Below are 72089 nucleotides of genomic sequence, written 5' to 3' on the forward strand. Positions count from 1 at the left end.
AAAATCATCTGATGTGGAGAAGAGAAGAAAATTCTTGGTCGTCCTCAAGATTCTGGTTGGATTAGCCCATATTTAATAACATTTCTTGTATATATAATAAACCACCATGGTTTTCATATACTATATAAACCATCAAACAATCTTATTTGGTCAGTAGTCTGTATTTCTAGCTTGTCAGGAAACCAACATAAAACAGTCTGTGCCTTCTTCTCCATTCTCTGAGAAGTTTGTAGCCCTTGGTGTCCGGTCCCCAGAAGCATGACGGGGGTGCTGTCAGAGGCCGTGGGGCCTCTGCTCACATGTGGACGAGGCCTCAACTTTCTTTCTTGGGTGCAGCAACTGTGTGCTTCCTGCAGCAGGCCCAGCTCTTCCATGACGGCAGATGAGCGTTTTTAGTTGCTTAATGGAGGGGAGGGTGTTACCCGGGCACAGAATAAAATCAGGATGCTGGACTGCCTTGCAGAGACTCTGGGACCATAATTCTGATCCCTCTTTCTCTCCTTGCACAAATCCTTTAACCCCCCTGAGGCCTATTTTTTAAAAATCATTTCAAGTGTCTCTGAAAAAACAAGGTAAATGCAATTTCCCTCTCTACATGCTAGTCCCTCTCCTTGGAATATATCTGCAATGTTCTTCCCTTTCCCTGCTTCCTTCCCTTCTTCCAGAAAATTCCCATGTATCTTTCAAGACTCAGCTTAGAAGCTGCGTCCTCCAGGAAGTGCTGGCGTACCCCAGCCATCTGAGAGGGGAGCCCTTCCTGGGCTTCCATCCACTATGGCACTGTGGTCTGTCTCTTTCATTAAACATTGAACTCCTTGCCAGTAAAATGGGTCCTGGTTACCTTTGGACCCCAGAACCTGAGCAGGCAGGGCCTGACACATGGTGGATTCTCAATAAGAGCTTGTTGAGCCAATGAATCATAAAGCTCAATTCCATAATCATATCCATGTTTTCTCACTTGCTTGCAATCACACCTCTAGAAATAAAATGTCAGAGGTTGTGAGATCAGAGAGTTAGGTCAAAAAGCAGGGTGAAGTGCTGGGATGCCACCCTCTCAACATACTGAGCCAACCTCACTAAATGACACAACCACATGAGGAAGGGACAGCAGCAACCTTTCAGCCCTTTGCCAGGCTATAAAATGTAACAGTAAGAATCCATGCCCTGATTTGCCTCCTGAGATAATGCCAGCTTGTGGAATTTAACCATGAAAATATTGATAAATCCCAGGACAAAGTTGATGTCCCATCAGCCCAACTCTGGATCCCAGAATTGCAGAGTCATGCTGGGTCTTCAAGGTCATCTGGTCTACACTCTGCCCTGTGTACAGATCCCACTGGATCCAACAGTCACTCCCAATCCTGGGTGGAGGATCAAAATTTCATCACTCCCAATCCTGGGGGGAGGATCAAAATTTGAAGACTTGAAGTTTCAAGTGGCAAAGAGAAAACCCACTCTGATACAACATTTTTGAGAATCAATGGAACACTTTCTTGGGAAAGTGCACCATGCAGTATCTTGGGAAGCATGAGGAACACAGAGATGAAAAGGGTACATCATACCTGCTCAGAAAGCTCACACTGAGGAATGGCAAAGAGGCCAATTCAGCGGTGGGCATGACGGAGGGCATCTGCAGTGAGGGCTGTGAGAGGAGCACAGATGGGGAGGGTGAGGCAGAAGCCCGGTGTGGAAGGTTCTGCAGAAGAGCTGTCCCCATTCCTTCAAAAACCCAACCAAATCAAACGGTAGGCAGATTCCAAAGAAATGACTCTTAGATAAAATTGGGACAATTGGAGAAATTTCCATATGGATTGGGTACTGGATGATAGCAAGGAGTTACTGGTAATTTTTAGGCCTATGACCATAATCTTATTACATCTGAAGTTGTCTTTATTTTTTTACAGATGCAAAATCTAGTATGTAGCCATGAAATGACATGATGCTTTTTTAAAATTCAGAAAGAGAGACAGAGATGAAGCGAGTGTGGTAAAATCTTGACTCTAGGGACGTACCAGCAGGATTCCTTGTGCTCTGCTGTCTACTTTGGGAAAGTCTGAAATGTTCATAATTTAAAAAGGTGTAAAATGAAGATAAGGTGTCATGTGGCAGAAGACAGAAGAGACACTTGAAGCTGAGCCTTGGCAGGTGAGCAGGATCTCAGAGATGGAAATGGACAGGAGCGTCACTTTGGGGCTGGGGGGTGTAGCCCAGCAGAGGCCTTGAGGCTGGAAGGCTGGTGGTGACTCAGGGGTCCAGTGTGCCTCTGTGTGGGTCAGAGTTCCTAACTCTGTCCCAGGGGGTAGAGGGTCACTTGTGTTGACCTGTTTCTCTAGGATATGGTGAGTGCTGATCAACAAATGAGACAAAAGACTCCACAAACACTGGGCCCTGAACGCAGGCCAAGGGGGAGGATGACCAGACAATTTTCCAAAACAACCTGTTTGTTCCAACCATGCTGACCCTTGCCACAAGGGCAGTCCCCTGCACCCTTCATCGCTGGCATGATTGCCCCTCCTGGAGGATCCAGGCTCTGTCTAGACAGACCAGCAGCCCCCCAGCAGGAGGCCCGGTAGAGTTTCCTCTTTGGAACACCCAGGGTCTTCTTGGGACATGGTTCTCATCACCCCCTTGCTCTGGTTCTCCAGCATCTCCAGAGACTGCAGAGCAAAAGGTGGCCACACAAGAGCAGATCCAGAGGACAACTGCCCAGTGGCACATCCACCTTGCTCTGCCCCACCCCCAAGTTAGATCCCTCCTTGCCTGGCACTGTCTCTGGAAGGAAGCGGGCTGCCTGCCAATCCTCTCACGTGGGACTCCACCCCGTCCATCTCTGCAGGGGTCATCAGGACCTCTGCTGGGGTGGAGTGGGCTTTCAGGACCTGCCACACATCCTACCACCTCATCTCGGGGCCTGATTTGCTTCTGGCTTATCCGGTTTTTCTGAGCTCATGGGAAAACGAACCCGGGCCATATCTACAGAGTGGCCTCAGTGTTCACCTCTTGGGGTAATTACGTTTGACAGCCTGAGAGTCATTCAGAAGTGGTCAAGGGTTCCCTCGCGCGAGATGGGAGGTTCCTCTTCTACAAGCTTATCTTCACTTTGCAGCCCTGGTTACTAACTGCCGAGCGTTGCAAAATCAAAGAGAAAATATTTACAATGCGAGTTGACCTAAAAAGACTTAGACGGGGGTCAGTGTACCTTCAGCTTGGCCTGACCGCTTACACATGAAAAGCCTTAGAGAGAGGCAGGGCTGTGTGGTACAAAGGGCCTGGGTTTCAGAGTCTGACGGAGAAATGAGTTCAAATCCTGCCTCCCCACTTTCTAGTTTGGGCAACAGAGTTAATCTCTGGTTAAATTTCCTATCTCGGCATCTTTTGCAGGTTAAATGAGATTCATGCCAATGAGGTGCCTGGCCTGGAGTAGGCACACTTTGCCTGCTCCCCCCGCCCCTCCCACTCCAGGCGCCAGGTTCCTCATTTCTTAGGTAAGGAAATTGAGGACAGGACCATCAAGACCACTTTCAGTTCTGATCCTGCCATTCCATGCCATTTCGAAGGCAGTAAGTCACTCCTTGGAGGATTTGCATCCAGCCACTCCCTGCGCATGGGGGTGCTGAGCTGGTGTAAATACACAAGGAGAGAAAGGCCCCACATCCACACAGGCTCCTAACCTCCCCTTCCTCAGCGTGAAGGGTTTCTCAGCTCCATGGCACAGAGGAGCTTCTTCTTCCGAATTTTCTGGACTCTCTAGAAGGTCACCAATTGGATGGACATGCTCTACGAGAAACTCAGACTTACCGCTTATCCTGGTGGATGGCGTGGTGGATAGAATATTCCCTCAGCAGATACCAGGAAATGAATTCCCTCCCCCAGGCCGATGGCTTTGGGCACAGCTGTTCCTCCAGGTCCTCACTCTCCAGTGACGATCGGCCCGTCTCCCCTGGGACTGCTCCATGGGATCTTCTGGCTAAATCATGGATCTCGTGACAGTACTTTAAAAAGAATGGGACCCTAGAAAATGTGTGGCATATGATGACTCCAGTTTGGGTCTCCAAACGTGACCTCTAGGAAGGTCCCCCTTCACCAACTGACTAACCCTCTATTGTCCTTTTCCCAAGACGTCCCCCACTGGCCAACCTCTCCTCAGGCACAAAGTGGGGCTCCTCTCTGTGCACTAAGTCCTTGTGAGGTGGCTTGGCCACTTTCTCGTGGGAAACCCCATGGGGTCAGCACCTCTGCCAGTCTCTCATGACCTTGAGGTAGATGACCATATGCCCCCTTTACCCAGATAATCCCAGTTTATTCCTGTTACCCAGGGTAATTATTAATAGCAACTCTTTCTATCCTCTAGCTGGATGCAGGATGCAAGTGCTCCAAGGAGTGACTTACTGTGTCTGAAATGTCTCCAGTGTCCCAGATTACGCAAGAAAGTCCACGGTTGCTGTCCTTCCAGGCCAAGTGGCACCTCTACAGACCTGCCATCTAGCCAAGCTGGATGACTGCAACGTGGAGGTATTTTCAAGGTGGATCAGCCCCTTTAGACGTCATCTAATGCAGATGTTACCCCCTATTTCACCGCTGCAAAGGGGGACATGGCTTTCAATATAACACAAGGAAGGTCACAGGGCGCCAGGCTCAAATGTGCTCACCAGCCCTCCTCAGTGAGGGGCCCATTCTACTGTGCAGCACTCTGGAGACTTCCCTTCATCACTTCAACTCTTCCCTTGGCCAGCCCTTTATCCAGAGGCTTACCTCTGCCAACACCAGGGTGGGGAAGCGCTGCCCGCCCCCTTGCCCAGAGCTGCCCCTGCTGTGGCTCCAAGGTCTAAAAGCAGCTTCCGTCTGCAGAAGATCCATGGAAGCCAAGGACATTGTGTGCCGAGCAGATGGAAGCGCCTTCTCCTCAGGCTGATTGCTCTCGGCTGTTATCACACCATGACAAGGGAAACTTGAAAGAAGGCTTAGGATGCCTCAGATAGTTGAACTGCTGATGTTTTGACATTTTTTCCCTCCTCAGCCAGCAATTCTGTGGTTTTTCTTATTGGGTTGGAGAGGAAACAAATGCCTTCTAGTGCACTTCATGTTTGCAACAGTTTATAATTATGTTACTTCCACCACTGCGTGCCTTAGAGGTTCATCAAGGACACAAGCCCTGCTCCCATTTTACAGGCAGTAAAACCAAGTTCAGATAAGGAAAGAAATTCTGGTCTTGAACTTCACCTGGCCAATCAAGCTTGCTTCTGGAGATAATCAAGGCTTTGGCCAAATTGTTAATGCACACACTCACACACATTCGCTCTCTCGCACACACATTCTCTCTCTCTCTCTCTCTCTCTCTCTCTCTCTCTCTCTCTCTCTCTCTCACACACACACACACACACACACATTCTCTCTCACCCCCACATACATTTTTTCTCTCTCTCTCTCACACACACACACACATATTCTCTTTCTCTCACACACATTCTCTTTCTCACACACACACATATTCTTTCTTTCTCTCTCTTGCACACATACACATACACATTCTGTCTCACCCACACACACATTTTTTGTCTCTCACACACACACATTCTCTTTCTCTCACACGCACATACATTCTCTTTCTCAAATACACACATTCTCTTTCTTTCTCTCACACACATTTTCTCTCTCTCTCTCTCTCTCTCACACACACACACACACACACACACACTCACTCACACACTCTCTACTGTCCACTTGGAGCCTCAGATGGTTTCCCTGCTCTGGTTTTACTCCTGAACTTTCCTACTTCCTGGCTATAAATATACCAAGGACAAGCTTGTCCCTTCGTTTCACTCCACCAGCCAAAGAAGCAGTTACTCAGAAGTAGACAGCAGGGAGCAGCCAGCAAAGGGCGAGAAGACAGATTTGTTCAGTCCAGGACAGAGGAGGCATTTTCCTGGTATTTGCCTTTCAGATGCAGCTGCCAGAGTGCTATCTGGGGAGGCCAAGCCCCATCACACACTCTTGATCCCCCGAAGGCTGGGCTGAGCAAGCAAGGGTACAAAAACCACTCTCATTTTAGATTCCACCTAAACCACAGACTGGCTAAGACAAGGCCTCCTCATTGCCAACCACTGTTGAAACCCACACCGGCCTTTCCAGGTGAGGGCTCAAGGGCATACCCCAGAGAAGCCACTTCGTCTAACTACCAGTCTTCCTCATTACTCATTTTTAAATTAAATTCTTCCTCCGTTCCTCAATGACTTTGAGTCACTGTTTCTTTTATTATTGTTGTTGTTGTTCTAAATTAAGATACAACTATAGTAGTAATATTATTACATAGTAGAAATATTAGCAAGTACTTACTGAGTAATCACTTCATACCTGGTGCCCTGCCCATATGATCACAACAGACCTACTCTGTAGGTCATATTATTACTATCATCATCATCATCATCACAGGTGGGCAGACTGTGGCCCAGAAGGTTAAATCACACACCCAAAGTCACACAGCTGCTAAGTGAGGGAGCCACAAGTTGAACTCAGGTTAACTAACTCCATGCTCCAAACTATTATCTCCTGCAATACTTCACCCCTCCTGCTCCATAACAGATCAAATCCAAGGCTCCCTGATGGAAGACTATTACCAACACATGCTGATATCTGCTACTTGACCTAAAAGGGATGACAAAGAGGGATTCTAGATTAAATAAGTTTAAGAAACATTGTATACCCGTGGTTCTCAAAATATTTGGTCTCAGGAACCATTTACACCCTTAAAAATCTCTATTATTGAGATCCTCAAAGAACTTTTGTTTATGTGGATTATGTCTATCAGTATTTACTGTCTCAGAAATGAAACTGGTTAAGATGGCAGAGGAGATAAATGCTGTGCTTGCCTCCTCCCACGACCACATTAAAATTACGACTAAACTGCCAAACAACCATCAGTGAGGATTGCCTGAAGTCTAGCTGAACAGAAGTCCTATAACTGAGGACATACAGAAGAAGCCACGTCGAGACTGGTAGGAGGGACCGAGATGCGGAAGGGGCTTGTCCCATGCCCATGTGTGGTGGTTAAAAATCAGGAGGGATATTTCAACTGTGGAGGTCCCCCCACCTCAAGGAGTAAGGTATCCCAGCCCCACACCAGGCTCCCTGGCCCAGGGTCTCAGTGCTGGGGGAAAAAGTCCCCATAACTTTTGGCTGTGAAAACCAGCAGATTGTGGCTGAGTGAGATGAGGGTGGCTGGAGTCCCAGGTGTTCCTTTTAAATGACCGGAGCACAGACTTACTCATTGATGGACACTTGCTCTGGGATCTAATGCTGGGGCAACAGCTCAAAGGGTACCAGGGACATATGGGGAGGAACTGAATTGTCTGGCTCCTAGACAAGGGCTGAAGGGACAGCTTTCTCCTAGACAGAGTGCTGGTAAAAGCCATTGTTTCTTTGTCAAGCCCTCCCCCAACCCAACATGCAGATGTGAGCGGCTGCCATATCTGAGTCTCCATCAACCTGGCTAACACCATTTGCCCCACACTGGTGATATCCTGAGACTCCGCCCTACCCAACTTGCAGGCTTTTCCATAATAACAGCCTGTCTTGGCTCATGATGCAGACTTTCCTAAAATCTCTCAAAGGTTCACAAACCCCAAACAAACAGCATCTGACCTCAGTGTGCTCCATACCTCTTGTAGAACAGCCCCACGCCAAGCATTAGTGGTAGCCAGCCTCAGTGTACAGCTTAGCTTCTCCCAGACACCTCCAAGCTCAGCACAAGTGGCAACCATCTGCAGATCACTTTGTAGCTCATACCAACTGGCTCCGGGTAGGGCACAGACAGCAGCTGACCCCAGAACCAATACATCTGATGGCCAGCTTCAGACTACACCAGAGCACCATCCAACCACCTCCACAAATGACACACCCAAAAGGCAGACTCAGCAGGCATGAGAACCACACTAAAATCCTGCTGTATAGGGACAGCCCCTGCACAACAGCTCTTCCACTGTAGTTGCAAACAGTTCTCACAACCAATCAATCAGCCTGAGGTAATCCTTCCCATCGACATGCAAACAATAATCAAGGCTCAATTATGAAAGAGTACACACAACCAATACAAGGGACACATCTGGAGCACCTCATTCAAGTGACCAGGGAGAGTATGCCACTAGGTCCCAGACGACACGTACTACATAAGACCACTCTACCAAGACTGGGACACATAGCAGCCCTACTTAAAAAACATAAACAAAAACAGTGAGGCAGCCAAAATGAGGAGACAAAGAAACATGTCCCAAATGAAAGAACAGAGCAAAACTCCAAAAAAAGAACTAAACAAAATGGAGACAAGCAATATACCAGATGCAGAGTTCAAAACACTGGTTATGAGGATGCTTAATGATCTCAGGGAGAAGTTCAACAAAGAGACAGGAAGAATAAAAACAAATGGAGATAGAAAACATAAAAAAGAATCAGTCAGAAATGAAGAATACAATAACTGAAATGAAGACTACATTAAAGGGAGTCAACCGTGGATTAGATGAAGCAGAAGACTGAATCAGTGATTTGGAAGATAAAGTAGCAGAAAACACCCAATCGAAACAGCAAAAAGAAAAAAAGAATCCAAAACAATGAGAATAGTTTAAGGGGTGTCTGGGACAACCTCAAGTGTACCAACATTCATATCATAAGAGTACCAGAAGAAGAAGAAGACAGAGCAAGAAATTGAAAGCCTATTTGAAGAAATAATAATGGAAAACTTCCCTAACTTGGTGAAGGAAATAGACATATAAGCTCAGGAAGCACAGAAAATCCTAAACAAAATTAACTCAAAGAAGCCCACTACAAAACACATCATAATTAAAGTGCCGAAAGTTAAAGACAAAGAGAGAATCTTAAAATCAGCAAGAGAAAGGCAGTTACCTACAAGGGAGCTCCCATAAAACTGTCAGCTTATTTCTCGACAGAAACTTTGCAGGCCAGAAGGGATTGGCACAAAATAGTGAAAGTGATGAAAAGCAAAGACCTACAACCAAGATTACTCTACCTAGCAAAGCTATCATTTAGAATCAAAGGTCAGATAAAGAGCTTCCCAGACAAGAAAAACATAAAGAATTTCATCAATACCAAATGAGTATTACAAGAAATGTTAAAGGCACTTCTTTAAGAAGAAGAAGAAAAGATCAAAACTATAAATAATAAAATGGCAATAACTGCATATCTATCAATAATTACTTTCAATGTAAATGGATTAAATGCTCCAATCAAAAGATAGGGTGGCTGAATGGATAAGAAAACAAAACCCTTACATATGCTGCCTACAAGAGACTCACATCAGATCGAAAGACACCCTGAAAGCAAAGGAAAGATAAAAAGTGTTTCATGAAAATGGAAATGAAAAAAACAACAAAAAATGCTGGGGTAGCAATACTTACACCAGACAAAATGGACTTTAAAACAAAGACTATAACAAGAGAAAAAGGACCCAGTAATTTCACTTCTGGGTATTTATCCAAAGAAACCCAAAACACTACTTCGAAGGGACATGTGCACCCATATGTTCATTGCAGCATTATTTACAATAGCCAAGGTATGGAGGCAGCCTGGGTGCCCATTAATAAATGGATGGATAAAAAAGGGTATATATATACAATGGAATATCATTCAGGCATAAAAAAGAATGAAATCTTGCCATCTGCAACAACATGGACAGACCTAGAGGGTCTTATGCTGAGTGGAGTCAGTCAAACAAAGACAAATGCCATATGATTTCAATTACATGTGGAATCTGAAAAGCAAAATAAATGAAAAACAAAACAGAAACAGATTTATAGATACAGTGAACATTTTGATGGTTGCCAGAGATGAGGGGTTGGGGGGATGGGTAAAAAGGGGAAGGGATTAAGAAGCACAAATTGGTCGTTGCAAAATAGTCATGGGGATGTAAAGTACAGCATAAGGAATAAGAAATATTATAATAACTATGCATGGTGTCAGATGGGTACTAGATTTATTGGGGTGATCGCTTTTTAAGTTATATAAATGTCTAATTACTATGTTGTACACCTGAAACTAATATATTATACGTGAACTATAATAGAAAAATAAAGTTATTTTAAAACAAAAAATTAAACTGAAAAAAATTAGTTTTTATTAATTCATTTAAAAATAACAATAATAAACTTACTACATGGTAACATAAATGCCATGTTTTTATGAAACATTACTATGTCCAAAAAAAATTAGTAAAAAGGTGGCATTGTTTTACATTTTTGTAAATCTTTTTCATGCCTACTTAAGAGCGAAATTCTCATTTCTGCTTCTGAAGTTAATCTGTTGCAGTGTCATGAAGCCTGTGGTTAAACTCCACTGTACACTCGTGAGAGAGTGAGAGTGAAAAGGCAAATAATGCCTTAGGATTGTTTTGAAAATAGTCTTGACTTCCCCAGGCCACCCTAAGGAGTAGGGTGCTTTCCCTCAATGGGAAGCCATGGAAGGGGTTAGGTGGAGCATGACACTTTCTGAGTTACCGGTTAGGAAGTTTGTCTGGGTGCTGGGTGGGGAAGAAACAGAGGAAGGGTGAGGGTGGAAGCAGAGAGACCAGCCACCAGACTCTTGCAATAGGAGGGCAAAGATGGTGGTGGCCTGGACAAGGAGACCACAGAGAAACAGTCATGCTCTGGAGAACGCTAGATGCCTGGGTCAAGAGCCCGAAGGAGAGACGTGAAGAGAAGGGAGACTGTGGCGCCACACATAGAGGGGCCTGACGCTGGCAAAGGACTGAGGGGAAAGGTCACCCTGGATGCGTGGCCCATGCCCTGCTAGGTCCTGGGTTTGGGCCACGGCTGAGGCGGTGGGCTGGCCTAGGCCAGAGAGAGGGGCCAGCCCCTCCCTGAGCAAGAAGAACAGGATGAGCCAGGACCTCTCTGCTCCTCTCCACACACGTGCCAAGGGCCTGAAGCATATGGTCAAGCTTGTCCCCATGCACCTCTGGACACTGGGTTAGCATGGCCCTGGGCACACAGAGGCCCAAAGCCAGAAACCAGACCATACAGAGACCGTGCATAAAAAGTCTGCTTTCCCAGCCCAAAAAACTCATGACTAATGCCTGCACTGACCTGTGGCCTCCTGCTGCCTGGTCCATGTGCCTCAACCACTGCCACCCCCAGGCCCCTTCATGCTCCCACCACATCTGTGCCTGTGGTGACTGCCATGTGATGAAGAGTCACATGATCAGCCCTGGTCCCCCTCCCTGTGCCCACAGCCTGGCCATGGAGAAATGCTCTGGCTTCAGGCTTGGCCGTGTGACTTGCCATGGATATGTGGGCAGAAGAGCCAGTGTGCTGGTTCCTGAAGGGTTTGCAGGTTTCCACTTACTCTTTTGTATCTCTGTCATTATCAAAAGAAGAACCTACTGCCAGGTCATTGCTGTCCCTCAGCCTGGGACCTGGAATGAAAAACGGAATAAACTCAACCCAGCAAAACCCCACAGACCTACAGCCTGAAGCTGAGCCACCCAGCATCCCCGCAAATCCACAGAAATCGGTGCTTATGGTTGTATGCTCCTGAGGTTTCCGCAGTTACTTGTTATGCAGCCATAGCTAGCCAATACACATGCCTCCTCTCCTGGAGTCTCTTTAAGACTGTGCACTATATGAATACTAGGACCACATTTATTTTCCTTCCTGTTTCCCAAGGGCCTAGCACACTGCAATTATTTAATAAATATATTTGAACATGTGAAGAAATGCACAGAGGCACACATAGACGATTCCAGTAACCAGACCCCTCTTCCGGGAAACCCTGACCCAAGGATGATTGTAGAACAGACTAAGGGCCACCCACTAGGTACCCCAAGGACAGACACACACACGCACAGCTGGACCAGCATCAGGCCAGCCCTCAACACTGGCAATGGGCCATGCGACACCCTTTGGGATTATGTCTAGCTATCCCCTGACTGAACTGGTATCCTTGGCTCCCTCTCGTGCTTCAGAGCAAACAGCCTCTCGTAGAGGCAATCTCCACAAGCCGCTGGCCATTCTGTGCCCCAAACTGCCCTCCCTCTCTGAGTAGGGGTTTCAGGGAGGGACTCCACACCCACGCACTTGCCCCATGACACCATGCACTGAATGTGTGTCCCCCGCAACGGTCACATATTGAAACGCTATGCTCCCCATCTGATGGTATTAGGAAGTGCAGATTTGGGGAGGTGATTCGGTCCCGAGGATGGAGCTCTCGTGAATGGAATTAGTGCGTCTATAAGAAGAGGCACAGTTTGCTTCCTCTCTGTCTGCCATGTGAAGACCCAGCAAGAGGACAGCTACCTATGACCCAGGAAGCAGGTCCTCACCAGACACCGAACCTACTGGCATCTTGGTCTTGGACTTCCCAGCCTCCACAACTGTGAGAAATAAACATCTGTTGTCTAAGCCACACAGACTGCCATAATTTATTATAGCAACCCGAACTGACCAAGAGACATGGGGTGGCAAGGATGCCAGCAGGCTCATGTTGGTGAAAAACAAAAGGAGATGACAAGACCAGGTGAGGCCCTGCTGAGGAACAGAGGAAGATTGGACCAGCAGCCAGTCCAGCGTCCCCAAGTCTTCCAGACTTGACATCTCTGAGGAGAGGTGAGGGTCATCAGCATTGCTCAGGAACCTGACAGGAAGCCCACAGCCCAGGGGGTCTGTGATGTGGGGTATGGGGCCCCTGAAAGGGACAGGCTCAGTGGGGTGCAGGCAAAAAGATGGAGCCTGCAGATGACCGACAACCCTCACCAGCCCCATGGCCTGGGGGACCCAACCGCACACCTCAGTGAGTGCAAAAAGCCCTCCACTGAGCGTCAGCAGCCGAGGGCAGGGTGGGTGGGCCCTGACTGAAGTAAGGGCTCCTTCCTTCCTCCTCACTGCCTGTGACCTGTTGGATGTGCATTTACAAAAAAGAGTGTGAGGGGAGGCAGAGATCCCCAGCTCTACCTAGAATGTTTGATATTATTTGGTGTTCATGGAAACAACCACTGCGGCCCAGGTCGTGCTGCAGCCTGGGCGGCCCCCAGCCAGCGTGGAAGCTGTTTGGTCCCAGTCTGCCGGGGACCAACATGTTCTGAGCCTCAAGTCGATCTTGGTGGTGAGGCAACCTTAACTGCAAAACAGCCCCACTCTTTTTGGAAACTAGTTTAGGGGAAACGCTTATAAATCACCCCTGTCACTCCACGGGCAACTCCTGATCTTTCAAAGGAGGTTGCGAAATCAGTTTCCTCCAGTTTGAGACATGTGTCTATTTTAAGCAAATGAACAGCACTGTGTGTAACCTGGATCTATAAAGACGGAGGTAATTAGTCTCAAAGTATGAATGAGCCAGTGATTTATGCAATACAGTCACCCTGTAGTGCTGGGAACTGGGGGCCCAAAACACCGTATTAGCCAACACAGAACTGTGGCACGACGCTGACCATCTCACACAGACATGGCAGACAAATGCAGAAGCCATCCCACCCTGGCCATGGGAACAGTGACTGCATTCAGTGCGTCTGAAAAGAGGGTGTCCTGGCCCCCTGCAGAGATGCTTTTGGTTTGGGCTTCCACCAATGACCCAGTGCAGTGAGGTCCCCGAGTGTCAGGTTCTACACGTCCCCTAGGACATGGAGGTCATGCTGAACTCAAAAGAGCTTCCCTCGGTTTTTGGTTACATTTGATTTTGAGTTTCAGAAGCTGGGAACCAAATGACATAACGAAGGGTAGATCCCAGCCCTTATTACCCGTGAGCCTGTTGTCCGTGCAATGGATGCAACATGAGTGAAGTCACCAACAGAAGACATGTTAGGAAGGATGTCACCCACTGGAACAGTGGCACATCCTGTCCCACAGGGCCCAGCACAGTAAGTGGGGATGCAGAGAAGTGTTGACATTTCCATTTAAATTCAAGTAGCTTACAGATAATGTCTCAAGGATGTTTGGAGCAAAGGAAGAAGACTGAGGATAGAGATTAACCCCTTTGCCTCCACTGCACTTTTAGCCTTGACCTTCTCTGCTACAAAATATGGCAAAGGTACTACCATAAAGTTGGGGGGGGGGGCTGCTGGGGGGATTCCATGCCCTGCATCCAAAGGCTAGGCCTAGTCACAAATAATACACATGCAAGACCACATTGCATGATGCAGCTATTCTTTTAGACTCCCATTAAATGAAGCAAGTATTTATTAACTGTTTGATCTCATCAAAAATAAATATTGAGTACCCTGTGAGGCTTAGTCCAGGTCCTCAAAGAGCCTAAGGCAAGGCGAAGCCACATAAGTGAGCATGAGCAGCCAGAGACAGCAGAACCGCTACTGCAAAGGTTAATCAGAGACACACAATCCAGGGCAGGTGACTCAGCCTCTCCAGGCCGCAGGGCATTCAGCTCTCAATTAGCAAAGCGAAGCCCCATCTGGTCACAGCACACCATGGTTCTAAACATCCCAGCCAGCCGGTAGCAATAAAAGCCACATGTGCAAGTCACCAAGCCCTGCCACACTGGTGGCCTCCTGAGGCAGCCTCGCAGTGGCACCCAGAGGCAGTACTGTGGTGAGACCCCCCAGGCTGGGCTCCTGCCAGGCAGCAGTGGGTGGAGAAGGGCAGAGAGAGGGGGGAGGGCTCCTCAGTCAAAAAGCATCCCCTGCAGCAGCAGGGCTGAGAGGAAGCGGGGAGAGTGTTTGGAAGAAGAGAAAAATGAGGGAGGACAGCTATGGAGAAGTTAAAGAACCCTCTGGAAGCACTGGGCTCTGATCAAACCAGGAAACAAAAACCAGAGTAAATTTATTACCCAGTGGAACCCCTGACGAAACCTAAGGTTTACTCAACTACACAAGACTCACTGTATCAGTGCTTGTTCTCTGGGTCCTTACTTGATGCTCATGACAGCCCTGTAAGGTAAAGGAGAGCTCAGTCACCCGTTTTACAGATGGAAACATCTCGCCCGGGCAGCCCAGGAGCTGGCACACTGTCGGCAGCTGATGGCAGCATCACCGCCATGCCGTGGACCCTGGGCCCCAGGTTGAACTGAATCCAAAAGTACAGATTTCTGAGTCTAAAGATTTTCTAAAACTACTGAACAAGTGTCAGGCAGGGTCTCAGCTCCCGCTCCCCACACAAGAACACAGGATATGGCGAGGCCAAAAAGGAACACCCACTGAGCCATGGATGGGGCTTCACACCACTATAGTCTCACTGGCAGCTGGGTTGGAGACACAGGAAGCAGGAGCCCAACAATGAGCAATCCGCCATCCACTTCTCTGCCAACCAACCAACCCCTTGCTAACTGCAATCCACGCTTGCTAGTTCAGCCACGGCATTTATATCAGTGGCCAATGGCTCACTGGTTATAGCTGATGGCCAAGTAGTCACAGCTGATGACCATCTGCTACCCGAGCCAGCACCTTTCCACGTGAGGCCGAGAGCCTGGAAACTGCTCTCTGGGACATTCTCCCCACGTCATCCTAGAAAAAGTGCTCATACCTCATTCCTGAATATCACTGCAGTCATCTTCGAAGTACTCCCCTTGGGAAGCTATACACTGACGCCAGTGCCTAGTCCACTCTTCAAAGCAATTTTGGAACTCTTTTTCTGGAATGGCCATCAGAGCTGTCGTCATATTACCCTTGATGTCCTGAATGTCATCAAAATGTCTTCCTTTCAATATTTCCTTTATTTTTGGGTAAAGAAAGAAGTCATTGGAGGCCAGATCAGGTGAGTAGGGAGGATGTTCCAATACAGTTATTTGTTTACTGGCTAAAAACTCCCTCACAGACAGTGCTGTGTGAGCTGGTGCATTGTCGCGATGCGGGAGCCATGAATTGTTGGTGAAAAGTTCAGGTCATTTTTGTCTAACTTTTTCATGCAGCCTTTTCAGCACTTCCAAATAAACTTGGTTAACTGTTTGTCCAGTTGGTACAAGTTCATAATGAATAGTCCCTCTGATAGCAAAAAAGGTAGCAACATCTTTGCAACAAGTTGGCGAACTTAATTCGCAGAGGACGTATCAATGATCCTGAGCAGGGAGGACTCGGGTCACAGACTATGGAGAAAAAGGAACCATAAAGAGCATCTAATTCAGACAACTCCTTCATTTTGGGAAGGAGGAAAGGGAGGTCCAGGAAGGGTAATGAGTTTCTTGAGATCATAGAGGTCATATTCAAGTTAATGACCAGCCTGCCTCTTCCAAACTCCAGGCCACGGCTTCTCCTCGTTGTGGGTGAGAAAAGCCAACTTTCTTGGCTCCTAGCAGTTCCGCTGAGGAGAGCAGGAGCACACGAGCCCCATGGAGTCCTGTCACGGTCACTGCCACAGCAGCCCTGTCAGAAATGAGCTCTCCCAGGGGTCCTGGCACCACATCAGGACTGCTGCCACATTCCACCATCAGACAAGCAAGGACTGGTAGGGTACGGCAGGAAGTAGGGCTGGAAGGGGGTGCCCGGGAGAAGGCTCCCTGGGAAGTGAGTTAAGATGGGGGTGGGCAGAGGAGCACATGCCAGAAGGGCTCAGTGTCATGAAGAGCTGTTATATCCAAAGATGGATCTGCTGGGCAGGCGACAACCCTGTGACTTCATTTATATGAATCTCAAGAAGTGGGGGGTAGGGAGGCAAAACTAATCTAAGGTGATTAGGGTCACAAAAGTGATGGCCTTTGGTGAGTCAAGGGCTGTTCCCTGGAAAGAACTCTGAAGAAACTTGCTGGGATGATGAAATACAAAGGCTCAACTATTAAGTTCGTGAACTTTCCACCATGTAAGTGCACAGTGGAAAGTTTGTGAACTTAATTGTCTGACCTTTTGTATCCTCTGTCCTGATCTGGGAGGGTGTTATGTGGGTGCATGCAAATGTGACAGTTCATTAGGCTGTGCATTTCGTATTTGCACGTTTTACTGTGGGTAAGCTGTGTCTCGAATAAAATCCAAGAGAAAACAAAGAATGGAGCAAACAGGCAGAATTAAGAGATAGTAGCTCTCTGGTCCCTAGAAGTGCCAGGCACAGGCTCCCTGAGTCTTCACTTGGGCCATTTTAATGGGGATTTGAACATCAGAAGGGGGAGGGGGCTACATGACTTTCAAGGATCCCGTAGCCACATCCTCACACGGCTCCTGCTGACACCTGCCCAAGCTGGGTCTCTCCCTGTGGTCTTCTGGGGACAGCGGGTTCTGCTGCTGTCCTGTATAGAAGCCTCTCTCCCTGCCCCCCATCAGTCAAACACACACCATGGCTCCAGGTAATGCCTCCAGATTCCAATCCTGCCCCTCGCCCAGTCTCTTTCCTAGACCTTCCCTCAATCCACAGTCTAACACAAGCCTCCTCTCAGTGTTCCAGAATTTCCTTCATTCTGTGGCCCTCCCTTGCCCAGGAAAGGGATAATGGTTCCGAGCTTTGGACCCCACAGTGCAAGCCAGCCCACCTGTGCCCAGGCAGCAGCTCCTGTCCCCTATATAGCCTGGACTTCTAAGCCCCAGCTCAGACTGGAAGGTCCCATCCCTTTTGAGATGAGTCCACTCTGGGCCTGACACTCTCTCGCAGGGACCCTCGGGTATGTCCTGATAGGAGCTCATACACCCAGTCCCATATTGACAAGACAAACTCTCTGTGTAGACATGCCCACTAAACATGGAATTGCATGCAGCTCACCCATCCCAAATTCTGCATCAAAACCAGTTGGTCAAATGTCCTTGTCCTAAAAAAGGAAAGCCATAAATCCCACCGCTCAATTTGGTGACATAAGTAAATACGGATTCAAAGATTTTAGCTCCAAGGTTGATCAGTCTGAGCACTTACTTGACCATGATTGTAATACAGGGACTCTGGTCCCACTCCCCACACCAGAACGCAGGACATGGTGAGGTCAAAAAGGAACAGCCACGGAGCCATAGATAGGGGAGTCATACCGCTCTATTCTCACTGGCGGCTGGGTCGGAGACACAGGAAGCAGAAGCTGCAATCCGCCGTCCACTTCTCTGCCAACGATCCGCAATCTGCTGTCCACTTCTCTGCCAACCAACCTCACTTGCTAACTGCAATCCGCGCTTGCTAGCTCAGCCACAGCAGTTATATCAGTGGCCAATGGCTAACTAGTTACAGCTGATGGCCATGTACTACCTGAGCCAGCACCTTTCCACATGAGGCCGAGAGCCTGGAAACTGCTCTCTGGGACTCTGTCCCCATCCACAATGATCAAGGATTTACCTGTGATGAAGCTCAAGCAGAAGGATTTGTGAAGAACAAACACAATGACAGCAATAAACCAGGAATTAGAAAAGTGACATCAAACACAGTAACATCAGTCACTCCAGGAGGCTGCCCCCAGGAACTGGATAAGCCAGAAGTCCAGGATCCTGCCGACTCTGAGCACCTCCAGGCTGCACACCTCTGTTCCATATGCTCCACGGCCCTCACTCCCACCTCGTGAGGGCAAGTGAAACTCCCATTCAGCAGATAGGAAAACTGAGGTCACACAGCTAGTGAGTGGCTGAGTGGGGATGTCAGAGAACAATCAGTGCTCAAGGGACATGGTGATTCAATGGGGATTGCTGTGGACACCTACCCTCGTAGAATCTGCGTCTATAGGGGAGACAACTAAAGAAGCAATCCCAATGCCATGTGGTCAGTGCAGGAGACCGGTTGCCAAGGGGCTGGGAAGACTTCCTGGAGGAAGTGACCTTTGAGCCAGGATGACTAGAATGAGTGATTCATGGGAGTCTTTGCCCAGGACCCATCTCAGTTCCTCTTACTAATAATGCCAGTGGGCCTTCCCCAGCAGGCCTCCCAGACAGTGCTTCCCAATCGTTTTTTTTTCCCATTAGTTTCAGGTGTAGAAAACAATGTAATAGTTAGACATGTACACCCCTCACAAAGTGATAACCTCCCTCCCCCAATCTACTACCTCTCTGACATTATATACAGCTGTTACAATTCCATTAACTCTATTCCCTATGCTGTACTCCACACCCCAGGACTATACACAGAGGATGCCAAAAAATGTATACACATTTTAAGAAAGGAAAAAACTATTAAAATTTTACTACTCAGTATGTACCGATGACAAAAGATGAATACAAGTCACGTTTGACTCCTGCAATTACAAGAGGTGCTCAAAGTGGTTCCCATCAGCCTAATTTTAAAACAGTATTTTTCCCTTTCTTACAATGTGTATATATTTTTTGGCACCCTCTGTGTGTGTGTGTGTGTGTGTGTGTGTATGTATATATATGTATATATGATGCACTTGAGTGCGTGCAAGGCCTGACAATTAAGTTCGAGAACGCATCCTAGAAAAAGTGCTACACACCTCACTGCTGGATATCACTACGGTCACCTTCAAAGTACCTGTACACCCCTTGCGAAGCTGTGCACCGATGCCAGCGCCTAGTCCACCCTTCAAAGCAATTTTGGAACTCTTTCTGGAATGGCCATCAGAGCTGTCGTCATATTACCCTTGATGTCCTGAATGTCATCAAAATGCCTTCCTTTCAATATTTCCTTTATCTTCGGGTAAAGAAAGAAGTCATTGGGGGCCAGATCAGGTGAGTAGGGAGGGTGTTCCAATACAGTTATATGTTTACTGGCTAAAAACTCCCTCACAGTCAGTGCTGTGTGGGCTGGTGCATTGTCGTGATGCAAGAGCCATGAATTGGTGAAAAGTTCAGGTAGTTCTTGTCTAACTTTTTCATGCAGCCTTTTCAACACTTCCAAATAGACTTGATCTACTATTTGTCCAGTTGGTACAAATTCATAATGAATAATCCCTCTGATAGCAAAAAAGGTGAGCAACAGCATTGCAACAAGTTCGTGAACTTAATTGTCAGACCTTGTATATATTAATTACAGTTGACATTCCATGTTATTCAGCCTCAGCTTCAGGTGTACAGCGCAGTGGTCAGACATCTACACTGTCCATGAAGTGGTCTCCTTAATAAGACAAGTGCCCATTTGACCCCCTACAAAATGTTTGCAACATTATTGATTATATTCCCCAAACTGTATTTCATATCCCCGTGGCATTAGTAATCACAGTATAGCCCAATCACTTTTGTCATTTCTCAGAGCCGTCTTGTGAAATGATAACATCTGTAGGAGATAAGTTGCAGCCAGAGGGCTGAGGGGTTGACACCCCGTACACACCTTTTAACAGCTGGGCATCCCGAGGGAGGCTCTGCCCCAACCTGCTGGGGGGCGGGTGGGCCATGGGACTCACCGCAGCCCCCCCTCCCCCGCGTCTCACTTGGAGAGTGCGCTGTGATTCACTTTCACATGTGTTTTCTTGTTTCAGTGTGACAACCACGGAAAGTGTTCTCAGCCCCATTTTATTGGTGGGAAAAAATGAGACACGAAATGGCGCAGCAGGACCCACAGTGAGTAAGCATCAAGGCAGGCTAGCGGGTCTGAGATACAGGGGCGAGGGCTCGACAGCGGCCAACCTGCAAGCCACAGATTTTAAAAAGAAGAAAACTGATGATGTAGCAGTACTCCCCTTCCTGGGAGAAGAAATTCAATTTCTCTTAAATGCCCTCATTCCTCCCACTTCCTATTTCCATGGTCTCCCACTGAAATCTACATGTTGGCTGCCACTGCCTTCAGGATTCTGAGGAAAACGGTGACTCTTCTCAACAATGAAAAGCTTGCTTTTCCCCAGAACTGCACAAGCCCTGCAAATGGAGCAGGCAACAGTTCAGGAAGACACAGTGACATAACCTAGAAATATCTGACTCCGCGCGAGTGGAAGCCATCAGAGATTCAGGATACACAGCAGACTTTCCGCAGCTGGAACAATAGCGACCGGGAGGAAGGCAAGATGGTAAAGGAGGCTTTGGCGGCGGATCCCAGGTTCCGCAGTCAGACAGGCTTTGGAAGGAAGCCACTTCAAATGTTCATGTTAAAACAATGCGGCAATGTTTCTTTGTTTCCACTGAGGTTTGCACTGAATAACAGCTGTCAACAACTCAGGAAGACCGTGGTTTGTTCCAAGTCTTTCTTCTTTGCAAGTGTTCTTTTATAAACATTGTATTGCTCTTTCTAGCAAGGGCAAAATAAAGGCATGCACAGTTACTCCAAAGGGGAAAATATTTCCGAACACATCCAAGCCTTTGTCTTGAGCTTGCATCTGAGGGGTCGGAAGTCCTATGTTAAAGAAGACAGAGTTCTTAAATATACTGTTGAAGGAGGGTGTTATTTAGAACACCTTCTAGTATCATCTGGAAGCCTCCTTTGGTCTTTACAACAGTTTCAATAGAATAAATGACGTTCACCGGCAGTTGGGAGGATGGAGGTAGGAAGGGAGTTAGTATTATTGGGTACGTAGTTTCAGTTTGGGAGGATGAAAAAGTTCTGGAGATGGGTGGTGGTGATGGTTGCACAACAATGTGAATATACTTAACACCACTGGACACGTCAACATGGCTAAGATGATAAATTTTAGGTTAAGCATACGTGACACAATAAAAATCCTGCAAAAAAGAAACTGTCAATGCAATAAAAAAATTTTAAAAACTGTCACCATGCTGAAAAGAATCTAAAAGTTTTTACAAGTTAATTCTGCTGTTCTGCTAAATATTTAAGAATAGCCCATTTGGTTTACTAACTACTAACTCTGCACTCAAAGCATCTGATTGCTGAGCACCCTCAGGAAGAGCAAACACCTACCCCCGGCAGCCTCGCAGCCTTGCTCTGTCCCAACGCCTTTCTCCTGCAAAGCCTGTGGAACTCTCTAGACATTGTCTCACCCACCCTTTCCTCTGGACAACTATATTCACCCCAAAGGGTTCAAGTGACCTGACCTATGAGATCACAGTAAAAAGTCAAGAGCCAGTTCTCGGATCTCTCTGCTCAGCTGGTCAAAGCTTCTGGCGTTGTCAGTCAAGTGATTCCAGGCAAATGTTTCAGAGATGAAAACGGGCAGCCAAGCCGAGCATCTTGATTCAGCTCCACAGTCAGCTGACGACTGGACGGCAGTCAAGGGCCCAGCTGTGGGCACACACCGCTCACCTGGTATCCAGAAGGAGTGCCCTGGGAGACTCACCAGCTGGGTACGTCGTGATGGATGATGAAACAGGAAACCCGAATGTTGCTGGAAGAAACTCTGCTTTCTAGTTCTAAAAGCTTTTTCATCTTTCTGCCATTAACATTTTGAAATAGTTACTTCAGAGTTATATTTCCATGGGATGAACTATGTTGTCCTTCCAATGCTTTGCCCAGAGGCAAACCCCAAAATAATAACTACAACTTACGGATCACCTACCATGTGCCAGGCACCTTACTATAGATCTCTTGTACTCTCTCCAGCAACCCTGCAAGGGTTCTTATCTCCATTGGAGAGATAAGGGAGCTGAGGCTCAGAACTGTTAAGTAACATTCCCCAGGTGACACAGCTTGTGAGTGGCAGAGCCAGAATCAAATCTAAAACCACACCACCTCCGAAAAGAGACGTGAAATGTTGAGGACTCACACCGAGGCAGAGTCCATTTATGACTCCAGATATCTGGACATTTGAAACATTCTGGGTGGCTGTTTGAAATGTTCTGTTCTCAGAACAGAGGCCATTCCAGACTCTAAACACTTCACAGCCCCCTGTGGAGGGAATGGCACCTAGTAGGCCCTCAGGTATGACAGCTGGTCATAGCACTCAAAGTCAAATGCTATTTGTGTTAGTCGGCTGGATGTGTCCCCATTCAATAATTTTGTGAGCATGATGATAAACCACACGAAAGAAATGAGCACATCCACTGGAAGTTTGCTTGACAGAACATGGCAACACCGAGGCATCAGGTTTGCCCTCAACGGGAGCCTCCACGTGGTGCTGATAACGCTGCCTGGGCTCAGACAGAGCACTGGTCTGGCCGTGTTGGTGGCACCCATTCACAGCAGCCATTCCCAAGGTATCCCTGGGGAGTCACAGGCCCATCTGTCCGAGAGGCTCCACCAGCCCTTCCATGGGATATAGAGCCAAGGCGCGAGGAAGCAGCTTTGCCTGGGCACGAGGAGAGCAGGTCGGCACAGAGTCTGCACACGTCTGCTACCAGTCAAGGAAGAAGAGCAGCCCTCCTAGTGGGGTGGGGAGGTGGGGGGTGGGGGAGGTGATGAAAGCAACGGTGGGGCTCCAGGGCCCCGGAGTCTTTCTCTCACATTCAGGTAGCTCACAGACGTCTGCCTCAGTGGTCCTCACACGTGTCATCCCTCCAAAACCACAGCCAGGAACACGTGAGCACAATCAGGCAGGTAGAAAAAGTGACCTCCAAAGATGCGGTTCTGGAACATATTTCTAATTCAGAGGTTCTCCAACTTTGTTGTACTTCAGAAGCCCCTGAGGACGTGTGAGAACAGGTTGCTGAGCCCACCCCAGGGTTCCTGACTCAGGGGCCCTGGGAGGGGCTTGAGGATCTGCGCCTCTGACTGATGCTGATGCTTCTGGTCCAGGAGCCACACTTTGAGAACCACGGTTCTAATTACTTAAAGAACATGATTTAAGGGCATGAGAACATTGCTCTGAATAACAAGGATACTATTACCGATGGCTCCCATGTGCCAGACACTTCACTGCCTTTGCTATTTACAACACTCCTGCCAAGAAGGAATTAACATCCCTGCCTTACAGACGAGAATTCTGGGGCTCTGGAGTTCAGGAACGTGCCTAACGTTGTACAGCTAATAACCGGCAGAGCCAAGATTTTAACTGGGGTCAGGGAGGCTGGAAGCGCTCCTTTCCACCTTCCTTCTGTCTCCTCTGGTGACACGGGGCTGGCACTGGTGAGGCAGGAGGAGGATACACACAAAGGAGGGACAGCAGACAAGATGCTATGTGTTGATCAAGTCAAGTGCCACAGGAGCTCTGCTGCCCATGGACCAGTCGGCCACCTTTGTGGGCACTTCAGGTCCCCAAGTACCAACAGGGACCACGGGTCGTGACCAGGCCTGGCAGAAAGAATCAGGTGACAGATGGACTCTTGCGTTATACCTGTTCTCAAAGAGAGACAGTGCCTTCCACTTGACTCACACTGTAGCTGAAGACCTGCCCCTCCTGGGATGGGGGAGGCTTGGGTCTGTGGGAGTGCACGTGAGGGATGATGGGACTCTGATGCCCATGGGCCTTTGCCAGCTCGGAGAAGGTGAAGGCAGAAAAGCAAACACCATTCACTCAGCACCTACTATGAGCCGGACTACCTCTTATATCAGCTGTCCATTTTAGGAATAAAGAAACTGAGGTTCAGAGGGGTGAAGTAACTTGCCCCAGGATGCACAGCAAGCAAGAAACTGGGAGATGGGACTTAAACTCAGGTCTCCCAGAAGATACCTTCTGATGGTACAGAATCTTGGGTCCACGGTGGACCCTGATATCCCTCCCGTCCAGCCCTCTCATTAGATGCTTACATTAGACTCATTAGAACTGCACCGCGTCTGCCCAGGGAAAATCAGCCTAAACCCACTCCTCAAGGGTTTACAGCAGAGCCCTCTGGAGCCTCCTCCCCAGAAAGGGTTCTCTCATAGCAGACAAGAAGGATGAACACCCTCACCCTTCTTGCCAATGGGGAGATTAGCAAGAGCAGAGCTCCTACCAAACCCATGTGATTTGAAGGCAGGTGTGTCCAGGCCACAGGCGAAGGGTCTCCTCCCCTCCTCTGCTGCCTCCTTGGCTGGGCGGGAGCAGCTGCTGTCCAGCCAGGAGCAGGGGCTTCCTTCTCTCTCTCTCATCTGCGTCACAATGTAACTGGAGCTGGAAGCTCAGCTCTACAGAACCTAGAACAGAAAGGAGCCCCCAGAGTCACAAAGTACTGATTCAGGCAGAGCCATGGGCAAAGTCCCACCCACGCCCGATGCCCAGCACCACTGCACATTCAGTCACCAGGTCCCTGCTGGATGCTGACCTAGTAGTTGGGACAGCAGCCGCCAGGCCGGCTCAGACACCCACTGGGCTCCGGTCGGCCTCGGTTGCACAGTCTCAGCCACATCTTTTCACAAATGAGTCTCAAAGCTGCCTCCCCACCCCACCCTGCCACACACACACACACACACACACACACACACACACACACACACACACACATATACACACACATAAGATTTTGACTTTGTAAGTCCCTTAACCAGAGAAGCCCTTGAGGATAAACTGGGCTTGGCCCGAGGGCCTCAGCCTGCTCCTAGAGGAATTATCGAGCCAGGCAGCAGAAGTCCAAATATTTCCCTGCTTTGGAGGGCAGAAAGAGCCTCCTTATGTTCTGAAACAGTCCGTTGGTCCACGACACAGACATTGTCACATTTCTCCATAATGAACTTCTGGTCTGAATTTCCACCAGCAATAGCAGGTGGATGGAGACAGCTCTGGCGCGCAGTGTGGCTGCTGTCTCCTACCTCTGTGTTGGGTCTTACCTGTTTGGTAACAAGATGTGGTGTGTTTCATGTAAATACCGTCTAAGGCAGCATACGGCTTGCAAAGCACCCTTTACAACCACTGCCTGAACCAGCTTCTGCTCTGCGATGCCCACTGCCCACAGCGTGGCCATGGGGTCCACCTCCCCCGGCCCTGGTCTGTCTGCCAGCTCCACTGATGCTAATGGGAGGGAAGCATGTGGGTCCGGGGAGTCCAAGCTCCAACACAGGGCGCTAAATGAAGTCAAGCAATTGTCCAGAGTGAAATATTGAATTGAAACGAACCTCCTGTTTCTACGAGAAGAGTTGCTTGGCTGAGGCAGTTTAAAAATAAAGTCCAACCCAAACATCTGTGAAACAGAGAAATGGGGTATCCTTGAGAACACTGTGTTTCCATACAATTTAAACACATTCCGAACGTGTTGTTAGACCTAATTTCACCAGGCACAAAGCTCAGTGTATGGAGGAGACAAATGAACAGTGGGAATTATTATGATCATGTGTTTTCATTGTGTGGGCTTGGAACCTTTTCAAATTGTGAGACTTTGCCAGGGTGATGAGAGAAACTCAGGCCAGCCCTCTCCCAGCAGGGCTGGTTGTGGAATCCACTACTTCTCTCCCTGGTGACCTTCTGTCACCTGGACACCCACCCAAAATGTTGTGTGGGCCTTCCCATCTACAAGTACACATGCATTGACTTTTTAAAAAAATCTTGCTGTATGCTCATTCTAGGTGGGAATGTCTGACTCAATCTATCAGATCCTCAGGAACAATAGCTCAAGCCTCTCCTCCATATCTTTTGCCTCATGTGCTGGGGGCAGGGGGCAGGGTGGGGTGACAACCATAGTCAGCCAGGAGAGGAATCAGGAGTCCAGGTGAAGTTACCAGGTGGGCGATGAAATGATGGAGATCAGGATCTGGGAGGAAGAAGATGCAGCAGATGGGATGTGAGGTCAGGAACACAGAGGGTGAAATCAAGATCTGTTGTCCCTCAGACAGAGTCAGGATGGAGCATCACTGAGCAGGTTCCTGGGATGGGACCAAGGGACAGGCTAAGAGTGGGAAAAGAGGGCCTGGTGGTTTTCAATATACCTGGCCTTCCACCTTCTCACTGCGGTCCTGGCTGATTGATGAAGCCTGCACGTCCCGCCTGTTTTCTTTCCTGCAGGATCTACAACTACCATAAAGACACCTGAGAAATGCTGTTGGCTATGACTATTATTCCATTATTATTCCCCTGTATTTCAATGGGACACAACTTCTCCATCACATGCAATGCAGAATATTCCAGTTCTGCTTTGATGTCAGCAGCAAGACAGGTGAAAACACCGTGCCGTGTTGTAACCGTATCTGCAAATTTCAGCAGCAAAGCCCCATTGGGTGTCAGCACCAAAGTACCCCATTCCAACACTGCATGGCTCCCAGAACCACCCAGGACAGAACCCTGGATGCAGGATGCCTGCCCAGAGCCTTACCCTGGAAGTGGACTGGGCAGAGCTGGGATGGGGCCACCACCAGAAGGTAAGAAGTCACCCCAAGAGGGAAATCTGCACTGCGATCTTGCTCTGTATGACTGGTCGGTACCACCAGGAGACTCCGGGAAGAAGGACCCTGCCTGAAGCCCAGGGGCTTAGACAGCTCCACACTCACAAATACAAAAAATGTAACTACTAACGCTCCCATGGGCTCCTCAGTCGCTTGGCATCCAGGTCCCAGTGCTGGCAAACCTCACTCATAACCCTGAACATCCACTCTTGTAACTGACACCGCTCAGGCCCAGGAAACCACATATGCAGAGTTTCTCTGTGTCTCTTGCCCAACGACCTTGGGAAAAAAGAAAACCCTCTGACTCCAGGAGCCGTGACAGTCTGTGGGTTGTGCTGTAGCGGTGGAAATGAGAAGGATGGGGTTTCTGAGTGAAGAGAGGATTTGAGCAGCAGACGCAGGCAGGTGAGAGAAGACAAACAAATTAACATGTCAACCCTTTCCCCTGAGACCGCAAGAATGGACAGGCTCTCGCATAACAAATGATCATTTCCCAGTAGACCTGTTTATCCATTTCCTTGCTTCTCTTCTTGTTCCAATTCCTGTTCCTGGAGATACTCAAGAATGAACAGAGCATTTGCAGCAATTGTACAGAGCAGCTGACAAACACGGTGAAATATCTCACAATTCCTCTTATTCTTCAATTGTTGGTATCTGTCCACGTGGGTCTCAGTGCCACATGAACGATGCATAATGTGGGTCCTTGATATTAGCCACTGGATGAGAGCTGAATGCTAGAAATATGAAGTATTATTTACAAGAATATTAAGTAAGATTTTGTTTGATTTTCAGAAAATTAAATTTAAAATTTAGTTTTATTAGTTTTGTTTGACATTTTCTACCTTTAGTGATTATAATTTGTATTTTTGCCTTCAAATTTTAATTTTCATATTTTATAAGAAAACAATTTCATTTGAAGATACATTAAAATTTAATTTTGCGTGTTTACATGTACTTTCACATTTTTATGAAAATGTATTCAAATTTTGCATGTTTTAAATGCACTTATACTTTTAAAAAATCCTTTAGCTTATTGCTGTCAGTAGAATAAAATTATGTGAAAATGTTCATTGTAGTAACAGAATTTATGATCATTCTGAAATGAAGGCAAAAATTCATTTAAGCAAATAAATATAAAATAATTATAAGTTATATATGTCTCCATTTGGTCAGTCATTCAGTCAGAACAAAAGAACATTTAAACATGTGCAGTAATAATTAATTCAGTCATCTTTGATATCTGCCAACTTTTGGTCATATAAAAATTATAGCTTTATGCTTTTTTCAATTTTGTAATTATTAATGTATCTTTTTAAGTAGGAGGACAGAGCATATTTGATTTAACCATTTGTAGGTTTGATGTACATTCCTGAATAAATGGTGGTCTCCACTTGTACTCCTGCCTGGGCTCTGCAAATGCTAGCGAGTTTCGAGGGAATTAGGCCACACACACTTACAAACATGGAAGACAGACACTGTTGTACATTTTCCCTTAAAGAACCACCTTTAGGTAATTTGAAAACCCCTTCAGCTTTTGGCCTTTCTAATAAATCTCCCTCTCTCACCGGGGTCAGCCTGCCCAGCACAGAGCTCGGGGCCTGGCACAGAAGACACTCAGTAAGTATGAGCTGACTGACTGCACTTCCAAACCAGTCTCTGCTCTAGCTTCCGCCCCACCATGCTTCCCGCTCCTTATTACACGTGGGAAGAGAATAGAAACCTCAACAGATTGTGAACGAAGCCTGGATGGTGTAACCAATAGCTGTAAGACCCCAAAAAGGAATGATTGTCTTGTCTTTCACACATATGTCACAGTTGGATGACTGGGAACTGTCCCCATCACCTTTAGGCACAGGTTGGTGTCATCTCTCCAGAATCAGGGGTCCTCACCATCTTATGATGATCTCTCTTAGCTGTTGTGCATCACAGGCGGCGAAGTCACAGAGCCCACTCTTCGCTTTGGGAAGAAAAAGAACTGCCATGTGTGCAGCTGCACCTCTCAGCACTTCAGCACAAGGGAATGTGAAGAGGCATTGGGTAGACACAGAAAACAATAGGACAACCCAGGCTGGGGAACAAGAGCTGACACTCATGTCACAAGCAGGACGCATTTTCTGCAAGCCACACGTTCCCCACAGGTTGCTGCATTGCAAAACACTCAAATTAATCTGGAAGCAACAGCCCCACCAGGTAAAGAAACAGGTCAAACCACCTGTTTTTTATCTGCACATAACAGATCCACTTCTCCCAAACAGCCAGGAATAGCATCGTCTTTGTCCCTGAGGCAATGCTTCTGGAGCTTTTGCACAAAGGGCAAACATACAAAAGAGTGTTTGTGTGGCCCACTGGGGTAAACTAGAGGCTGCTGCTCAGAGTAGGAGGCGGCTGGCCCGCACCCCTGCTGGCACCAGCTCCTTCCTGACCCCCATGCCTCAGTGCATCAGTTAGAAAGCTTTGCTACAGGAGGACACCTCCACTGATGAAGTCCAGAAAGTAGGTGGGGAGAGATCCTTAATAATTCACCAGGGGAGGGGATGAGGAGGACCTGCCATGAACTGGGGTGAAGTGGTTCTGCCTTCCTGTGCAAATTCATGGCTAAGTATAGCCCTGCCCGCTTGCAGAAAAACGGCGTTCACACAGGAAAACGTGAGAGATCATCGAAGGCTTTATTCTTGGTCTCCTCTTTTTATACCCTTTTCTCATCAGAAAGGAGTTCCAAGCCTTCCATCACGTTCTCAAATTCCCTGCCCAGCTCTGCAAATTCCCTATGACCGGAACAGGGAAGCCATCCCCCACCACCACCACCACCACCCCCACCGGCCATCAGTGATGCTCCTTTTGCTAGGGCTCCACCATCCTAAGATGCAGCACGGATATGTTAGCCTTTGATCTCTAGAATCAACGGGCTTTTTCTAGGCATCGCAGTTATCAGTAGTAGGAAGTTCATTGTTGTTCTTGTTAGGAGAGGAGTGAGTGAGGAATGGTGGGGATTAGCAGGGACCGTGCTCCAAGCCTTTTGGAGTGGCCCCCACAGGTGACCGGTTTACAAGTGTTGATTAAATTGCTCCTCCAAGCATATCTTGCAAGGATAAAATAAAAATAGTGCCTGAAAAACATTTTTGAGTTCTGGTTGTTAAAAGCCAGCGTATCTGGCACACAGCGTATCAAGCACCCAGAGCAAACCATTTTTTAAAACACCTATGTCACAAAATTATTCTTCTAAGAATCACATAATAATCAGTAATAGCTGTTACCCTCTTGCTGTATTTGTTAGCTTTGAAATGAACAATTTAGAAAGAAAAATAAATGAGAGTGTTAAAAATACTACTTAGGTTCAGTAAAACATTTCATGTACAAACTATAATTTGCACCTACTAAACAAAAATATTACACCTCGCAATTCACAGTCTGCTTCATTGTGTTAAGTTTTTAACATAAAGTCTCCAAGCAGTGACATGGAATGACAGAATTGAAGCAGTGCAAGAATAGGTCTGCATCTTTATAATCACTGAATTACATCCTTCCTTTTGAATCTATAGCATTTCTCGTCTGCCCTTTGAGAGATATTGTCTTCGTGTATAAAGCATATACATACACACACGTCACGTTTTAAAATATTTTTAAATGTTCCCTATATTGCTTAATTCATTTAACACTGTATATTGAAGATAGTTTTATATCAATACATGTAGATCTGCCTTCTCGTTGTTGATAATAGCTTAATATTCCATTAAATTGATATAGCATTTTTTAAAGGTATATGTTGTGCCACAGGAGTTGGAGATATGAACCACATCAAAGTGAGCGTGGATGGTTCCAGACCACGATAAATTCACTCTTGAAATGAACTGTGTAGCTGAGTAAGTATGCGTTGGGGGCCAAAGGCCTGACTGGGAGCTCCCCAAATTACTTCCACAGAGAATGCAATTTCATCAAGTTTACTGAGTTTTCTCCCTTGTGTGAGAGATAAGAGCAGCTCAACAGAAGTAAGATTCTAGCAAGAAAGGTGGGGGTCCAATTCCCTTTGTGCCACCAGGCATGAGGAATACGTGCAGAAAGAGGCCGTGGGAGGTGCCAAGGCCACTTTACCCTCACTGTTCGAGGTGGAAATTTCAAATGCATCCTTTTCTCACAAGCGTTTGTTGAGCTGCTTGCTTGTACCAAGTGCCCCTCCAGGGGCCACAGCAGAAACTCTCTCCATCCCAGACAGAGCCATCCAAGAAAAGCGTCACCACAAAGAAACTGGGACAAATGTGGCAGGGTGGTAGGTGGGGAGGGCAGAAAAGGGGGGACCTTAAAGGACTAGCATTCTATGCAGAAAAAAATGCCAGCTGTTTCTACAGGCTGGGCAGATAAGGAGGAACTGCATCCATGACAGGTTTCCTCCTTGAGAATTAGTTTCCATCAAGGACACAGTTATCTATGGGTTGGCCAGCCTCTTACAATGTTGGCTTGGCGGTTTTGTGTCAGGCTGTGGGTCCTGACCTAACTTATTTCCTCAGCTGCTCTCACCCAAAAGCACAGCCACTTCCAGAAACTGGCAGCTGCCCAAGTACAAAGTCATAAATTTCTAAGATTCTCCGGTGGGTCAGGCTCTCAGATTTTCCAGGCCATCACCGTGACCACAGGTCCCACGTTCCCCGGACAGCCATACATGCCAGGAATTGGAACCTGGAGCTTTGGGACGCCAGACCTGTTCCCACTCCTAAAATCCAGCCCAGACTGAACTCCAGCACAGCCTCCTCCCACAATGGCGTTGGCGGGAAGGGCCTAGGTCCTTTATGACCCGATCTATGCATGGAAAGTTGTGTAGAAACTTGAGGCCATTGCCTGGATAAATGCAGGCCAGACTATCTTTAATCTGAGATACTGAGAAGCTGAGACCTTAGAGGGGTTCTTGGTGATGTGTTTTTGCTTCCCCCTCAAATGATCCGTCTGACAGCCATGATTCCCCTTGTATCTCCCTCACACAGGCCCAGCCTAGGCTGCTGAGGGATTTTATGTCCCCTCTACTCAGAATTTCTCATAGACCTCAGGGCCCAATGAAGGGACTTCCACGAGAAAGAGGATAGTCATGGTCTCTCTCCTGCCTTCTGTGATCCACGAGGGCCTGTGCAGACGCTGCCCCTCCCTTGTTCAACCTGAGTTTTCACTTTCTGCAAAACCTTTCTTGGCCAGAGCCCTTGGATGGAAATCACCTGTTGCTTCAATGACCCAAGACAAAACCCTTTTAGTGGGGCACCCGTGGAGCCTGCCGTGTGGCGTGGCCCTAGGGCTGAGTGTTTCCTTATCATGCCACTGGGAATTTGGCTCCTTTGAAGAGATCACTCTGTGCCACCAGCGTGCTGCTTCCGAGTGGGCTTCCTGAGGAAACAGAGGCTCAGAGAGTCCCAACGGCTTATCCAAGGTCACTCAGGCAGCAATGGTGAAAAACCCAGCCCCATGCCACCATGTCTCTGGGTCCCAGTTGTGTCCTCATTTCAACACATCGTTAGATATGCCCAGAGCTTGGCTTCTGCTTGAAGCCTTGAATGGACCCCAGAGCTCTTCTCAAACCCTCCTTTGTCTTCATTTCTTCTCTTCTTTAGTCTTGTCAGTGATTCTTTCTCTTCCCACAATAATCCCTCTATGTCGAAATCACTCGACAGTTACTAAGATTCACTGAGCACCTCCCAGTATTTCCCCGGCATCGGCCCAGCCCATCCCATCTCCCGCCCTTCCAGGCTGGCTCGGGGTCCCTTGATCTGAGCTGTCCAGGACAGTAGCCACTCACCACAGGTGGCCATGAGCACTTGAAACTTGGCTGGTCCGAATCTAGATATGGTGAAAGTACAAACCACACACCAGATTCTACATGCATAGTAGGATAAAAAAGAAGAATGTAGAACATTCTTAGTAATAAGTTTTACAGTGATTACTTATGAAAATGACAACACTTGAATATATAGGGTTAAATGAAACATACAAGTAAAATTAATTTCAATAGTTTCTTTTTGCATTTTTGAAATGTGGCTACTGGAAAATTTGAAATAACAGAGGTAGCTTGCATTATATTTGTAACAGACAGAGATGCTTTAGAAAGAGAGGGGACTTTTTAGTCCCGGAGAAGTGAGGAATCATTCTTCATTCACCAAAACTTCATCGAGCAGACGTTTGTGAAATCCACGGAGAAGAAGGCCAGGTGCTGTGCTGGTTATCATGAGACGCACACATTTAATAAGACAGCATCCTGCTTCCCAGGGGCTTGCACTGCCAAGGAGTGTAAGCTCATACAGATCTCCGGGTTCCAAAACAGAGCTGAAGGATGGCTCTAATGGAGGCAAAAGCACGCATTTGAGGCATATCTAGGCAGAGGCACGTTGGGAGGACTTCACAGAGGAGGGTAAGTTTTTAGGATATAAGATTGGGCTCCCTAACGAAAACCAAAATGACAGTAGCTTTAAGAAGAGAGAGCGGACTTTCGTTTGCTCTCAGATTATTGCTTGAACAGCATAGTCCAGGGCTGATGGGGCAACTGCACCGTGTCAAGGGCCCAGGTGCCTCCATCTCGTCCCTCTACCAAGAGACCAAGTCCTGACACCACCTTCACATTCCTGCAGCAAGAGGGGTGAGAAGGAGCCAGTTTCTCAGCTTCAACAAAGGCCAGGAAATGTTTCCTTTTTTACCCATTGTGCTCAGCTCAACCTCAGGGGTCCTAAGGCCACCAGAATCAGAAGAGAGTGGATACTGGGGGTCAGCTCACATCCTCTGCCACAGAGGGATTGTCTGAGCTGAACCTGGAAGAATGGATAGAATTTCATAGGTGGAGAAGAGAGATGCTAGGCTGAAGAAACAGCATTCACAAAAACACCACTGGTGAAAGTGTCTGACAAGTTGGAGGGATGACTAACCAAGACGTGAAGGAAATGCCTGGGTCTGCCATGGCAAATCAGAACTTTCTGGGACGTCCTCCTTACAGCAGGAAGCACTAGTTAGTTTCCTGGGGTATTTCTCAAGAGAAGCTGGTGTTTCTATAAAAGCTCCAGGAACCTCCTTCACCTGGAAGGGGAACAAAGCAGAAACTGGGAGTCACAGAGCAATCAAGTTCACTGAGCCCGGGCGGGCAGGGCCGAACCAGAAGGACAGGATGAGAGGAAGGACCTCAAGTGTGGGCCCCAGCAAAGTCATCCCAACTGGGAAAAGGCTGACCAGGCATCAGGAGCATAGATTTCCCACGTCAGAAGCCTTGTGAAGTCAAATTCAAACCTCCCTGAGGAACCTCTCATTGACCATCTGCACAGGTACTTTGTACCTACCATCTGTTTACTGTCTGTCTCCTCTCACTAGAAGATGAGATTCTCAAAGGTAAGGGCTGTTTATTGACTGTGGTATCACCAGTACATAGAACATAGCACGTACTCAATTACTATTTGTTAGATGTATGAATGAATGCATGAATGAATGAATGGTCTGCACCTACAGCAGAGCAATCTTGTAATACCCAAGAACCTAGTTGAGAATATGACGCTCTGGTGACCTGTTACCAGAAGCAAGGGAGGCCATGGTCACAGTCACTGCTGCTTAATAATTTGCATTTGCCAGCATTCTTATTTGGACTTCCCAACAGCCTCCAAGGAAAGTATTATTCTCATTCACAAATGACAACACTGAGACTCAGCAAAGCTAAATGTCTTTCCTGAGGTCACTCAGGTAGGAAGAGGCAAAGCTAGGATTCCAACTTAGGTCGTCCCGCTGCACAACTGCTGTGCTTTCTAGCTGTGTCTTTGCTTGCACAGTCTTCTCTAGACTCTGGATCAATTTCCCAAGTATTGATAAACCCATTCCAGAGGCTTCAGAGTCCCTGCCCCACTGATGTGGAAATCGCTTAGCCAGGTATTACATGACCCTCCTCCATAGGTGCCAGGCACCGTACTGGATACTTTCTACACTTCAATCTTCACAACCACCCCCAGAGGTCGAGACTACTATTTTGTTCCATTTGGGGAGTTAATAGAATTCTGAAATTGCTTTGCTTTTTCTCTGGGTGCCAAATCACTGAGCCACCGAATGGGAAGAAGGTAACCCTGGAATTTGGAGCTAGTGAGTAATCTTGCCAAAGTATGTTGGAGCAGCTGGAAAAAGTGTTAGGAGAGACGCACGTACCAGCCAAGGAAAAACTCTTGTGGTTAGTAAATAACGCAGGGTCTTTACGGTGGGTTTCAGGCAGAAAGAAAGATTTCTCCTCACGCATTTTTCTTATTTTAAAAAAAAGAAAGTTTCAGCACCAGTGCTCCATCCACAGCAACATGATGTACGTGCTGTGCTGATTCCTGAATATGTTTAGCAATACTACAGACAAAGGGTTAAGGAGTTTGCCTGGGTCATCACATGCAAATCTGACTGGAACATAGATTCGCAGATTCCGGCAGCACCTCTCAAGAGCAGAGGAGCAGGAAGCTCCTGACCACGTCATCCTCCTTTGTGGGCGAGTCACACATGGCTGGCTGAGGCTTTTGAGTCTGGAAGACACTTGGGATCCTGGTTTCCAGTATGTTTCCCACTGGCAGGCTCCATGGAGTCCAGCAGAAGCCAGACGACAGGACTGATAAGACAGGCTGGCAGGAGCTCAGTCCAGGGTTCAAGGGCAAATGGTGATGAACAGGGTGAAGGTCAGCAGAGCTTAGGACAGAATGGGCAGCACCAGGCAGCAGGCCGGAGGGGTCAGTGCCGACCCATGAGCAAGACTCAGCAGAGCTCAGTGGCTAGGCCTCAGAAGCAGGGCAGAGACACAGCTTACACAGTCGGGACACTGGCTGGGGATGCAATGCTAGGGTTAGGGCCCTGTCCCCTCACAGGTGCTTATGGAGTAGGGCTGGGCAGACCCACCGACTTAAGTTCCAGGTGGGGCTAGATACATACACACACACACACACACACACACACACACACACACACAAACACACACGCACACACACATGCACATGCACACACCTTTGTACAGCTTGCTGGGCCTTCTTCCCTACTGGGCTAGACAAGCCCCTTCCCCACATTTACAAAACCAGTCAGCTGGTGCAGGCTCCTCACCTCCAGAGGCCCAAGCTTCATTCTAAGCGTCATTTGCTCCCTGCTCCAGTTCACACAATGCACCTCGCCTGCTATCTCCATTTGTAAATGGGGTTTTCTGAAACCTTGAAACATTCCTGTTGCCTCACCAAACTGACCCATCAAGGAACACACTTACCCAAACAAAGTCCAAAGCCCCCTCCTCTTCCAGCTGTCCTTCCCCCAACCCCACCTTGGCACTTGCTCTTTAGTTTCATAGGGAGAATGTTGGGAAACTACACTGGGTCATTAGATATATACTGTGCATGTCCCTACAAAACTAAACTTAGACTCCTCCCCAAACTTGCTTTTCTTTCTAAGTGTACTCCTGACTCCATGATTAGCATCACTGTCTACTCAAACGAAGCAGCCCAGAAGCCACCCAAATTCTCCTTCTAGTCATTTCGCTCCATATCGAAACACACCCCAAATCCAGTTATTTTTTTTATCCTAAAACTTCTCACAGCTGAGCCCTCTCACCTATCTGACTCTACAATCTCTCAAATAATTATTATAGCCTCCAAGTTGGACTTCTGGCCTCTAATGCTTCTAGAACAATCTCCCTAAACCGTGCGTTGGATCATGAGCTTCTTGGACACCTTTGCTGCCTTCCCGTATGATCTTCTCTCCTCATCAGAAATACTAGACCTTGGAAGATGTAGCCCCCACCATCCCCTCAGCCTCTCTCCTCTCACTCTTGGCTTTAATCCAGATCATAGGGACTTAACCATGCCCTGTGGACCAGCTGCAAAATCCGTGAACTACCAGGATCATATGCAAAATGCCAGGAATATGATTGTTTTCTAGAAACACTTCCAGTAGTTCTCAGATTGTTCTCTAGAGTCCATGACTCAGCTGCAAGTTAAGAAGTACTGCCCCTCACACAGCATTTGTTTACAAGCTAGCCTCCACTCATCTCACTCATCGCTGGCCAGAGTACTCAAACATACCTGACCATGACCAATGGTAAGAAGTGCATTATATTTATGTGGAAAATAGAATTAAATTTGTATGAAACAACTCCTACTCTTACTACATCATATACCCTCTAATCTTTATTATTTTTTGTTATTTCCTCTTTTTTTAAATGCTGATTGTGACCCCTTAAACTAATTTTACCACCCACCCACCAGTGGCCTTCAACCTGCAGATTGAAACGTGTCTATGCTGTGTGGTCTTTGTGGTTCTCTATTATTTTTTGTCTCGACTACTGACTGGATCACAAGCTTCTTGAGAGCAGGGATCTTGGCGTACACATTTTCAATATTGTTCATGGCAGAGAGTAGGTGCCTTAGGAATGTAAAGGAACAGCTGGAAGAAATGTGGGAAAGCCCTGGAACAAAAGTTCTCTTGGTATTTCAAGTACTTCATGCAGCGATATAAAAATAATGATCTGGTGGGAGAGAATCCCCCGGATTGCATCCGGGGTAGGTGGGGCCTCTGTGGTTCTCATTTAGTGTGATCACTGTTTTGGTTAGTCCATCTCCTGGGGCGGGAGATGCATGGACTGATACAGTAGGAAGTACATTGGCCCACAAATATTATAGCTGAGCAGAGCACTAAACACCAGACACTTTGAGGTCTCTCTCCCACTAGACATAGGGGAAAAATGAATTATTAATGAAATAAAAATGCTGCTTTGCAAAAGATACCAACCAGGTGAGGAAGTAACGCTTTTTGTTATTAGATCTATCAATCAGTCTCTAAGAATTTGTTGTTTTCTGCTATGTTCCTGCTGTACCATGTGTATCTCCCCTCCAGACCTTGAGAAGCCAGTAGTTGTGTGGAAACCAACAGATTAAAATGATGAAGGGTTAAACTGCTGGTGTGAGCTCAAAGGGAAAAGCTCAGGAAGGGAGATCTCATACTCTAAGGAGGTCAATTCTTCATTCTAACGCAAAGCTAAAATGCCGGTATTGTCTTGGCATAAACATTATTATCACAGGAAACCAGGAGCCAGATAAGCGGGGGGAACTTTGTCAACCACAGTGGCAGCTTCTAATGGCAAAGAGGCTGGAGGCAAACCATTCAGCGGCAGCGACCTTGGTCTCCTCGTCTCGAAAGTGAGAAAGCAACCCCCGCCTTTTGTGGTTGTTGTCAAGGGAGGTACTGGCGCCTTGAACACTCAGGACCTCAGTAAATGGCAGTGGCTGTTGCTTGTCTTTTGTTCATGCCATTGACTGACTTATATACATTCCTACATTTGCCTCTCTGGCAAGCCAAATGGTTTAAGGGATCAAAGGAAAACCAACACAGCTAAATAAATAAACACAGCCCTGAAATGCCCAGCACAATGGCACACACCATTGGCAGGGGAGCAATGACTGTCCCAGGAATAGGCCAGGCCCCTGGATGGAGGACGTGGGACATTAATTTGAACCAACACCAGCAGCTGGCGGTCGAGTATGATTTGACTGAGACAACAGCATGGTACACTTCCTCCCAAGTTGCCCTGGCTTCTCCCCCTCCCCTCCCCGCCCCCCACTGACCATTCAGAATCAGAGGGATTCACCCTCTGGACACAGCAAGGGGTATCCCCCCCCCCCCCCGCCCCGTGTTCACATCTTGCTGGTTGTGCTGCTCAGGGGCGAATTTACTTTCTGCATTCTGGAGGCCAGCAGGAACTGTTCGTCTGGGCATACTTCAATAAAACAAAATAAGCTCAGCTACTAGTTATGGAACTGCTCCCTGGGGAGCAGTTCTGCCTCTGATCCACTCCCGTGAGAATCAAGCTTTGAAAAGGAGATTTAAAATTCCCACCATATAGTAAACTCGCTCTTTCAATCACAACTCAGAAAAAGAGGGACCGATAGCCACCATAATAAACCACAGGCCTGCCCCTGGGGCACACAGCTCCCTCCCTTGACACATGTGCAGCCAGCTGGAGCTACCTGCGTGAGTTCTAGGTAACAGAATGGAAGCACAAGTGTCCTGTGGCTGCACTTTTTGTCTTTTCTTTGTCCCCGTGTCCTTCCTGCTGCCTGAAACGTGGGTGCAACCATCTGCGACCATGATGAAGATGAAGAGGGTCACTCCCAAGGGACGACAGAATGGTGAGTTGGGAAGCCTGGGCCCCCAAGGACTCTGTGGATGACTTCGCTGGCACTCGGGTTATGTGATTATGTGAGAGAGAAATAAACTCCTATCTTGTTTAAGCCACAGTTACGTTAGATTTTTCCGTACCTTGGAAGTGAGTCCTGCCTTCATTGTAACAGTTCTGTCCCAGGACAAATGTCACCATGAAAAGGGCAGCCCAGTCTAATTCACTAAGGCCCGTCCATAAAGCCATTTCTCACTGTGAGAATCTGAAAGTGTAAGTCATTACCCAGGCCACGTTAAGGTGGTTTCCGGAAAAGCAGAGTGCCCAGTTCATCCCTTGATTGTCCGTGATTTCATGGGTTAAGGCTCTGTGCCAGGTGCTAGGCTGGATCCTGGAAGATGGTGACAAACAGGACGGACTGGGCCCTGGCCACCCAGGAAACGCTTCCAGTCTCATAGGGAATTGAAGCCACAGCAGAAACAGTGTGGAAAGGGGAGGGAGATGGGACGAGCACAGGGTGGGGACTCAGCCTGGCAAGGGGGTGCGTCCCCTGATGTGTCACCTACAGGTGTGCTCACTGCTGTCCTACATTTATCAGACTGACTTTCTCAGTAGGACAGAGAAGTCTGTAGGGAGGAGAGATGGCAGGGACAGGCGAGGGAGGGATGGGTGAGGGAGAAACGTACCAAGATCTGGAAGGCAGGGGTGGAATGGCTCCGCTGTCTGCCTGTCCTGCGTCGGGCCATAGTGCCGGGCCACAGCCGGACTCCCGGCATCTCAGCTCCCAGGATCTCCTTCTTTCAGCTTCTCCAATTCCTGAGTCAGTGTGGGTACAGCTCCAGGAAGGGCCCTGGCTTCTCCAGTAGGTGCAGTGGGGACAGACACGGGACCCTATGTCACCTTGAGGACCACTTTGCCCTCATCCTTTCCTGCTTTGCATCCTTGTCCTTCCGCAACTGCTAGTCCTGCTCCCCACAGAGACCTCAGGCCCACACTTACCAGAGGAACAGCGCTTCAAGACACTGTCTCTGACTGCGTGTGGTCCCCAGTGTGAGCCCCCTATATCCCCTCCAGAACTTCACTTTCCAGCTGCCCCAACATGGTGCAGACTCTCCTGAGAATAAAGCCCTGTTCCTTTGCACTCACATCGGTTTGCTTTCCTTTTCAGATCCTAATGGACCCAAATATCGATGCATGAAATTCAAAGACAGGCCACAGAGTCCTCGCAGATTAAAGGAGACTGAAAAGACCGAACAAGTAAATGCTGTGACTGAGTCCAGCTGAACCCTGGAGGGGGCATGGGGAAGGTGTTACAAAGACATTGGACAATTGGTGAGATGTGCGTATTAACTCCATTAGGTCCTAGTGTTGAGTGGGGTCGTCGCCCTGTGGTTATGAGAGAGTCTTCCTAGGAGACACTTGGAGTATTTCAGGGGGAAGGGCAATGTTGTCTGCACCATCGCCCCAAAGAGTTCAACAAAAAACATGAACAACGTGCATTCAGAGAGAGACAGAAACCTGTATGAAAGGCAGACAGGGGTTCCTTGTGCTATTCTTACAACTTTTCCGAGGTACAAATTTCTTTCAAAATGCAAAATAAGGAAAAGATTTTAAAGATTAAAAAATTAAGGAGAATGAGAAGGAACCCGGAGGCAGACATGGAGGCATGGCCAAAAGGAGAGTTTGGACCTCCTGGATGGTCACAGAGAAGAGAGGTGGTTCTGGCCGGAGGAGCCTCAGGGGCCTAACATCCCTGAATGGTGACCGCCACCTCTCTAACTTTGTTTGCCCTACTATTTATAGTGCGACTGTTTTCCTCTGTAAGGCCCTAAAATAGAAATGTTACAGAGCAGCTGCTGCCTCTCGGGAACCTAATAAAACGTCTGTTTCCACACAGCCCTGTTTCCCTCTGTCATAAATATTCGGTAGTTCTCACTCCTTCCATCTTCATCAGCAAGAGCATTTGCATAAAAATGGGACTCAGTTTATTAAGAATTTCTCTCTCCCTGCCATTTACCACCCATCTGAAGAGTCACAGTTCAACATGTGACTTGGCCCATGATGGCGTCACACCAGGCCTTTAGCCCGAGGTGAGGGGGACGCCACCAACAGACATAGTGAGGACTCAGAGGATTGGATGTTCTGGAGCTTCCATTTCTCCACTTGGGGAACTAAATACACAAGCACATGAGCTGAGTCACTGGCAGCAGCCCCAGGTGGAGGCTCGGTGGGACTTAAGGAGGGCAGCCTCATCAGCTGGATGACGATACCTTAGATGGTCTGTAAGGTCCATATGCCCCCGAGACAACCTGGTCCCTTTTGTCTTTCAGATTTGTCGATGGAGGATGCTTTAGTTGGCTCAAGTCACCATAACAAAATACCACATGCTTGGCGGCTTAAATAGAAAACAGACATGTGTTTCTCACAGTTCTGGAGGCAGTAAGTCCTAGATCAAGGCGCTGGCCCATTAGATTCCTGGTGAAACCTCTCTTCCTGGCTTGCAGACAGCAGCCTTCTCTCCATGTCCTCACATGGGGGCGGAGGCAGAAGAGACAGAATCAGTGATCCGTCTGGTGTCTCTTCTTGTAGGGACACTAATCCCATGGGGCCAGGGTCCCAACCTTATGACCTCATTTAACCTCATAAAGGCCCTATCTCAAATACAGTCACGTTGGGTACTGGGGCTCCAACACATGAATTTGGGGGGGACACAATTCAGTCCATAACAGATGATGAGACTACAATCACTAAAGTACCCCGAAACCCTTTTTTGGTGAGAACTAAAGACTGCCCCCACCTCTCAGCTGTCCTTGGCTCCTAACTACCATCTCCTCCTCGATGCCAAATGATGTCCTCAGTGCCACAGCTTCTGTTGGCAAAGGGCTTGCCTCCTGATGAGGGGACTGAGGGCTCAGACAGGGCAGGCACGACGGGAAATGCCCAGTCACCACGTGCAGGCCACAGTGGGGCACAGATGTGTGTGTAATGAGCTCAAGGCCCCAACCAGGTTCTGACCCTTCTCGGCATGGGGCAGCCTCTTGGGGGGCTGCTGTGGGACAGCCGCCTGGTGACCCTACACCAGGCACTCAGGCGCCCTGAAAGCTTGCCCTCAACACAACAGTCATCACACGAGAACGCCATTCAGCTTGTTCATTGTTGAGAGCCCGACAATGGAGAGTGTTTGACTTGGCAGCCGTGTATAGTCCCATCATGCTGCACTTCCTCTGTACTGAACAAGTGTTATTTAACGGGGCAGTTTTGATTGTTTTGGAGATAGGCACATATTTGGAAAGAGGAGGGGTTTGTGTGAGTTGATTATATTGGCCAGCTTCCTTTATTTTTTCTGGGAAATCCTTCTTCCCGTGTTTCTCCATGGCAGATCTCACAGACCCACAAAACATAGCGTGTGAGACCCAGTCCCTGGGCAGTTTCAGGGGTCCCATCCAGGGGTTCTAGGAGGCCACCGAGCAAGGGTGGGAGCCGTGTCAGTGGTTCCTTGTAAAAGTCACACTCAGGTAAAGCCATCAGCGTGAGCTGGCCTGTCTCTTTTCGTACTGGAGACCTGGGTATATCAAGTTCCAAGTGCGGTTCCAAAGACCTCTGCTTGCCTGGGTCAGCACCGGCATTGGGGGCCCCTTCCCTCCCTTTCCTTGAGCTGCCCCCTCCCTCTACCAGAAGGCCTTTCCTCTCTCACGAATGTCAGCCCTCAATGGAAGAATGGCCATTGTTCCTTGTGGGGAAACGAGGCCTCCATCCCCTCTGTCCTTTCTCATATCCTGTTCCTAAGTCCCACTGTGGGGCCACCAAGGTGTCTGCCTACCTGAGAGCTGGCCCACCTCCTGCCCCACCCTCTGCCCTCCCTGGAGCCAGCTGGCTCTGACCCTTCTCCTCTCCCGCCTCCTGGCTGGCAGACTCCCTATGGGGAAGCTCCCTCTGTGCCCTCCTTACCTCTGATTCACATGGAGGCTCTGCCTTCTCTCTCCCCACCTTCATGCTTTTTCTGTCATGGGACATGTTGGCTCAGAACCTAGTATGAAAAGATGCACAGCAAACACTTCCACCACGGTCCTCCACACTTCTCCGTGCATCAGCTGGGATGCAGACCACAGAGAGCTAGCTGACTCACCTGGGAGGGAGGTGACTCCCCCACACCTTCAGGCCAGAACCAGGGCTAAGCCATGCCCTGTCTCCTCACAACTCATGCGGTCATCTGCTTGCCCATCAGCCCCCGCTTCCTGAGGAGCCATTTCTTTTGGCTCATTAACACCTAGGGAGAGGCCTGAGGAACACCTGGGGACAGGCCTGCATCCTATCCCAACCCAGGCCGGAGGCCAAAGCATTGCTGGCTGGCTTGGACCCTGGACTTAAAAACATCCTTCATACCTTTTACAGCCACATTTTCTATTCACAATCTGGAGGCTCAGTTACTTCTGAACCCTGTAAAAAAGCTAATATGAGCGTGTGGCTGCACAGGAAAATGTAGAAACATGGGAGCGGAACCCAAGAACCTTGAACTGAAAACACCAGAAATGCAGATAAGCCTGAGAACACAGCTGTCCTTCTCTGCCCTGCGGCCATCAGCGAGGTCAGAAGGGGTGATTAGAACACAGCCTTTTGCACAGTGGCCTTCTGTTCTCTGCCTCTCGTGTCCCCATCCTCTTCGCCAGGAGAGAGAGAAATGTGCTTCGCAAATTTTGTAACTGAGTTTCCCAGACAGTATGAAGTATCCCAATAAACCCACACTTCACCCGTCTTCAAAGGAAAGCTCGTGGTGCATCTGTACTGATGCGAGTGTAGCTGCTGTAGGAGGTGGGAGCCCCCTGCTCAGGGTCCCCACAGCTGCCTTCTCGCTCTCTGGCCTGATCTGTTGGGCTCACCCCCCAGCTCTTCTGCGGGGCTCAGCCCCCACACTCCTGGAGGGTCCCTGTCCTAACATGTGAAGCTCCTTCCTGCTTAGCCCTCACCCGGTCACTTGCCGCTGCTGCAGTCACCACACTCCCCAGCTCCTGTCATCCATCCAGAGTTCACCCAGGGCCAGTCTGCTGCAGTTTCTCAAAGGGGCAGCCAGTGTAGCAGGCCTGCTGCAGCCAGAGAATAGGCCCCTGCCTCCTCTCCCTGTGCTGGTGCAGTGACAGTCCCTTTAGCTGAGCAACTCATGGTGATCCCTCCACAGACCGGAGCCTGGTTAGGTGACACCATCTCCCCAAGACAGAGAGACAGTGGGCAGCAAGGAAAAAAGGCAGAGGCCGTAGAGGCTATCTGAGGTCCCCCTCATACCATCAACTTGTATCCAGGGACCACTGGGGCACATGCATAAGGGCTGCACACACATGGGAAACTGCACCTCACTTGTGCAGTGACATGAGTCATCACGAGTGACACTTGTGGTGACAAGGTCTTTGCCTGGTCTGGTGCCCAGGGAGAAGACAGGCCCACAGGACCTGTGTCCATGCCCGTTCCCAGGACCAATGGCTGTCGGGGGCATACACCAGAACCTGTCACACTGTGAGCTGCACCAGTGAATCAATGCTTACTGTTGCTGTCCTCCAGCCTCTAGTGTGACAACAGCCTCTACTTGTCAGGGCTGTTGTGAGGATTCAGTGAGATGGGGCATAAACGTACCAGAACAATGTCCGGCATGCCATGAGCACTCACAGGCGTGTACTAGCTGAGGTTGCCACGCTCACCTGTGAGGTCCAGGTAGGTATGGACCTGAGGACTGAACACAAAATCCCTAGACGTCTTAGGGGGTTTCTTTGTGGAAAGGTTTTAAATTATGGATTCAATGTATTTAATAGTTATTGGACTAGTCAAGATTCATATTTGTTCTTGTGCCAGTTTTGATAAATTTATCTAAAATGTCCAAGGTAATGGCATGACATTGTTTTTAATAGCTTCTTATAATCTTTAATGAAGGTGGGCTCTGTTGTGATGTCTTCTTATCATGGCTGATGGTGATTATTTTTACTTTCTCTTTCTTTTTCCCCCCTTGTGCAGTATTGCTAGGTTTGGGGGCAGGGGGTGGTTTTAATCAGTTTTATTACTCTTTCCAAGAAATCCAACTTTTGGTTGTGTTGCTATTTCCTATTTTGTATTTGTTTTCTAGTTCATTAAATTCTGCATTTATCTTTATCTTTTTTCTTCTTTTTTTTCTTTTGGTTCAGCTACTGGACTATAAGCTCCCTGAAGGCAAATGTTACATCTTGGGTGCCTGGCACATAGAATATGCATAATAAATATTTAGGGAAAGAGATAAGAAAAGGGAGAAAGAGAGAATGGGAGGGTGGGGCGGGAGATGAAAGGGACAAAAGAACTGGAATATAAACTGCACATATACCTGTGGGGTTAGTTGTAAGGTAGGGGTGTGTGTGTGTGTGTGTGTGTGTGTGTTTGATACACCAGCATCCCTTGATTTAAGCAATCTAGTATCATGACTCCAAGGTGCAAACTGTAAGTATATCTTGAGACCCACAGCCTTTTCCTTGGAAGATCTTCATGGAGTATCCCTCAGCACACACCATGAATCAGGCCCAATCTCAGCACTAGGGAGACAAACATGAATAAGAACTTGTTCCTGCCCTTCAGAAGCTCCGAGAAAAATCTGGGCAGCAACCAAGTAGGCCAAATTCTGCCAACACCTGTTTTGTAAATAAAGTTTTATTGAAACACAGCCATGCCTTTCACCTGTGGCTACTTTCACACTACAATGACTGAGTGGAGTAGTTCAGACAGAGACATATGGCCCACAAAGCAGGAAATACTTACAATCTGGCCCTTTGCAGAAAATGTCTATGGCCTGCCCTAGAAAGTTAGTCCAGGAACGCAGGTCCTGGCCACGTCTACCACAATCAGCATGGTGCACAGCCCACTAGTCAATGCCCAGCAATTGTTCTCCAGAAGCTCTCTGGAGTTGAGCTCACCGGTGGGTGAGTATCATTCCTCATTATCTAACAATCATGCACCTTTTCCTCCAAGGAAATACAGCACAACATCCAGTGGGTGTTGTTGACCTCCACACAAACTTGTCAACTCATCCTGGGATGACACCTTACACAGAGAGCTCATCCTGTGCCCTCAGGGGGCGTGGCCCGAGTTGAGCAAATCCTGAGACCCTGAAGCAGAAACCCAGGTTCCTGCTGAGAAGAGAGGCAGGTTGTGTGAGGTCCACACCCCACTGCCTTATCTTAAATCAGAAATTCCACCGGCAGAAAACTTCACCCTTTGGCCAGGACTGTGTTAACAATAGTCTTAGAATTTGTGCCCACGACATTTTGTTCTTTTGCTCTGGACACTTAGTTACCATCCGGGGGACAGAAAGGCAAGGATAAAGTCTTGGACAGGACAGCTCTGGCCACCCCTCCAACTTGGAGACACACACAGGCCTTTCCAAGGACCTACCAGGATGCCTGGCTTGTGGCTGCATCATTTAGGCACCAGCTGACTCGGCCACCTGACTATCTTTGCTGCAACACTGTTTGCTTTTCTCCAAAATGGAGATGGCATATCTTGATGGAAGAACTATGTGAGGCACTCACCCTCTAAGACAACAAAGTGTTAACAGCTTATGCAGAGTTGTAAACTCTTAACATTTTGAGCCGTGTTAGTCAGCAAAATAGAATGTTGTCCTGGCCCTTTCTCTCGAGGGGGAAACCTTAGTGCTTAGTCAGCTCCCACATAAGGTTTGTTGTTTTGCGTTTTTCTTTTGTAGTTTGTGTGTGTGTGTGTGTGTGTGTGTGTGTGTTGTTTAACTTTTTAAAAACTGTGGTTTAAAAAAATAATAAGTTGATCAGTAAGTCAAAGCATCAAAACCATCTGGGTGAGAAGAGGCACTAACGGGAAAGCAGGAAACACAGTCTGTAAGTTTGCAGGGTGGGAGGCAAGAGGGGTGGGGGCGGAGCCATAATTTCCATTCAACACCAAGACTGCAGTCAAACACTGTCAGGAGAGCCCAGACAAAGCCAAATGCCTTTTTCTTTATCGTAATGTATTGATTTCTGCTGGCAGAAGCGCTCAGGGGAGGAAGTGTGGTAAGTCCAAGGCTGATGCTTCTCATTGTTCTCACACTTAACTGGAGTATGTTGGAGAAAGGGCATCTGTGCTGGAGGACCATGGAGACAGAAACATGAGAATGCAGAAGAACGATGCTGCTCAGAGCAAAGCCTTGTACTGGCATCCTCCCACGGCAGTGTTTTCGAAAGTAGCCTATTTGCTTCCTTGGAAGAGATCTCATGTCAAAAAAAGACATCGTATCACCCCCCCCTCCCAAGTCATCTTGTATCACCAGCCCAGAAACACAACTGTTTCTGGGGGTGACCCTAAAAAATCACCTTCCCCAGAGCGGTGGTGAAGAAGTCCGCAATGGCAGATATGTAAGTAAGTCACCGGAGCCACTAGAAAATCTCCACCCAGGCGTGTTGCCCTCCTAGATGTCAGGGAGGCCCAAGTGTGGGCATCCGGGTGGGTGGGGGACACACAGAGTTCAAGGTCGGTCTACAACCCTGAGAAAAAGATTGGGCCCTCTGGATGTAAAGAACGCTGGTTCTTCAGAGTTCTATTTTGCTCCTTCAAGAGGGCTTTTGGTTTTCACGGTGCTAATTATTTTCATAGAAACTCATTACAAAACTGAAACCAACATCACAGAACAATGAGAAATCACCAGCCCATTATACAGGTTCAGAGTTGGGTATCTGACTACTTCAACTCTAGAAACTGTGCGTCTGTGGTGTCCCACTGTGGGCTTTCCCACGCTGCTCCCACTCCTCTAGGTGCTTCCCTCCCCCAGAGAAGCTGCACCGCAGCTTCAGCTCATGGCAGGGTCCCCTCTGACGGCTCTGCTGTTCTCCAGGTGCCTAACGCCTCACGAACTATTCCCTGCAGCCTCCACCTTCCTGTTGCAGTCTGACAGCTTCCAGCCTCACTGTCTCCCACAGTCTGGGAGTCCTGTCAGTTCTTCTTCAGAGTGTGTCCCCAGTCAGACCTCCTCGCTCGCACGCCCACTGCCACCCACATGCAGGCTCTGTGTTGACTTGGGTCTCCCCCTGTTGGGCTGCCCTCCTCCCCGTGAGCCCTCCTTCACCACCCACTGGCTTCATCTTAGCCTGGCCTTCAAGGACTCCCAAACTCACCCAGGCCACCTTTCCAACCTTCTCTTCTACCACAAAAGCCTCAATACCGTTAGAGGAGATGTCATGGCTGTCCCCAGTTGCTCTGTGAACACCCTTTCTCTCCCGTTTGTTCCCATCATAACTCTACCCGGACACTCCTCTTGCTCTCATTTGCCTATTCAGCTCCCCATCAGAGCCCAGTTCAAATCCACCCCTGCTGCTGTAATCTTTCCATGACCTCTCCTTTCCCTGAAATCCTGCCGCTCTTACTGTCTGTGCTCTCATTTTGCAATAACCTTTAAGAGGTTATTGCATCCTGCACTTCCCGCACCCATATTCAAGGTCTCTCAGCTCATTTTCAAATTCAGAAAAAGTTTCCCCATCTTCAAAATGCTACCTCCCAGATAATTGTCACAGGAGCTACAACACAATGATGACGTCTGTGATGCACGGTGGCCCCTAGGACTGCTGCTGCCATCCTACCCCACAACCTGCCAGGGCCCTCCCTCCACAGCTCGCTTTCCCCACACTGCAGACTCAAGTCCAACTTCTCGGTTAAACTAACTAGGGTGGCTCCTGTGCTGTACAACTGAACACTGATCAAAACATTGCCCAATCAATAATTGTTGACTTACTGTGACATAGCATTTGCAGCACCTCAGGTATGGCTTTGTGGGTTGGGGGCTTCCAACCTAGAAATGATCTTAGAGTGATTTCATTTGCCATCATTGTTTCTGACTGCATTAGGTTCCTGCGGCTGCTCTAAGAAATTACCACATTCTTGATAGCTTAAAACTATTAAATTTATTCTCTCACGGTTCTGGAGTCTAGAAGTCCAAAATCAGAATCACTGACATCAAGGTGTCAACAGGATCATGCTTGCGTGGAAGCTCTAAGGAGAATTTCTTCCTTGCCTCTTCCAGCTTCTACTGGATGCTGGCATTCACTGGCTCATACCCACATCATTCCATTTCACATCACCTTCTCATGTGTGTGTGTACATCTCGCTCTGCGTTTCTTTTATAAGAACACCTGCGATGGCATTTAGGGACCACCCAGATAATCCAGAATAATCTATCCATCTGAAAGTCTTTAATTTAATCACAACTGCAAAGTCCTTTTTTCCAAATAAGGTAACATACACAGCTCACAGAGATTAGGACCTGATGTCTTTGGAGCCATTATTTAGCCTACCACACTGGCTATGACTAGAAAACTTTCTTCCGAGAAACTTCCTAGTTATTCCATAGGAATTCCACCTTGTGTGTCTATACTTCACCTCGCCTCACCTCAGCTCCATTTACCCTACCCTTGAAGGGCTCACATAATGGAGAGTGGGGAGGGCAGAAAGGAGCTAAGATACTATGGCTGCCAGACACCACCAGCCAAGGGAACCAGGAGGTGGGTGAGCCAACCTCTGACCAGGTGGTCTACATTCAGCTGCGAGCAGAAAATGAATCACCAAATTGCTGGAGTTTCAGCCAAACGTATTCAGCTATATCTAATAGACTGAGAGGGAGATTAGTGCTTGGCGTGTCCACCTGTCAGACAGGTGAATTGGGACCAATGAACTCTTAGAAAAGGGCCACTTCCCAGCTGAGGGCTGGTTTCCCAGGACGACTATAGCCAGCCTCATCCACCTTTAAGGCCAAGGAGGAGGGAAGAAGTTCAAAGAGTGAAATGAGAATAGGGGAGTAGAAACAGATGGCTGCCCGGACCCAACGGGCTATTTAACAAAGATCAGAAGTGGAGAGTTGAAGCAATTATCTGGATAAATTAAGGAAAAAAACAACAAGGTGATGGGATTTGGAGACCTTTCTAGCAAGGCAATCCTTGCTGGAATTATATAATTGTTTATATAATTTAAGGTATTTGTATAATTGTTTATACAATTCAACCCACTAGACAATCCAAGTTTTTCTGCACTTGTGAGGGCAACAACAGATGGAGGTAACATGGCTGTGGGGGCAGAGCCCCAGAAAGTAGTTTCCAGGCTCTCGGCCTCACATAGACAGGTGCTGGCTCAGGTAGTAAATGGCCATCAACTGTGATTGCATGGCCATCAGCTGTGGCTAGTTGGCCGTCAGCTGTAACCAGTGAGCCATTGGCCACTAATATAACTGCTGTGGCTAGGCTAGCAGAGAGAGGAAAGAGAGAGAGAGAGAATGGGGGCTAGCAAGAAGATGGCGGCTGGGCTGGCAAGCGTGGATGGCGGTTTGCGGACAGTGTGGATCCAGCCTCCAGTGAGAGTATAGTGCCGCCAGAGAGAATATAGTGGTATGACTCCCCTACCTATGGCTCCGTGGGTGTTCCTTTTTGGCCTCACCATATCCTGCGTTCTTGTATGGGGAGCAGGAGCAGAGACCCCGCAGGCCGTCCCGCACGACAAATGGCGCAGCGAGCAGGGTCTCCCACATGACAATGGCTCTAGAGACTCATGATTATTTCACCCATCTTAGCAGGTATTTGACATTAAATCAAGCCACTCAAGTGGATAGAAATAAAATAAGAGTGTCAAAGTAGTGATTGCATATAATCAGGTAATACACGATTGAACAAAATAAAGTGGGTTTGATCATTTTAATTGCTGGATAAAATGCTGACACTGGCACTATGCTGTTTGGCAAATTGTGCAACATTAATTCCTTCATTTGATAACTATTTAGCAAGTACCTGGGATATATCAATAAAAAATGAATCTTACTCTTAAGGAGCAAGTAAAAGAAATAAAATAAATTCATAAATAACTCATCTAATCTTTGCAAAAACCTGTGAGTTAGTTACTCTTACTCCCACTTTTATGGATGAGAAAACTCAAGTTCACATCAGTTAACACGTTGCGTACGGCGGGGTTTAAATCCCTCGTGAAGATTCTCGTGATCCGTACGCAACGTGTTAAGTACCTTATACAGAGGCACACAGTTAGTGACAGAGCCTGGACTTGAACTATCTGTCATGGCTGAAACCCATATTTTCCCGCATAATTCAATGGTTTTTTGAAAGAGGGGGCATTGAATTGGTCCTTCAAAGCTATATGGTATTTGAACAAGCTGAAATGAAGGAAAGGGCACTTAATGTAGAGGGGAAATGGTTATAGGAAAGTAATCATGATACACGACTGATGAATGGGGAATTAGAAGGAAGAGGAAGTTTAAGGATATAAATTATGAGCTCTTTTTTTAAAAAATATTTGTGAAGGACCTCCTAGGACATACAGTTAGAAAACATCAGCAATCATTCCGAAATTCAAAACCGGAACTCCGCAGAGAAGTTCACTGGATGTTTAGATCTGGGTGTCCTTGCACAAAAGGAATGGTGGAAACCATGAATTGACAAAGGCAAAGAGTCTATGAAGGGAAGAAATGAGGAGGAAGAGACGAAGGCCAAAAACCTTTAGGAAGTTCTACCTTTAGGAAGTAGAAGAAAAGAGTGGAAGGTGAAAAGGAATGAGTCGTCAGGGAGCTAAGAAGTCAAGCATCCCAGAATCTAGACCACAGAATTTCAGTGAGAGGTTGAAACCATGATAACAAACTGCAAAAAGATCAAAGGGAATGAGGACTGAGAAAAGGACATTGAATAGGCAACTAGGATGCTTTTTGTGACCATCAAATAAAAATGTATGTTTGGGTAATGGAAAGAACAGGAATGCATTACCCTTGAATGGATATTAAAAGGGAGGAGAAAAAACAAAGTAGGAACAAGGGAGAGAGAACATTTATAGAAAAAAATTACATGCCAGGCTACATAATTTAAAACATTATAAATTTCCTCTTGCATCTCTCCCTTTTTCCTACCCTTCTCCACTATTCTCCACTGAGATGTACACTTATTCTAGCCAAGTGAATCAATCAAGATGGGAACATTAATTTGAGCAGATCTGTCAACATTATTCTGGAAAAAAAGGAGTCGATAAGCTGTTCTAGCAAGAATTGTCATAAAAAATAGTACCACATAGGCTGATGTTTAGCAAGAATCATAGGGTTTAGGTTTAGCATAGTTTTTTTTTTATAGAGGATCATTGAACATATTTGTAGGGGAAGGCTTCGTATCAAGGGAGAGATAAAAGATTCTTTATGATTCTAGGCAAGCATGGAAAGAAAGGGCCAAGTCACACAAATAAGGGCTTGCTTTAGAGAGAAGAAGGGACATTTCTTTCTCTAAGATGTGAAAAAAAAACAAAAGCAAGGTTGACAATGAGGAGAAATTAGAGGTGGAGGATCATGGCAGGCTAGGTAATTTATACCAGTCTTCCCAATGAGGACTAAGCTGCAAAAAATATAAAAATCATCTTTCTGGAGGCATCAGATAGTTAACACAAGAGTGAAGAATTAGTAAGCCAAGAACTGGGGGAAATGGAAGAACAGGAGGTAAACCCAGAGTATGAAGCTCTCTCTTTGGGCTGTTAGCCAACTCCCGATTAGGCAGCAGAGAGGCGGAGAGGCTGAGTAGCACTTTTGACAGCATTATATGGCTTGAGGGTCAGGGGTTGGGGTCCAGGGCCAGCCAAGTTGGGTGTCCCAGGAAGACTCTTATCTTTGAGATGGGACCCTGAAGAAATGCACCACAAGAGAAAAAACTACCCAGAAGTAGCCAGACCTTTGCAGACATTGTAGCTTACCTTGAAATCATTTCAATTCATGCAAGTAGATTAAATTAATCCCAGGATGTTAGTGCCACTGGGCTCCCAAGATAGATAAGTAAATCCTCCCTAGAAAAAGATGACATCATCCTAGGCCTCAAATTACTTTCACAATTAATTTTGCAAATATATACACTATAAAAAGGAAAAATAGAAAAATAAGAGGAAAAGATTGCAGGAATAAAACAAGAATAACAATGGACAATAAAAACAAACTCATAGGGTCTCCAGATATTGATGTTATCAGTCATAGATTTTTAAGGTAAGAATGTTCAAGGAGATAAAAGACAAGATAGAGAATTTCAGAAAAGAATGGGAAACCATGAAAAAGAACTGAATAGAAAGTCTATAACTCAAAAATATATCAACCAAATTTAAAAATCATGGATGGGTTTCATAGCATCCTAGACAAAGCTAAAGTAAATTAGATGTTAGGTCAGAAGAATACATATGAAATGAAGCACGGGGGAATAAAAGAATGGAAAAGACAAAAATAGAGGGTGAGAGAGAAAAATAGTAAGAGTGAAAAAGTCTAATATACATATAATTGGAATCCTGAAAAACAAGGAGAGACAATGGGAAAGAAGCAATATTTGAAGAGGCAAGTTCTGCGATTTTCCCCAAACTGATTAAGTACATAAAACTACAGATTCAAGAAGCCCTTAAAAATGTCAAGCCCTGTTATATAAGAAATATTTTTTTTAAAAATCCATACCTAGGTACATCATAACAAAATTGCTGAAAACCAAAGCAAAGAGAAACATATCATAAGAAGCCAGAAAATAAAAAACATTACTGTCAAAGAAGCAACAATGAGAGTTACAACAGACTTCTCAGCAGAAACAATAAAAGCTAGAACATAATGGAATTTCCTTAACATGATAAAAGTAAATAATTGTCAACCTAGAATTTTATACTCAACAAAAATACCCTTCAAGAGTGAAGATGAACTAAAGATAGTTAGAAACCAAAAGTAAGACTATCTGTCACTTACACTAAAAGAAATATTAAAGACTGTTCTTCGGGTTCAAGAACATAGTCCAAGGTAGAAAGTCAGAGATGAAAGAAGAAAAGAAATACATAAAAAATAGCACATATACAGATAAATATAAGTGGATAGTGACTATATAAAACAATTTTTAATTGCTGTACTTAAAATATACATTGCTTAAGAGAATGAATCTTAAAAATTCTTATCACAAGAAAAAATACTTTTTTGTAACTTTGGTGACAGATGATAACTAGACTTATTGTGGTGATCATTTTGCAATGTATACAAATATTGAACCATTATGTTGTAAACCGGATACTAATATAATATTATATGTCAATGATACTTCAATTTTAAAAACACAGAAAAAAATTAAATATATATTGCTTCAAATGCATTATAAAATTTGCGAGGTATAAATGGAGTTAGACTGTTTCAGAATCCTTGACATGCCTGAGAAGAGCATAAAAGCACCGATTAATATACTTTAATAACACAAGAATTTATGCTGTGATCCTGAGGCAAATCACCAAAAGAATAGTAAAAGAATATTCAATTTCCAAAATAATAGAGGGAGGAAATCGAATATTAAAAAAGAATCAATCCAAAAGAAGCAATATAATGAGAGAAAAACAGACATTGGATATACGTGGAACAAATAGAATGTACTTAATAACATGGTAGATTGAAATCCAAATATATCAGGAATTACATTAAATTTTATGCAAATTAAATTACATTAATCAAATAATTCCATTATTAAAAATAAACAGACTAAATACTCCAATAAAAAGACAAAGATTGTCAGAGTAGATTAGTTTTTTAAATTGTATACTATTTACAAGAGAAGCTTATATATAACACATAAAAATAAAGAATATCTAGTAAAGGGATTGAAAAATGTATCTGATATAAACACTAATCCAAGAAAATGGGAGTTTCTATATTAATTATCAGGCAAAATAGAATTTAAAGTGAAAAGTATTATTAGAGATAAAGAAGAGTATTTCAAGTTCATAAAAGTTCCAATCCCCCGGGAAGTTATAACCTTCTAAAATTATATATACCTAATACTTCAAAATATGTAAAGCAAAAAGCAACATCATAATGGAAGAATTTAACACAATTTTCTCAATATCTAATAGAACAAGTAGACAACAAGTCAGTAAGAATATAGGCGATTCAAACAACACAATCAGCAACTATAACCTAACAGTTACTTATAGAATATTGAGCTCACGACTACTAATTGTACATTCTTTTCAAAAACATGAGGAACAGTTTCAAAAATCAGCCATAAGTTGAGCCATAAAACAAGTCTTAGCAAATATCAAATGACTGAAATTTTATAATATACTCTCTAACTATATGCTCAAAATCAATAATAAAAATATTAGAAAATTCCCATGTATTTGAAACTTCAGAAATATTTCTAGATTACCCATGAGAAAGCAAATTAAAATTTAAACATTTTCATTGAATGATAATGAAAATATTACATATTAAAACTCATAAGGAAACGTTAAAGCTGCACTTAGATGAATATTTATTATTTCAATTGCATATATTAGATTTTAAGAAAGATTCAAAATCAATTAACTAAGCAGCCATCCCAAGAAGTTAGAAAAAATACTGAAAATTGAACCCAAAGAAAGAGAAAAGATGAAAAAATTAAAGATAAATGCAGAATTTAATGAACTAGAAAACAAATATAAAATGGGAAATATCAACAAAATCAAAAGTTGGATTATTTGGAAAAAGTAATAAAATTGATTTGGAAAAAAAACAAAACACCTACCTATATTGAGCAAGAGGGAGCAAAGAAAAGGTAAAAATTATCAATGTCAGGCATGATAAGGAGACATTACAACAGAGCCCACTTTCATTAAAGATCATAAGAAGCTATTATAAAAAATGTCATGCCATTACATTGGACATTTTAGATAAATTTATCAAAACTGGCACAAGAAAAAGTATGAATCTTGACCAGTCCAATAACTATTAAATACATTGAATCCATAATTTAAAACCTTTCCACAAAGAAACCCACAGGCTTGGAGGTACTACACAAACGCACAAGGTGTGCACCAGTGTGTCAGTACAGAAGGGAATCACAGCAGCAATGTTTGCACTAGCCCTGAGCTGGAATAGTCCAAGTGTCCATCAGGAACAGAACAGACAAACATTGTGTTACATTTATAAAGGGTAATACTATCCTGTGATGAGAATGTATAGACTACAGCTACACACAACAATCCGGGTGGAGCTCACAATTATAATGTGAAGTGAAAGAAGCCATGCATGAAAAAATACACACTGTGTCATTCCATGTATATGAAGTTGTAAAACAGGCAAACCTAAACGTTAGTATTTAAGGACCTGGATAAAGAAACTCAAGAACGTTTTACCATGACTGTCAGGATAGTGGTTAACAGCGGTGGGGATTGAGGGGTGAAGGTGGGAAGGGGGAGTGGGGAGAGTTTATAGAGGGTGGCAGACCTAACTGGTAATGGCACCGTGCTGACTTTCAGCTGTAGGTCTTTGCTGTGAACACTTTTCCATAGGTACGTTTTATTTTACAGTTTAAAAGTGATGAAAGAGAGTGAAAGCAGGGAGGCAAGAGGGCAGGAGGCAGGAAGGAGTGAGGGAAGGAAGGAAAGAAAAATGTGGTGGGCTAGGAGTCCATTAGAGATAAGAGAAAGGATTGCAGGAAAAAAAGTCCACTCAGCAGGGACAGCCAGCTCAAATGTCCAGAAGAATCAGGCAGGCCTTTTCTGAATGAGGTAGGCTGGGGGTGGCAGGGAGAGAAGCTCGCTGACCAATAGCATCTAAATACTTGGTCTCTGTGTCCAGGAAGACCTTCACTGTTGTTGCAGAGATGGTGGCAAAATGAAAAGCATGTGCCACATGTCAGGGGCAGCGGCCTCTCAGCTCCAGGGTGAGCAAAGGTCCACTCTTGCCCATTCTCCAACTTTTCAAGACAAGCTAAATATCTGCATTTTCCTGTTATCTCCTGTTTCTTAAATGCTGATGACTAAATCAAATTATTTTAACTATGATTCAGGCCAAGCAGAAGCCACTGATGTTCCAGATGAGGTCTATGGGGTTTGAGATCTCTGGGTGAGCCCCTCAGAATTCGGTGTGGAACCTGTCCACCCAGGGGCATGGCTTTGTCCAGCACGTGTCAGTAGGCATCCAGTCAGTGGTATCAGATTTGGGGTGTAAGAAGGCTGGGACAGGAGATCACTGAGATCCAAGATCCACAAAGCCAGAGGGCCTCGTGGACTGACCGCCTAGGGAGAGAGCACAGACTTTCAGCCCCCACGAGAACAAACAGCCAACTTAGCACAAGTGGGAGAGTCAGAGGATTTTCAGAATTCAAGAGTTCCAAAAATAAACCTACCACTTTTATCACTTTTCTCTTTTCACTTTAGTTTCTCTCAACTTGCTTTAAAAAAAAAAAAAAAAAAAAAAAAAAATCTAACAATTCCACAGGCAACCAGAAGTGTGAAGAAAATAAAGCCACCGTAGGTTTTAGTGGAGCTATTCTGCTCATTCTGCTTTTTAGCCCGCTGGTTTCAAAAGGAGGCACACACACACCCTTTCCAAATGATCCAGTCATGAATTCAGACCGCAAGCCACGGCCACAAGCAACTGTGCTTGTGCTGCATCTGCCTTGGCCCCTGGTGGCTGCCTTCCAAGAAGTGCGGGAACAGCGGAAGCAGCTAGCAGCGCGCGTAAGAAGTGGTCAGCAGTTGGGAACAGCTGGAGGGAGGAGGGCCAGTGAGCAAATATCAGAGTTTGGGAAATAAGGTTTTGGCTGAACAAAGTTCACTGTTGTTTTCCATGAAAGCAGAGCCTGGTTGAGCCACCCCCAGAGAACAGGGCAAGGAGCAAGGAACTGACTCGGGCTCTCAACTTCCAAGGCAGCGTATGCTTGGCCACCCAACGGTGACCGGCGCTATTGTTGGTCCCTCAGGGCAGAGGGCAGGCGGCAGGCAGCTTGGTGTGAAAGGGGAAAGATGGGACAGGCAGCCAAAGCAAGACCAAACGACAGAGACGGGGAGCAAGATGAAAGGAAAGCCACCAAAAAGCCTTTTTTGCTTTCCATGTGCTATGCAAATTCCCTGAAATTAATCTCCCATTAATTATTCCATCTTGAACATTTAGAGCTGCTCAAACCTTAGTACCTACCTTTTAAAGTAGTGAACTCTCCATTCCTTCCAGAGTTTGAGCAGCAGCTCAACTATTTTCTATCAGAATTCCGTTACAAGGACAAGAGGTTGGACTACATAACTTATAATTCATAAAAGTGTAATTTAGCAGAACTGGATAATCCCTTTTGGAGTATCCATGAGTCAATATTTGAAAGATACTTAGACAAACCAGATTGTTCATAAATAGATCTGACTATCTGCAAATTAGCTGATTGAAGTTCTCAGGTATAAAGCAGGGCTTATTTTAAGAAATTAAGTTAATTTATATGAGTTTTATTGAAAAGCAATGAGTTCAAAAACAATTAGAAATAAGACAGCTTCCTTTTTTTTTCACTCTATACATTTTTCAAGTTGTTTCTAATAGACCATCTGTTAAGAGAGGTTCTTTGTAAATTATTTATTCTTAGAAGTCATGATTACTTTTTAACTCAATAGAAGTCTTTTTGTTTGTCTAATAGCATATTTATTCCTATGCTTTACATATTTGTACCCCTACAACTCCCAGCTCAGCACCTGGAGCATAATAGGTTCTCAAGAGATGTTGAAAGAATCAGTTGCAATAATTGGCAATAATAATTGAATTTGAACATTTACTCTGTGTTAGTAACCAGGCCAAATAAACTAACCATGTGCTAGAAACTGAGCCAGATAAAGGAATATATATCATAATAGTCCCTAAGATGTGGCTGCTATGATTGTCCCCGTTTCAGAGATGACTCATTGAGACTGATGAGTGGCAGAGCCAGGATTCAAAGCCAGGTCTGTCCCATTCCTAAAATGAAGTTTTGGCCATCGGATTAAACTGAATCTCATCCTCTGCTTTGTGTATGTGTGTTAAGTGCCGTGTGTGGTGTGTTTGGCAGATGTAAACGTCAGTGTCACCGTGTAGATGGCTGACTCCCCCTGGGTGTGCATGCAACCTGCATCCCCAGCTGCTTCTGTGCCCCCACGCAGCCTCCCCTTCCCCAGGCCCTAAATCACTCCCAGGCCCTTTGTTCTCCCCACAGCTGCTCAGCAAATTCCTTGATTTGAAATTATGATCACAGGTTGGAGTGCTACTTAAAATAATTTTGCCAAATGTTCCATCTCTCTGCGTTGATGAATATAATGGATGAAAATTTAAAGAGAAAAAAAATTTAAGCATTCGCTTTGTTGAAGACAAAAAAAAAAAAAAAAATCATGGGCTGCATTCGTAACATTGGCTTGGACATGAAGGGCTCTGTCCCACACAGGAAGCTGGCCGAGTGCAGGACTTCCGCGAGTCCTTGGCCAGGCAGTGAGAGAGGGCCTGCCACAGATGGAGGGAGCAAAGGTCAGGCGGGCGTTGGGTTTGTTTAAGCATGAGTCAGAGGCTGAGTGGGGGTAGACCCTCGGTTTCCAATTTCCAATTTCCTGTGTGAGGCACTGATTGGCACTCCTGCCCTGCCCGCCAGCCTTTCATGCACACCGCTCCGCAGAACAAAGGTGGATGTGGGGACACATAAATAACCCGGACAGGCAAGTCTTCCTTCTCTAAGGGTGATCTCCAGTTCAGAAGAGATCAGACTCTGAGGAAGGCAGGGCACAGGGCAGACCATTGCATCTGACACCTCGGGCTCATGGCCCTGAACCCTGAGCGAAGCCTGTTCTTCAGGTTGGCCTGAGTTCAGGCCAGCTGCTCAGGGTCCTGTTAGCAGGGCGGCTCTCCAGGTGCCCTTGGCTCAAGGCACCCGGTAGACATGCCCCAGTGACGCAGTCCCCCTCATCCCACCTAAGACATTTCCCCCACTTTCTGAGGCTTCCTCTTTGCTTGAGAAGTAGTTGGGAATAGATGAGCAAATCCTGAGCATGGAGATGGTGGTGAGTCTCTCAGATTTTCCACTGAAAAACTCCCTCGCGGGCCGGCCCGGTGGCTCAGGCGGTTAGAGCTCCATGCTCCTAACTCCGAAGGCTGACAGTTGGATTCCCACATGGGCCAGTGGTCTCTCAACCACAAGGTTGTCAGTTCAATTCCTCGGTTGTCAGTTCCATTCCTCGGTTGTCAGTTCAATTCCTCGAGTCCCGCAAGGGATGGTGGGTTCCGCCCCCTGTAACTGAGATTGAACATGGCACCTTGAGCTGAGCTGCCTCCCGGATGGCTCAGTTGGTTGGAGCACAGGCTCTCAACCACAAGGTTGCCTGTTCAAATCCTCGACTCCCGCAAGGGATGGTGGGCAGCGCTCCCTTCAACTAAAATTGAACACGGCACCTTGAGCTGAGCTGCCGCTGAGCTCCGGATGGCTCAGTTGGTTGGAGCACGTCCTCTCAACCACAAGGTTGCCAGTTCAACTCCCACAAGGGATGCTGGGCTGTGCCCCCTGAATCTAGAAATGGCAACTGGACCTGGAGCTGAGCTGTGCCCTCCACAACTAAGACTGAAAGGACAACAACTTGAAGCTGAACGGCACTCTCCACAACTAAGATTGAAAGGACAACTTGACTTGGAAAAAAGTCCTGGAAGTACACACTGTTCCCCAATAAAGTCCTGTTCCCCTTCCCCAATAAAATCTTTAAAAAAAATTTTTTAAAAGAGAAAAAAAAGAAAAACTCCCTCGCAACAAGGAGGCGTCAGCCAGCAGTTTCCCATCAGGACTGCCTCTGAGCGAGGGCTCCAGGAACCCAGGAAAGAGCATGTGCCTCCAAGGCCACCTCAAAGCCACTGGCGTCTGAGGTCAGTCCTGCTGCTGTGCGATCTTGCCAGCGTGGAAAACCTTCCCCTTTGGAGACAGCCCCTGCTCCTGGGGACCTGGCTGTTTGTCTGGCACTGTGCCCTTTGAGGACTCTCAGTTGGGCTGAATTGTGATAAGTGGCCTACTGAGCTTAAGGGAAGCTCCACACATTCTCCCCAGAATGATCTTCCACACAGCACAAAGCACTGGAAAGAAAAGATCGCTTTGAGAGCAGGGAGACCTGGGGGTGGCAGACTCAGGACAAACAGTTCCCACATGCTTCGCTTCCCACTGGGTGGTATCACAGAGGTTCCTGCCCCTTTCTGAGCCTTAGTTTTCTCATCTGTTAACAGGTATAATTCTGTACACCTCACCAGGTGGTTGTAATGGTTAAATGAACCCACCCTGATAGTAAAAAGGAAGCTTTAGAGCTGTTTCCACTAGAAATGGCATAAGCATAGCCAGGCACAAGGAGCATCCACCTTTAGGTCAGGACAGACGCAGGATGCCACAGTTCTGTGTCACACCCCCAACTTCCAGGACGGTCTGCTTTGCTGGAAGTTCTGCTTACCAGATTCTCTCCAAAGTATGACCCCCCAGCCCAGCCCAGCCCAGCCCTGCCCCCTCGTGGGCCCCACTCCCAGGCCCTGCCTCAGAACTAGTGGGTAGAGACAGAGAGCCAGCGAGGCACATGTCACCACACTATTCATCTCCCTCACTCTTGTCACTGTTTTGACCCCCACAATGCCTGAGCACCTGGCTTCTCCAGCCACTCCGGGAGGAAAGACGTGTTGCAGGTTCCTGTCACTCTGGGCCATGCTATCTCCTTTCTACTCGACTCTCCAGTACAAGAGGGAGCAGAACTGGCCACATGCTGGAAGGGAACCTCATCACTGGGATTGTTCAGAATTACTGGTGCATGGCGAGTAGCAATAAAAGCAGCAAGCTCTCTGGAGACCGTGCACCCCTCCTGGCCACATGGGGGGCACACACACTCCTGCACCCTCACCTCCTGGGGAATCCCTAACTCCTTCTCTTCTGACACTCTTAGCATAAAAAGTGATCTGCACCTTTGCTGACGTCTCTACTGCGGAAACAATCGGGGCAGAGGCCCGTTAGAACTCCAAAAGAGGGTGCTCTGCTCCCTAGAAGTTATTCGTGGGCCCTTGGGGCAAGCGAGGAAGTCATCACCCCAGGATCACCACCGACATAGGAGAAGGGTCCCTGGGGCCCTCTTCTCCTTCTTGCGTTTTTTTCCTCTTTTGCAGATGGCTGCATTTAATGAGGAAGTGCTGTCAGAATAAAGGAGAGGAAACCTTCTCCAACCACTCCCAGGCCCCGAGTCCCTATCGCCAGTGAGCAAGACCGTCTTTTGCTCCAGTCCCTGGAGGGTGACTCCATCCACTCACGTGGGAAGGAGCGGGAAGGCACTTGTACAGGTGAATTCCTGGAGACACTTCCAGAAAGAGAAAACAAAAGTTTTATTCCACACAATAAGATAAAATAAAAATGATTTAAGGAATACACATCCTAACAGCTTGATACTGTGTGTACTACATTCCACTGTCCCCATCTGCCCTTCACATATGTCTCCTTAATGAAACCTTCCAAGGGCGATCATTTTTATCCCCATTTTACAGATGAGAAAATGGAGGCCGAATAAGCAAAGGATTCCCCAGGTGGCACAGGAAGTGATAGAGCCAAGACCTAAACCTGTCTGAAGCAAAGGCCACTATTTGGTCACATAGCCCCTCTAGGGTTTCAACTGTGCAGTGGCTACCCGTTATAACACGTTTCGCTTAAGCGTGTCAACATTCCTCATCCATAGAGAATTATCACCTTCTTGAAAACATGGAAACTGACCTTTCTAAAAGCAAATATATTTCCACATGTGGGGTTAATGATAAAGCTGGAAAAACGCAAGAGACTCCCTGTTCCCTCTCTTCTGTTATCAATATGTGACTTCGATTTGGGTGCCAAATCAAATTTCTCCAGAACTATATCCTTAGTGACTTATTAAAGAGCAAATCAAAGTTTGCTTTAAAAGTAAATACAGCCAACTTTCCATACAGTGCCAGACCGAGTCCACTTCCTTGTTCCACTGTTGACTCAGGTTGTATCTGAGATAAGTGACTGCTCACTCATTGCCCCTTCCCCCACCCGTGGTGAGAGACCAGCACAGGGGTCCCCCAGGAATACTGGGAGGAGGGAATGCTATCTCGAGTGGCACCTGCACGCTTCAGAGAGGAACATCAGGCAGAAGGTGCAAAGTTCTGTGTGTCAGCAGTGGCTGCTTGTCCTCTGTCTCTCATTGTAAGGAAAGGGGTCACTCATGTCTCACATCGCCAATAAAACCCTCTTTGCTGTTTTTTGACTCTGATCTCATCCATAATTATTGAGAGTGAGGAGGGCAGGGCTGCACTTTTGGATTTCGATGGCAGGGACGATGAGAACAAAGTTGACAAGAATCAGCTCTAATCACACAGTGAGCATTTTCAAGGAAACAAAAATAGCCAGAATTGGGTCAGCACTGACACCGAGGTTAGAGACAGGAAATTGGGGCAGAGTCCTGGGTAGAGGCATAAAAGTTTTATTTTATGAATACAAATTCATACTATCTTTCTGATCTGAGTCCCTATTTTTCCTTCTCTTCTATTTCTTTTGGATACACAGAGCACACACACACACACTCACACACACACACACACACACACACACACACACACCAGTGTGATGTTGAATCCTTGATTCATCTTCTCAAGTCCAAAACTCTCCTTTTTCCTGAGGCTGAAGAAAAGACTCTTAAAAAGAACTAACTTGAGAGGCAGGCAGCGAGAAGAAATGTAATATGCACTTTAACTATCTTGATGGTTTCAGCAACCTCGGTGCATGTTGCTTAAGGGGGAACGGGTGACAAACCCGAAGGAAAGCAGTTCATACTGAAGTGACTGACCTGTCCTTTGGCAGGCCCACCTCACCCCAGCATCCTCCTGGTCACTGCCTCCTTGGATATGTGACAATCCGTGGGTCTCATACACAGTACACATGCATGTGTATGCTCAAATAGTACACATGAGCACTCACACACACGTGCAGTACTTGTGTAACATACAGCACACACATGCACAAACAGTACATACACATAGTACTCATGTACACACAGTACTCATGCACACACAGTACCCATACATAACCCAGAAAGTGGTTGTTGCTCTCAACTGTAGCCTTAAGATTTTGGCACGGCTTGTTAGCTCCCACGTTTGGCAGGATTATATTTCCTTGTGGCCTCAATGACGTGAATGGGGCAGATTTATTGGTCTTACCAAGAAGAGATAGAGAGAGAAAAAGAGAGCGCGGTCAAGTCTGATGTGCGGATATCCCAGGTAGATCACTGGGGCCAGGACGGGGATCAGCCAGAGGGACTCGTTGGTGAAAGTCAGCGTATTTGACTGGTAATTTGCTGGAGCCCTGAAATATACACTTCTTCCAATTATTATCTTCTTAAAAGTCACTGAAACATAAGAGGAACTCTAGGACTGGGCCTAATAGCCTAGATAACATACAGACATGCGTGCACACTTGCACACATATGTATCCACATGCACATGTAGCATGTGTAACAGAACAAGCCCCAAGGATTCTGGAGGAATTTGGGTGTGGGAGTGGGTTCCCCCGTGCGCCCTCTCTCTTCCCTGAGGGAGAGCATGAGAAGCAGCCTCCTAAGGCACCTTCAGCCCACGGAGCTGTCACACTCGAGTCTTCTCCAGGGCACCCAGGAGAGCAGGACCTTGTTCTGCAGTTTAGCTCTAGTGCAGACTGTTGTCAGGGCCTAGGAGCCCCCACGCATGTAGCCAGCGGCACTTGCCGTGCTGTGGTCAGTTTGCTGTGTCACACAGGATCTGCACGTGTTTCCATTTATCTCAGAACATGATCATGGCTCTCGGAGCAATCGCCCAGTGAGGCTCCCAGTTGTCTTTGAGGAGCTGAGCTTTCCAGAAGGACATAGCATTTGCTTGGGCTTTAAACTCCCAGAAGGCCAAGGATATGGAGAGTGTTTTTCAAAAGTTGTACAATTTTTAAAAGATCTGCTTGTTATGAATCTAGCCTCAAAGCAGACTAATCAAACATAGAGACCCACTGAAAAAATCTGCAAGAATAGATGATTCTTTTTTTTTTTTTTTTTTCAGCTTGGGGTTTTCAGGGTGGGATTTTTGGGGAGTGGGAGGAAAGCTGCCCTGTCAAGATAAACTCCTTAAGAGCATGGGCAAAATTCCCTTTTCAATTACTAGTTTAAAAAAAAAAAAAAATGACAGTCACACAAGAGAGGAAATGAAAAGGGAAATTTTTAGACTTCTCATCCGTCCAGAAAGCCCCGGGCCTGTTTCAGAACCCTGTCAGGGTAACTGTCGGGCCTGTGGTTACAGGCAGCAATCCCAGGAGCCCTTGCGTCACCAGCCATTAGATCAATAAGGAAGTACAATCACCAAACCACAAGCTAGTGCTTTTCTAAGCCCACATGTTGCTTTAGAGGGTTTTTAAATAAGAGACTTTCCTGTTTTTGAAACCTGTGAATCCACAGGTCTTACAGGTTACTCAAATTAACTTATCACTTGCAGCAACCACGGGCCTGAATTTCAAAACTGCTTACTCCAGCCTTCCCCTCCCCTCACTGCACAGACATCCATTTACTCACCAGAATCCTATTTACAGTATCGTGTTGCCAACTGCTGACACAGAAGAAAAACATACTAGTTATCCATTAAGCTTCACGGTTAAAGTATCTATGTCAGATCCTATCCAAATGACCCTGATTCACTGACCAGGAGGCAGGATAACCACATGGAAGAAAATTCAACAGAAACTGTTTTGCAGTCAGATCAGTGTTCCTTCACACAGCCATACTATTTTTCATGCAAACACATACACACGTGTGCAAATGCAGTGTACGAAGTCATCACAATTCATAGGAAACTGTTATATTCATCATAGGACTTGCAGCAAATCTATTGGAAAATTTTAAATACAGACAAAAGGCATCCCAAACCGCGAATGAGGTTGCTAGAAAATAAATAGAAAAGCATGGGGCATGGGTGAGAGATGTAAACCATCCCTTCTAAATCCTGCACAGTATGCAAGTCAGACTTGTTTTTCTCTTGAGCAAATAAAAAGATTCCGATTAAAGAGTGCACTACAGAACTCATGAGCTAAATCCACAAACTTCTCTTTTTCCTGCCCAGCACAGCAGCTCGAGAGATGGGCCAAACCTAACAACCGCATTTGATAGCCGTCTCCTGGTTCAACTTCTACCCTGGCCAGTGGCCACTTGGCATTGCTCAAGCAACGCCTGCAGAATTCACCCTAAGCTCCTTTGCTAGAAGCATCCGTCCTCCTAATGCAGACCTGAAGTTAACAGAGGGCTTCCAGAAGGTGGTGCAGGTTCCGATTTTTAGGAACTGCCCAATCAGGGCAAGGACGGATAATTGGTGAACTTGATTCTGCAGCTACGAACAGTGACTTCACAGAATCCACATGGCAATAATGAATCTAGCAGACACTTATCTAACCTCACACTTTTTGGTCTTTTTGGGTTAGAATCAACACTTAGCTCATCCAAAAAACACACATCTTCCAAAAAGAACCTGCTCTCAGTTTGAGCACACTGGTATTTTGTTTATCTTGTTTTATTTTTCTGCATTCCAATAAATCTGCCAGCAATGACATGTTGAGATAGACACTATAAAGCCATTTTGCTGTGGTTTTTATGTTGGCAGGAGGGTTCCTTCAAAATATTAAAAATTCTCTCTTATGAAATGTTGAGAGTGAATGAAACGATACCAAAAAGGGTCAGAAGTAAAACTCTCAAAGATTACTGGCCTACTTTGGTATAGCACAATGCCTCTGTGGGGGGAAAATCCAATAAAATAAAAGAATTCCAGAGAATTCCAGACTTCCTACAAAGGCCAAGTAATAGTTTTAATTGTAATACTCGTTGGCAAGCCAACTACTATGTTTGTATGGAAAGCATCCTATTCTTAAAAAATGTTTAAAAAACTGTAAGTTTTCCATTCCTCCTTTGGAAAAGCCATTGCTACAAAACTAATATAATTGTGAACAGTTTTCTGATCCCTGCAGACTGCGGTAATTAGGGACTCTTGGGCCTCAATACTCTTGCCTTAGAGTGAGCGTGGGGGACAATTGCCCAACCGCCTCTCACTTTGGCTGTGTAGACCATGGCCCTGTGCCCTCTCCAGGGGAGAAGCATTACCCAATGAAGCATTGCCTCTCCCCTTGTACGCCATTACTGCCACCCCTCCCCAGCCTGTGCCACCAGGCCTGCTTCCAGGACTGCATGTTCCCTGCTATCCTGGGCCTGGCAGCTCAGATGCCAGCAAGGGCACTAGGCGATGGGTACTTTTGACAAAGGCCCCTCCAATAGGTCTTCGCATCTTACGGAAGTGCTGCATTTGGGGTCATTACCAACCCCATCCCCTCAGACCACCAAAGCATAGCAGAAAATGACATGTATGGGCAAATATAAGATGTCCCTTCATATTTGTGTCTTAAATTTCCTCATATTACAGAGTGCTCACTCAATTCCTTTATTTTGAATCACAAGATACCCTGAAAGGAATTAGATTTCATGTGCTAGTACTGGATGTTTTATAGAGGTTGCCTGGAAGAATTGTTTGGTATTTTTTCAAATCAAAGAAATTTGAACTTTTTATCATTATTCTTGAAGATATAACCTCTGATTGTAAATATTCGATAGAGTGAGCAGGTCTTTTAAAGCTCATTTTTTAAAAAATTTTATTATGAAAATTTTCAAATATTTCAAAGGAAGAGCATATAGTCAAATAAAGCTCCATGTACCCATTACCCAGATTAATAATTACCCAGATTTTTCCACATTTTCTTTGTCATGCTTTTGGTCTTTTCTCTTTGCTGAACTACCTTAACGAAAATCCCAGCCCTCATGTCATCTCACACCTTCATACTTCCGTATTCCGCATTGAAACGCATGACCATGTCCTCACATAGCTACAACCTCACTAAGCTCCCTTTCAAAAGTAGTCCAAGAAGTCAGCTTTATGAAGATCACAAATAGTGCATGGATATTGCTCTTGAGATAACATTTCCAGTGATCACAACATACGGACTCAGAAAGCACTAAATGTCAAAGACGTTTGGACAGAAGCAATAGGTGTGTCCGGGAAGCCTGAGTGACACCACTCAGCAAGGCCTCGAGTGATGACAGAGAGTCTGAATAATGAGTAAAAAAGGGCAACCTTTCTAAATAAGTGTACGTATGCATGCAATTTTTGATGTGGATGTAATTAAATCAATACATTAAATTTTATTACCAGAAATTTGACTATTTCACTTGCATCATTAAAGCGTACATATTCAGGCTGGCCAAGGAAAAAAAAACATAAGACTTTTGTAACCTGCTCATTGGGAAATGGGGCGTTGCTTCAGATTTGGAGTTGCATATGTGGTATCTTCAACCCATTGCCTACCAGGCCCTGCCAAGCCTGTTCTTCCTCATTAGAACATTTCTTGAGTGTCTGCTAGGTGACAAGCACTATGCCAAGTCCTTACATCCTTTATGTGAATGCCAGCCCTCTGAGAGATGTCCTACCAGCCCCTCATTTTTACAGGGGACATATTGAGGCTTCAAGAAAGTGAGTTGTTTGTTCTCTGGAGGAGATAAAGATGGAACATAGGTCTGACTTATGCTCTGCAAGCTCTATTTTCTCTCCCTCTCCCCAAGTAGCCACTTCAGATCTACTGTGAACCATGTGGCAATATCAAGGTTTCTATTACAGCCTCAAACTAAGAAGAGGAAGCTGGGAGAAGGGTTCGATGTCTACATGATGCACTGTATAGCCATTGCTTCATTTTGCGTCGCCGAGTTGTTGTTTCTGACTATAATAGTCTGGTGATAAACAATAGATGACACCTCCAAATGGTCTCTCGAATTCCACTAAGACAATAAAACTAGCCAAAGCATTTGCAGAAAGGCTCAGCAGTATGGGCAGCTGCAGGGACGGGAGCTTCCATCACGTTCTTTATGTGCTCTCCTCGCTAATGTCCACTGATGTGACAGCTGCCTACTCAGACTTCCTACTCCACTCGACAGTTGTTCTCAGCCACCTTCTCTAGTATTAACTGACCATAAGATGAGGAAAAGAAACAGCCCAAAGGCAGCCGCGCTGGGCAGGCGGTCCCATACACACAGGGCACACACAGGCTCATGCAGAACACAAAGCAAAACAAAAACTCCTGTTAACCACCATCCCTGAACTGCGGGGGATCCCCAGTCGGTGAGACTTTCTTCACTGCGGTGTCTTTATCATTAAAATGCGATATTGGAGGACCATGGCTGAAACAGCCAGATAGTATTATCCAATTAAGGTGTAAAACGCCATATAAATGCTACAAAAGCTGGGCCTGAAACAGTCACATCTGGTTTCACAAAAAGCACCCCAGTGCATCAACTAACAGTAAAAACATGCAGGAGGGAAACGATCTGGCTGGAAATGAACTGCAAATTGATAAACATTTAGTTGCTAACGCCGTGTTTATTATTTTTTACTAGGATAAAAATTAACTCATGCGGCCTTGGCCAGAAAGCAGATTGAACTCTACCATCTGGGTGGTGGAATCGGTATTTCTTTAGCCTCGGGTTACACACAGGTTCCTGCCGCCAGCTTGTAAACAGGCCCTGGGGTCCAGACCGCAGAGCTGGAGGGCTTCTGGGAAGCACCGTCGTCGTTTCAGCAAGGGCAGCCTTGGGCCGCTGAAGGACCAAACAGGTGACTCTCTTCCTGGAGCTTAGCAGATAGGGCGCCCCTTCATCCTCGGGTTCCTGCATTTCCCAAGAAAGAGGTTGCCACGCATACCCGAGAATTGCTCTCACCCTGTGAAGTCAGGGCGGGCTGCAGGGAGGTGGCCCCCGGGCAGAGCAGGGGGCGCGCGAGAGGCGGGCAGAGAGTGTGGTTTCACGCGGGGCAGGGGGCAATGGACACCGACTGAGGGTGCTGGGCGATGGACGCAGTGCGGCAGGGGGCGCGGACAGAGTGCGCGGTGGACACGGAGTGGGGCGCTGGGCAGGGGCGCAGTGGACGCGGCTCAGCAGGGGGGCAGTAGGCACGGGTCTGGCGAGGGGTGGGCGCAGGGGGCGCGGGCTGAGGGCGCGGTGGACGCTGGCAGGCCGGGCGGGGGACAGAGGGCGGGCCCCTGCCAGCTCCCGGGCCGCAGCTGGCCACGTGACGCCCTGTCCCGCGCCCTTTTCCGGGGCCGCCAGCAGCTGGATGGCTGGCTGCAGCTCCGCGCCCCACCCGAGCGCGGGCTGAGTTATTACTCATGGAAATCCCCTCTGTTTCAGGGAATCAGGTAGCTTTCAAACTCTCCACAATTAATGGCCCTTTTGGTTCAGGGAGAACGGCACACACAAAACAAAGTGCAGGCTACAGGTTTCAAAATAGTGTGCTCGGTTTCTAGTAAATTAGAGGGAGTGGGTGGCTGAGGAACCAAGTGCAGTTATCCTGCAGCGGGTGGTCGTCCTTGACGTCAGCAAGATGTCGCTCTTCCCTTTCTCCTCCTTTCCCTGCTGGCTCCTTTCCCCCGTCCACGCCCGTCTCTTTTTTCCCTCCCTCCTCCTTCCTTCTTCGTGTCAAGGAGACAGATGACACAGGGTAGCTCTGGAAAATCGCTCACAGTTTTGCAACACAGCTCACAGGCTCCAAAAATTCCCACATTTTCTAAAATGAAGGCTGGGGGAAGGGGACTCTCAGCCACCACCTAAATTAGCAAGTCAAAAATACATGTGACTGACCAGGAGGGAGGGGAGAGGCTGCTGGAAAGCAAGCAGGAACCACCCCTGGCTGTGCATTCCTCCCTTCATCTTGCCTGATTAGCAGTTCTGTCTGAGGGAACATTCTTCCTGTGGCACAGAACACATTCTTTTCTCCAGTCAGCCAGATTTAGAATCCTGGAGAGCAGGGCCCTGCTTCCCTGCCACTACATCCAGGGACCCAGTCTGGCCATGACTGCCCTCACTCCCCCAGACCTCTTCCACCGGAGAGTTTTTTCCTCCACTCATCAAAGACAGCAACAGCTGCCCCCATGTTAACAGGGTAATGATCTAGAATACAGTTTCCAAAGCTAGGTAAGCATGTGCAGCCTGACCCTGCAGTATTTTTGTTTTTCCTTTAATTTGTTTTCATTGGCACCATGATTTCAGCCAGGGCACTCCATGGCAGGGTCTGGCTGGCAGTCACATGGTGAGTGTCAGCGGAGTGAGCAACTCCCTCTGTGGCTCTTAGTTACCAGGCAGCCTCAGCAAGACTGCTTGCTCTTGAGAGTAACCTGCCTCTGTCATGCTTTGCCCAGGCAGCGCTTTAAAAGCAGAACTCTGTCCCAGACCTCATGCCAGGAAACATGCTTCATGCAGGTAGGTAGGAAGCAGGCCCAGGCTACACAGCTACCCAGGAGCCCGATTTCTCCCTGGGCCATGTGGTGGCTCCTCCCTCATTTCTTCTCTGATCTGGACAGCGAGGACCTCAGAGGACCTTGGGACAGGGAGCACTTTGTAAATCAGAGCCTGCAGACACGCTCTGCATGCATGAGGTTCCTGTTGTAAAGCATATTGCCAATGAAAAAATATACGCACAAAAATATTGAGTGAGGCCAATGAATCTATTCAGAAATGAGACCTGGAACCTGAAAGAGAAACTTTCGTGTGCATGTTTTGGGGGTTGGGGGCAAGTTGTACGTGGATGTGTCATAAGCAGATAACCACTTCAGCCACAGCACAGGCCTGGCACACAGTAGATCTTAGCATAAATGTTGGGCTGAACAAGCAAGTGAATGAATGAGAGGAATGAATTTGTTTAGAACACAAAGAAAGCAAGAAAGGAGCCCAAACTTTCTGGGAGGTGAGGAGGATGGGGTGGGAGCATTTCTGGGGAAAAACCATTTGTTTTGAAAAAGAACAGACTTCTAAAATGTAAACGCAAACCAGGAGTCTGAGGTAAGGATAAGTGACACGTATTTAACATGTCCCATGTACCAGATACTGCGAATGTCTTCAGAACACCATCTTGTTTAGTTCTCTCAGGAGGTAGAAGCTGGTTTGAGGGTATGTCCGCTCCTTGGGGCAGCAAGGAAGAGAGCCCTGGACCCAAAGGGTTTAGGAGGACTTGGAGCAGATGTCTCCAACGAGAGCAACCCAGGCAGGTCTTCCAAGCTGGTCAACGTGGACCCTTTTGCAGCCCTGCCTGCCTCATCTTGCCTCCACTGTAGTTCCTGCCTCCACTGGTCCCTGCTGAGAGGGGACCCTTGCTCACCTGCTGACTTACCCTGCAGACCCCTAAGGCAGCACCAAGCTCTGACCTCCAGGCAGAAAAAGCCGGTCTGCCTCTGCTCTGCTGT

At 46.7% G+C, this 72089-nt stretch overlaps 3 long non-coding RNA genes across 7 annotated transcripts in view; 1 reads left to right on the forward strand and 2 right to left on the reverse strand.

The window, feature by feature from the left end:
- LOC141567859 (uncharacterized) overlaps window positions 1–5103 on the reverse strand; it is a 9329-nt gene extending 4226 nt beyond the window's left edge. The window contains exons 1-2 of the long non-coding RNA XR_012490775.2: window positions 4390–5103; window positions 3799–4011 (exon numbers count right to left, since the gene is read on the reverse strand). This is a non-coding gene — a long non-coding RNA (uncharacterized LOC141567859). The remainder of the gene's footprint in view (window positions 1–3798; window positions 4012–4389) is intronic.
- Window positions 5104–29736: 24633 nt separating this feature from the next.
- Window positions 29737–48690, reverse strand: LOC141567861 (uncharacterized). Of its 4 annotated transcripts, none has more exons than XR_012490779.2 (5): window positions 48141–48687; window positions 42964–43042; window positions 39702–41410; window positions 33785–33932; window positions 29737–33670 (listed from the first exon to the last, which is right to left on the reverse strand). It is a non-coding gene; the product is annotated as an uncharacterized LOC141567861 (long non-coding RNA). The 4 variants fall into 4 exon arrangements; XR_012490780.2 differs by having other exon boundaries at window positions 29737–33204; window positions 48141–48686; XR_012490781.2 differs by having other exon boundaries at window positions 29737–33932; window positions 39702–41541; window positions 48141–48690.
- Window positions 48691–69281: 20591 nt separating this feature from the next.
- The window catches only part of LOC109455439 (uncharacterized), a 16211-nt gene continuing 13403 nt past the window's right edge, over window positions 69282–72089 (forward strand). For both annotated transcript variants that reach the window (XR_002138652.3, XR_002138653.3), the window contains exon 1: window positions 69282–69469. This is a non-coding gene — a long non-coding RNA (uncharacterized LOC109455439). The remainder of the gene's footprint in view (window positions 69470–72089) is intronic.

Source organism: Rhinolophus sinicus, chromosome 6, assembly GCF_057876585.1.
Source record: "Rhinolophus sinicus isolate RSI-liver-muscle chromosome 6, RSI-T2T, whole genome shotgun sequence".
Lineage (NCBI taxonomy): Eukaryota > Metazoa > Chordata > Mammalia > Chiroptera > Rhinolophidae > Rhinolophus > Rhinolophus sinicus.